Source organism: Pelophylax lessonae, assembly GCF_965119305.1.
Source record: "Pelophylax lessonae genome assembly, chromosome: 12".
Taxonomy (NCBI): Eukaryota; Metazoa; Chordata; class Amphibia; order Anura; family Ranidae; genus Pelophylax; species Pelophylax lessonae.
The window spans coordinates 196,038,454-196,110,542 of record NC_138779.1 but is presented as its reverse complement, the minus strand read 5'-3'; the positions used below and the strand labels follow the sequence as shown (position 1 = coordinate 196,110,542).

The 72,089-nt window shown below is 45.2% G+C and overlaps 2 protein-coding genes across 2 annotated transcripts; both read right to left on the bottom strand.

Annotated features, from left to right (window-relative positions):
- Window positions 1–34,057: 34,057 nt before the first annotated feature.
- On the bottom strand, window positions 34,058–44,857 carry LOC309568593 (small ribosomal subunit protein eS19; the record flags this gene model as incomplete). The annotated part of the gene is made up of 6 exons (XM_082274300.1): window positions 44,779–44,857; window positions 41,701–41,771; window positions 39,705–39,805; window positions 37,476–37,659; window positions 35,131–35,185; window positions 34,058–34,087 (listed from the first exon to the last, which is right to left on the bottom strand). The coding sequence occupies exons 2-6, from the start codon at window positions 41,769–41,771 to the stop codon at window positions 34,058–34,060; spliced, it is 441 nt and encodes a 146-aa protein (XP_082130426.1). The 5' UTR covers window positions 44,779–44,857.
- A 14,271-nt stretch (window positions 44,858–59,128) lies between these two features.
- LOC309568328 (adenosine receptor A2b-like) lies at window positions 59,129–63,755 on the bottom strand (the record flags this gene model as incomplete). The annotated part of the gene is made up of 2 exons (XM_082273992.1): window positions 59,129–59,858; window positions 63,430–63,755. The coding sequence occupies 2 exons, from the start codon at window positions 63,753–63,755 to the stop codon at window positions 59,129–59,131; spliced, it is 1,056 nt and encodes a 351-aa protein (XP_082130118.1).
- Window positions 63,756–72,089: the final 8,334 nt, after the last annotated feature.

Sequence of the window (72,089 nt, the reverse complement as noted above, 5' to 3'; positions counted from 1 at the left end):
ATTTCTGACATTTATTGTTTATAAGTTAAAATCAGTTTTTTTTTTTTGCTAGAAAATTACTTAGGACCCCCAAACATTATATATTTTTTTTAGCAGAGACCCTAAAAAATAAAATAGAGATTGCTGCAGTATTTTTTATCACACTGTATTTGCGCAGCGGTCTTACAAACACAATTTTTTGGGAAAAAATTTACTTTTTTTAATTAAAAAAAAAAAACAGTAAAGTTAGCCCAATCTTTTCTATAATGTGAAAGATAATGTTACACTGAGTAAATAGATACCCAACATGTCATGCTTCAAAATTGCGCACGCTCACGGAATGGCGACAAACATTGGTACTTAACCACTTAAGGACTGGGATTATTTCTGACACTGGTTGTTTATAAGTTAAAATAATTTTTATTTTGCCAGAAAATTACTTAGGACCCCCAAAACATTAAATATTTTTTCTTAGCAGAGACCCTAGAGAATAAAATGGAGATCGTTGCAATTTTTTTTATAACACCGTATTTGCGCAGCGGTCTTACAAACACAACTTTTTTGGAAAAAATTCACTTTTTTTAATTAAAAAAAAACAAAAAAAACAGTAAAGTTAGCCCATTTTTTTTCTATAATGTGAAAGATAATGTTACGCTGAGTAAATAGATACCCAACATGTCATGCTTCAAAATTGCGCACGCTCGCGGAATGGCGACAAACATTGGTACTTAACCACTTAAGGACCGGGATTATTTCTGACACTGGTTGTTTATAAGTTAAAATAATTTTTATTTTGCCAGAAAATTACTTAGGACCCCCAAAACATTAAATATTTTTTCTTAGCAGAGACCCTAGAGAATAAAATGGAGATCGTTGCAATTTTTTTTATAACACCGTATTTGCGCAGCGGTCTTACAAACACAACTTTTTTGGAAAAAATTCACTTTTTTTAATTAAAAAAAAAAAAAAAACAGTAAAGTTAGCCCATTTTTTTTCTATAATGTGAAAGATAATGTTACGCTGAGTAAATAGATACCTAACTTACAATGCTTCAAAATTGCGCACGCGGAATGGCGACAAACATTGGTACTTAACCACTTAAAGACCGGGCATATTTCTGACACTTGTTGTTTACAAGTTAAAATCAGTTTTTTTTGCTAGAAAATTACTTAGAACCACCAAACCTTTTATATATATATATATATATATATATATATATATAAATTTTTTAGCAGAGACCCTAGAGAATAAAATGGAGATCGTTGCAATATTTTTTATCACACCGTATTTGCGCAGTGGTCTTACAAACGCAATTTTTTGGCAAAAATTCACTTATTTGAATTTAAAAAAAAAACAGTAAAGCTAGCCCAATCTTTTCTATAATGTGAAAGATAATGTTACGCTGAGTAAATAGATACCCAACATGTCATGCTTCAAAATTGCGCACGCTCGCGGAATGGCGACAAACATTGGTACTTAACCACTTAAGGACTGGGCATATTTCTGATACTGGTTGTTTATAAGTTAAAATACTTTTTATTTTGCCAGAAAATTACTTAGGACCCCCAAACATTATATCATTTTTTTTTTTAGCAGAGACCCTAGAGAATAAAATGAAGATTGTTGCAATATTTTTTTTATTACACCGTATTTGCGCAGCGGTCTTACAAACGCAATTTTTTTTGGAAAAAATTCACTTTCTTGAATTAAAAAAACAAAAACAGTAAAGTTAGCCCAATCTTTTCTATAATGTGAAAGATAATCTTACGCTGAGTAAATAGATACCCAACATGCCATGCTTCAAAATTGCTCACGCTCGCAGAATGGCGACAAACATTGGTACTTAACCACTTAAGGACCGTGCCTATTTCTGACACTTCTTGTTTACAAGTTAAAATCAGTTTGTTTTTTGCTAGAAAATTACTTAGAACCCCCAAACATTATATCATTTTTTTTTTTTTTGGAAGAGACCCTAGAGAATAAAATGGAGATCGTTGCAATATTTTTTATCACACCGTATTTGCGTATTTGTCTTACAAATGCAATTTTTTTGGGCAAAAATTCACTTATTTGAATCAAAAAGAAAAAAAAATACAGTAAAGTTAGCCCAAATTTTTTCTATAATGTGAAAGATAATGTTAAATAGATACTAAACATGTCATGCTTCAAAATTGCGCACGCTCGTGGAATGGCGACAAACATTGGTACTTAAAAATCCCCATAGGAGACACTTTAAAGATTTCTACAGGTTACCAGTTTAGAGTTACAGAGGAGGTCTAGGGCTAGAATTATTTATCACGCTCTAAGGATCGCAGCTATACCTCACATGTGTGGTTTGATCACTGCTTACATATGTGGGCGTGATTTGCTTCTGTGCGCGAGCTAACAGGGACGGGGCGCAATTAATTTTTTTTTCCTTTTTATTTTATCTTTTATTTTTCTTTTTTACACATTTTTTTTTAAGAAAAAAAAATGTTGATCACTTTTATTCCTATTACAAGGAATGTAAACATCCCTTGTAATATAAATAAGCATGACAAGACCTCTTTAATGTGAGATCTGGGGTCAAAAAGACCTCACATCTCACATCTACACTAAAAAAGAAAAAAAAGAAAAGTCTTTTTCTTCTCATGATGAAAAAAAATGAGCTCTTTAAATCCGTTGTTAGGAAGCGAAGTATGACGTCGCTCTGGTCCTCCAAGGCCATAGAGTCGGATGAGGGCCATCTTACCCTCACTCGACTTTCTGCCTGAGGGGACAGAGGACCGTCGGTAGCGGGGAGAAAATGACCAGGAAGTGGTGGGAGGGGGAGGGGCACCTCTCCCGCCACCATAAGGGTGATCCTGTGGCGAATCCGCCGCTGGGATCATCCTTATAATAAAGCGGACCGCCCGCTGTTTAAAAAAATACCGGGGATTTGGCAGCTAAAACCCCGTTATATATTTATTTTTTAAATGAAAGTGGGGTTAACCTTTAACCACTAGCCGACCGCTCACGTTGCTGCTACTGCAGCAGAGCGTCTCGGCTGGGTCCAGCGACGTAGACATACGTCGCTGGATTCCTCCCTCGCTCCCTCGGTGCCGCGCGCGCGCCGCCGGAGGCTCACTCACGCTGTATTTGGACACAGCGGGAGTCGGGCCAGGGGAGGAGAGGCGGTGATCACCGCCGCTCTTCCCTGATCGTCGGGGTGAGACTGAGGAGATCCGCCCGCTTGTGTAAACAAAGCGGGCGGATCTCCTCTGTGACAGGCAGGGACAGATCACAGGATTCAGCATAGCTGAACCTGCGATCTGTGTCCGTGTCACACAACCCCCTCCCCCCACACACGTCAGTAAGCATGAGGCACACATTTAACCCCTTGATCACCAACAGTGTTAACCCCTTCCCTGCCAGTGTCATTATTACAGTAACAGTGCATATTTTTAGCACTGATTACTGTAGTAATGTCACTGGTCCCCCCCAAAAGTGTCAAAAATGTCAGTTAGGGGTCCGATCTGTCCGCTGCAATGTCGCAGTCCCGCTAACAATCGCAGATCTCTGCCATTACTAGTAAAAAAAAAATAAAAAAATAAAAATGACATAAATCTTTCCTGTAGTTAGTAGACGTGATAACTTTTGCGCAAACCAATCAAAATACGCATATTGTGATTTTTTTTTTACCAAAAATATGTAGCAGACAACAAATTGGCCTAAAATATTAAAAAATGTTGTTTTGTAATTTTTTTGGGGGGGAATTTTATATAGCAGAATGTGAAAAATATTGTTTTTTTTTTTTTTAAATTGTCGCTCTTGTTTTTTCAAAAATTAAAAATCGCACAGGTGATCAAATACCACCAAAAAAAAGCTCTATTTGTGGGGGGAAAAAAAGGACATACATTTAATTTGGGTACAGCGTCGCACGACTGCGCAATTGTCCATTAAAGTAACGCAGTGCCGAATCGCAAAATATGGCCTGGACAGGAAGGGGGTAAAATCTTCTGTTCTTAAAGTGGTTAAAAATACGCTCATTGAGAATTTTTTTGTCAAAGACAGGGAGCTAAATACATTTTGGCCTAAATATATGACAAAAATCGAATATATTGGATGTTTTTTTAACTGTCAAAGTAGAAAATGTAAATTTTTTCGCAAAATTTTGGTTGTTTTTTTATTAATATCGCAAAAAATGAAAAGCTTGGAGGTGATCAAATACCACCAAAAGAAAGCTCTGTTTGTGGGAAAAGAAGGATGTAAATTTCGTTTGGGTACAGCGTTGCATGACCGCACAATTGTCAGTTAAAGTCGCGCAGTGCCAAGTTAAAAAAAAGTGGCCTGGACGTTAAGCAGGAAAATCCTCCGGGGCTAAAGTGGTTAAATAAGTAAAAAGTGGGTGGATTTTTACAGATCTCAAAAATAAGGCACCTTTTACCACTTGCCGACCAGTCAGGTTGACTGTACTGCAGCAAAGTGGTTCGTTATCGTCTGGTGACATAGACCTACGTCACCAGACAATCCCCTCTCTCGGCGGCGCACGCGCGCTGCCGGAGGCTCGCTCTCGCTGTATTCAGTCACAGTGGGAGTCGGGCCAGGGGAGGAGAGACGGTGATCACCGCTGCTCTTCCCCGATCGTCGGGGATCTAGTGTGGAAATCCGCCCGCTTGTGTAAACAAAGCGGGCGGATCATCTAAGTGACAGACAGGGTCAGATTGCAGGATTCAGCATAGCTGAACATGTGATCTGTCCCTGTGTCACTCAGTCACCTCCCCCCACACACGTCAGTAAGCACCAGGCATATATTAACCCCTCCCTCTCCAATAAAATGAACCCCTTCCCTCCCAGTGTAATTTTTGCAGTAACAGTGCATATTTATAGCACTGATTACTGCAGTAATGTCACTGGTACCCCCAAAAGTGTCAAAAATGTCAGTCAAGGGTCCGATCTGTCCGCCCCAATGTCGCAGTCCCGCAAAAAAAAATCGCAGATCGCCGCCATTACTCGTTAAAAAAAACACACCAAAAATGACAGAAATCTTTCCCTTACTTAGTAAACGCAATAACTTTTGCGCAAACCAATCAAAATACGCTTATTGCGATTTTTTTTACCAAAAATATGTAGCAGAAAACAAATTGGCCTAAAATGTTAAAAAATTTAGATTTTTACATTTTTTTGGGGGGAAATTTCATATAAAAAAATGTGAAAAATATTGTTATTTTTTCAAAATTGTGGCTCTTTTTTTGTTTATAGCGCAAAAAGTAAAAATCGCACAGGTGATCAAATACCACCAAAAGAAAGCTCTATTTGTGGGGGAAAAAAAGGACATAAATTGAATTTGGGTACAGCGTCGCACGACCCCGCAATTGTCCGTTAAAGTAACGCAGTGCAGAATCGCGAAATATGGCCTGGACAGGAATGGGGTAAAATCTTCCGGTCTTAAAGTGGTTAAAAATACGCTCATTGAGAATTTTTTTGTCAAAGACATGTAGCTAAATACATTTTGGCCTAAATATATGACAAAAATTGAATATATTGGATATTTTTAAACTGTCAAAGTAGAAAATGTAAATTCTTTCGCAAAATGTTCGCTAGTTTTTTATTAATATCGCAAAAAATGAAAAGCGCGGAGGTGATCAATTACCACCAAAAGAAAGCTCTGTTTGTGGGAAAAAAAGGACGTAAATTTCGTTTGGGTACAGGGTTGCATGACTGCGCAATTGTCAGTTAAAGTCACGCAGTGCCAAGTTGAAAAAAGTGACCTGGACGTTAAGCAGGAAAATCCTCCGGGGCTAAAGTGGTTAAATAAGTAAAAAGCGGGTGGATTTTTACTGATCTCAAAAATAAGGCACCTTTAAAGGCACAGTGACCGCAAATACTCTTTGCACATTGCAGCTTTTACTGTACAATATCTGCCACTGGCAGTAAAATTTACAGGGATGTGAAGATTTTATCCTAACATGTTTTATGCAATTCTATCTGCCACGTCTATAATGAGACCTATCGCAGTCATGCTGATCATATTCATTGCTGCTAGGCCATGTCCTTCAAGCTATTGTGAGCACAATCACATCTCATGCCGGTAGGAGGAGATGGCGGCATTATGAATAGGAGATTTTGATGATATGCCGAATTCATCATGTGACACGGCATGCCAAGCCTGACCTTTCTCCAATGCTATTATTTGAACTATATCATGTCATCACTTGATGCATAAAAAAAAGAAAATGTTTTGAATTTAATGATTCAATATTAAACCCAAAAGCAAACATTTATTATATTGCAGCTTACCAATCATTAGATGTGATGGCTGCATTCGTTTTCTTTTTTAGGCTTTCTTCTATTTTCTAAGTCTGCTGTTTCTCAAAAGCACAAGCTCTCCAAGGAATATATCAGCCTACATGGGTGAGACAAACCACTTAACAATGGCAGGGATGATTAAAATGATCAGATTTTATTTATTTATGTAAAACCTTTATCCCAAAAGAAAAGAAACTGCTGATTATAAAGTGTGAGCTGGAGTTTGGCTTCAGTTTGTTGGTGCATCTAAATCTGCTAGTATCTGTAATCCCCCCCCCCCCCCCCGGCTGACAATGCTGCTGTCCAAATGTGCCCCCTGTGCCCCCTGGGCTGACAGCGGGAGAGCCTGGGAATTAGAGGAGGGGGCCGCCAGAAGGAGAGCCTGGGAACCACAGGGGAGGGGGGCGCCAGCAGGAGAGCCTGGGAACCACAGGGGAGGGGGGCGCCAGCAGGAGAGCCTGGGAACCACAGGGGAGGGGGCCATCAGCGGTAGAGCCCGGGAACCACAGAGGAGGGGGGCCGCCAACGGGAGAGCCCAGGAACCACAGAGAAGGGGGGCCGCCAGCGGGACAGCCTTAGAACCACATGGGAGGGGGACCACCAGCGGGAGAGCGAGAGCCGGGAACCAAAGAGGAAGGGGGCCACCAGCGGTAGAGCCCCAGAATTACAGAGGAGGGGGGCCACCAGCAGGAGAGCCCAGGAACTACAGAGAAGGGGGGCCACCAGCGGGAGAGCATGGGAACCACAGGGGAAGAAGGTCACCAATGGGAAAGCCTGAGAACCACAAAGGAGAGGGGCTGCCAGTGGGAGAGCCCCAGAACCACAGAGGAGGGAGGCTGCCAGTGGAAGAGCCCTGGAATCAGGGGGGGGGGGGAACCACCAGCGGTAGAGCCCAGGGACCACAGGGGAGGGGGGCCGCCAGGAATCACAGGAGGGAGGCCTTCAGTCAGAGAGCCCGGGAGCCACAGAGGAGGGGGGCTGCCAGTGGGAGAGCCGGGGAACAACAGAGGGGGGCCGCCAGGGGGAGAGCCCAGGAACCACAGAGGGGGGCGCCACCAGGGGGAGAGCCCGGGAACCACAGGGGAAGGAGGGGGCCGCCAGCAGGAGAGCCGGGGAACTACAGAGGAGGGGGGGCCACCAGCGGGATAGCCTGGGAACCACAGGGGAGGGGGGCCGCCAGCGGGAGAGCGGGGGAACCACAAAGGAGGGGGGCACCAGCAGGAGAGTGCAGAAACCACATGGGAGGGGGGCCACCAGAGGGAGAGCCTGGGAACTACAGGGGAGGAAGGCCGCCAGTGAAAGAGCCCGGGAACCACAGAGGAGGGGGCCACCAGCAGGAGAGCCTGGGAACCACAGAGGAGGGGGGGCTACTGGGAACCACAGAGGAGGGGGGCCGCTAGCAGGAGAGTACTGGAACCACAAAGGAGGGGGGGTGTTATACCTGAAGGGTTTCACCTGTACTGTCACTTTAAGGCTGGCTCCACCCAGGAGTGATGACAAGGGTCAAGGGGCAGAGTGGCCATCTTTAGACACATGTAGAGATGTATTGATATGCAGAGCTGTCCTGTAATGCTGTACAGTGAGTCCTGAATAAACAACCGTTGTTCCAGACCAGAGTCCTGTGTCTCTCACAACACGGAGAATATAACACTGGCGACGAGGATGGGATTTACAAGGTTACTATCCGTGTGAGAAAGGAAAGGAAGAAAAAAAAACTCTGGATTGTCAGGAATACAAACACCCACAGAGCCCAGCAGGAAAATGTCATTGATCGGGACATTAAGTGAATTTGATGGCGAACAGACAACGTGGATTTCTTGGATTGAAAGATTAGAACAATATTTCTGTGCAAATGCCATCCCAGGCGACAGGCAAGTAGCAGTGTTTCTGACACTGGTTGGTGCTAGGACATATGACACTCTTAGGGATCTGCTTTTCCCTGAAAAACCAGCAACTAAGACTTTGGCAGAGCTCCTGACACTGTTAGGAAATCACTTCCAGCCTAAACCACTAGAGATTGCAGAAAGATTCCGGTTCTATCAGCGGCAGCAGCAGCCAGGTGAAGATATTAAGGCTTATGTGCTCGCCCTTCGCAGACTAGCCTCAACCTGTTCTTTTGGGGAGTATTTACCAACTGCACTGAGGGATAAGTTTGTCATGGGACTGAATAGTGAGTCTAGCCAAAAGAGACTGTTAACAGAGAAAGACCTTACCCTTACAAAGGCAATTGAGATAGCTTCAGTGATGGAAATGGCTGTGAAAGATACAGAAGCTTTGAACCCCCAGAGCAGAAGGGAAGAGGTTAAAGAGGAAGTTTTCAGAACAGCAGTCAAGCAAACTGCAGCTAACTGTAAATATAGACCCTCACCAACCAGGACGTCAGCTTGCTACCGTTGTGGGAATACAGACCATGATCACAAAGTCTGCCGGTTTAAGGATCAGCTCTGTCATAATTGTGGAAAGGCAGGCCATCTGAAACGAGTCTGCCGTAGTAAGAAGGTGCGAAATAAACAACCTCTGAACCCCAGGACAAAGGCATATATGGTGGGAAGATATACATCGTCATCTGAATCAGAGGATGAGGAAGTGCTCCACAGATTGGACATACATCATATGCATTCAGCACCCTCAGCAATGACTGTAGAGGTAACCGTGGAAGGAAAGAAACTCAAGATGGATGTAGACACAGGAGCAGCAGTTTCAGTTATCACCCAGAAACAATGGAGAAAACTTCTGATCCGAACAACTGTCCGTCCAACACCAATCAAACTGCAGACATATTCAAAGCAGATACTCCACCCACTGGGGTACGTGAAAGTACAGGTATCCTACAAGGGTCAGACAAAGAGAATGCCATTATATATCCTAGAACATGGGGGACCCCCTCTTTTTGGGAGAGACTGGATTGCTCACTTTGGCATGCCAGACATCGCCATTAACCCCTGCAACACCGTGACCATCCCATCAGGGGATGAAGAGGGATGGGTGAAGTCCCTGAAACAGCGATTCCCGCAAGTCTTTGATAACCATTTGGGAAAAATAAAGCATGACTGTGTGAGACTCAGGCTGAAACCCAATGCCCAGCCTAGGTTCTTCAAAGCTCGGACGGTACCTTTCGCACTCCGAGCAGGTGTGGAAGCTGAACTAAGCCGGCTGGAGGAACAAGGTGTCATCTCAAAGGTAGAGCACAGCGAGTGGGCATCACCAGTTGTACCAGTAAAGAAAGCGAATGGGGACTTACGCATTTGTGGCGATTTCCGCATGGCACTAAATTCTCAACTGGAGATAGACCAGTATCCCCTACCCAGAGTAGATGACATTTTTGCCTCTCTTGCAGGAGGTCAAAAGTTCACCAAGCTTGATCTCAGGCAAGCTTATTTACAGTTTGAGGTCCACCCTTCGTCCCGCAAGTTTCTAACAATCAACACTCACAAGGGACTGTATGAATACAATCGGATGGTGTTTGGGGTAGCCTCCGCCCCAGCCATTTGGCAACGCAAAATGGATGAGATTTTGGCGGACATTCCTTTCACACAGTGCCTGTTAGATGACATGCTCATCACGGGCCTGACGGACCAGGAACACAAGCGTAACGTGGAGCTTGTGTTGGCCAGACTCCAAGAGCAGGGTCTAAAAGTGAACTTAGCGAAATGCCAATTCATGGTACCTAAATTGGAGTTTTGTGGCCACCTTGTGGATGCAGAGGGTATACACACCACGGAAGCCAAAGTTGATGCTTTAGTAAAAGCTCCAGCCCCGACCAACGTCCAGCAGCTGCGATCATACCTGGGCTTGCTGAACTATTACCACAAATTCCTGCCGGATCTAGCACACACTTTGTTTCCATTAAACAAGCTTTTGGAGAAACACTCCAGATGGAACTGGTCGGCTGCATGCCAACGTGCTTTTGAAGTTTCTAAGCGAAAGCTGTTGGCGTCACGCATGCTCGTGCACTATGACCTCCAAAGGCCTCTCACCTTGGCTTGTGATGCCTCACCCTATGGTCTAGGGGCTGTACTATCTCACGTTTTACCAGATGGGTCAGAGAAACCTGTGGCATTCGCCTCCAGGTCCTTGACAAAAGCAGAAAGCAATTACTCTCACATTGACAAAGAGGCTCTGGCGCTCATATGGGCAATTAAGAAGTTTCATCTTTACCTGTATGGTAGGGAATTCACCATACTGACTGATCATAAACCACTCCTTCAGATCTTTAGCCCTGACAAAGGCATCTCCCAGACGACTGCAGCCCGTCTTCAACGCTATGCCCTATTCTTGGGAGCATATAGCTACAAAATCCAGTATCGCAGCCATGATGCCAACGCTAATGCAGACGCCATGTCCCGTCTGACAAGGACATTAACAGACTCTTCTCCACCTGTCAAGAGTTGTCGTTACACTAGCCTGTCCTTTCTGTCTTCCGGGGAAGTAGCAGCCCATACAGCCAAGGATACCTTCCTTAAGACAATACTCTCCTGGGTACGGTACGGTTGGCCTGCAACTGTCACACAGGATTATGAGCCTTACTTCCGTAGGCGTCTGGAATTAACTGTGTCTGGCAACTGTGTTTTATGGGGAGACCGAGTGATCGTTCCACAGACCCTCCGGAGACACATTCTGGAATTGCTACATACTGGTCATCCCGGGGGCACACGTATGAAACAAAAGGCCCGAGGCTATGTGTGGTGGCCAAACCTCGACTCCGATATCACGACATATGTGAATGCGTGTGCTGGATGTGCACAAACTGCGAGAGACCCTCCTCGAGGGTGCGTCCAGCCCTGGACTTGGCCCACGGTTCCCTGGTTTCGCCTACACTTGGACTTTGCAGGCCCGATCAGAGGACACACCTTTTTGATCATTATTGATGCCCATTCAAAGTGGCCTGAGGTCGTTCCTGTTACTCAGCCAACGACTAAGGCGACGATTTCCATACTGTTACATCTCGCTGCTACGTTTGGATACCCCAGAGAAATTGTCACAGACAACGGTGCACAATTCACAAGCCAGGAGTTTCAGGGTTTCCTGACTGCCCACAACATCAAACACAAGTTGACCGCACCTTACCACCCGGCTACAAATGGTCAAGCAGAAAGGTTTGTACAGACCTTCAAACGCTATTTCAAAGCTACTGTGGCTACAAGTAAACAACAGTCCCTGTCACCCCAGCAGCTGGACTCCTTCCTTTCTGCTTACAGAACCACACCACATGCAACCACTGGGAAAACTCCAGCTGAACTTCTTTTGGGTCGGCAGCCATGGACTGTTTTGGATATGCTCCGCCCTCAAACGGTCCAGGAACATGTACGGCAGTCCCAAGACAAGAGGGTCGAACACGACGAGATTCCCCGGTTTACAGCCCAGCAAAAGGTATGGGCCCGATCTTATGGCGCTTCCAACACTCGTTGGCTTCCTGCTATCGTCGCAGAGACTTTGGGACCCAAAATGTATAGGGTCTGCCTGGAAGATGGTTCCATTTGCAGAAGGCATGTGGACCAATTGCGTTCTCGTTCTCAGCTGCCCGAATCCCTGACATCGGCTGCACCTCCAGTGTCTCAAGGATCTGCTCCTACCGGATCAGGAGGCATTGAGACTGATGCTTGGGGAGACTCTGAACTTTTGAACTCAGCTCCAACAGAGCCCTCCAGCCCTGGTCCAGAGGTCTGCTCACCCTCTGAGCTAGGGAATCCCCTCTTGGCCCCGCCGGTGTCCATTCCGGCCAGCCCTGCTTCCTCCAGCCCCGAGTCGCTGGGTGCCCGTCCTCAACGACACTGTCGCCCTCCTGACCGGTTTCAAATGCAAGACCGGTTACGAGACTTTCGACGGGCCCGCCGAAAGTGATCCGCTGCCATTTTCCCCCCGGAGCTTCCCTGGAAGTTGTTCTCACATCCGGACGTGGAAGAAACCATGTAAATCTCCTGAGTTGGAGGACTGTATTGGACAATTATGAGTTACTGTTTTATGCCTGTTCTCGTTTTGTTGTTTTTTTTTTTTTTGTTTTTTGTTTTTTTTTAGGTATGGATGGAAGGTGTTATACCTGAAGGGTTTCACATGTACTGTCACTTTAAGGCTGGCTCCACCCAGGAGTGATGACAAGGGTCAAGGGGCAGAGTGGCCATCTTTAGACACATGTAGAGATGTATTGATATGCAGAGCTGTCCTGTAATGCTGTACAGTGAGTCCTGAATAAACAACCGTTGTTCCAGACCAGAGTCCTGTGTCTCTCACAACACGGAGAATATAACAGGGGGCACCAGTGGGAGAGCCTGGGAACCACAGAGGAGGAGGGCCCCCAGCAGGAGAGCACAGGTACCACAGGGGAAGGGGGGCAATTACAGCGCAATCCCAGAAAAGGGGGGCTGCGAGCAGGAGAGCCCGGGAACTACAGGGGAGGGGGGCTGCCAGTGGGTGAGCTCAGGAACCACAGACGGAGGCCGCCAGGGAGAGAGCCTGGGAACCACAGGGGAAGGGGGTCGCCAGTGGGAGAGCCCAGGAACTAAAGGGGAAGGGGACCACCAGCGAGAGAGCCCGGGAACCACAGAGGAAGGGGCCACCAGTGGAAAGCCCAGGTACCACAGAGGAGGGGGGGCCGCCAGTGGAAGAGCCCGGGCACCACAGAAGAGGGGAGGGGCACCAGTAGGAGAGCCTGGGAACCACAGAGGAGAGGGGTAACCAGCAGGAGAAGCCAGGAACCACAGGGGAGGGGGGCCACCAGTAGGAGAGCCCGGGAACCACAGGGGAGGGGGGCCGCAAGTGGGAGAGCACAGGAACCACAGGTTAAGCGGGCTGCCAGTGGGAGAGCTCAAGAACCACAGATGGAGGCCGCCAGGGGGAGAGCCTGGGAACCACAGGGGAATGGGGTCACCAGTGGGAGAGCCCAGGAACTACAGGGGAAGGGGACCACCAGCGAGAGAGTCCGGGAACCACAGAGGAAGGGGCCCGCCAGTGAGAGAGCCCAGGTACCACAGAGGAGGGGGGGCCGCCAGTGGAAGAGCCCGGGCCCCACAGAAGAGGGGGGGCACCAGTAGGAGAGCCTGGGAACCACAGAGGAGAGGGGTCACCAGCAGGAGAGCCCCGGAACCACAGGGGAGGGGGGCCACCAGCAGGAGTGCCCGGGAACCACAGGGGAGGGGGGCCGCAAGCAGGAGAGCACGAGAACCACAGGTTAGGGGGGCCGCCAAGCCAGGAACCAGCTGAACAAAAACCACACAAGCACATATGTGCTCTCTCAGCGGCCGGGCCTTGGCCTTGGCCTTGGCCTGTATTAGCATATGAGCACTGCAACACAACTGTTTGATTCCTGGTGCTGCTTCTCCTTCTCCTAGTCTGGGCTGGGCTGCTGCAAGATGCCGATATCGGGTCACTTTCTAGTAATTACACTTCCTGTGTTTAAAAAAATACATTTAATGGTGTAATAATAAATAGAGAACTGCGGTAATTGTGTCTTTTTTATCTCCCCGAAGTTCAGCTTTAACTTGCTATGTGGTCTTTAGACCTTTATGTGACACTTTAAGCTCTTTTTAAAGGATTGACTTGGACTGAATCACATTAAAATTGCTGTCTGGTAAGCATCTATTTCCTGTTTATTATATCATTATTAGCAGCTTATTCATACCGGCATCACCGGAGTGGCTGCGACCCGACCGTCTATCCGCTTCTCGTGTGCGCAGATTACCCTCCAGTGGCCACAATCAGAATATGAGCAGCCAAATATAATTACCTTATCATAATAATCATTTATTGTCATGTTCATAGGAGACCTCCTTTTTTTCAGCACATCTGTATTGAGATAAAGCACATTAGGCTCGATTCGCAAAGCTAAAACACCAAGATAAGGATTCAGAGTTTAAAAAAGTGACAGTTATTTTCAGCCAGATGAGATTTAAAAATTACAGTCACAAGGCTACAATAAAGATCCTTATCCCTTTGAAAAGCTTTATGAATTGATCTTATTGTGTTGGGATACACACAGCATGGAAAATGACATTAAATATGTTTGTTAAAGTTATCTAAGAAATAAATAATGATGGTATTATGTATTATGTCAGATGGATTCTTGCCGTGAGGCTTCGAAACATCAGAGCACACGAAATGCAAAATTTAACTGAGCTATTGATCTGTGTCCACTGGTTATGGCTTCCATACCGGGCCAATTCTGGCATTCATCTCTTTCATGTAAAAACCATCATTTTTTTTTTGCTAGAAAATTACTCAGAACCCCCCAACCATTACATATATGTAGCACTACTCCCTTGGGAGCTGCTGATTACAGGTTCCCCTGGGTTACCTACAGGGCCGTCTTTAACCACTTTACCACCGGAGGATTTTCCTGCTGTACGTCCAGGCCACTTTTTGCGATTCGGCACTGTGCGACTTTAACTGACAATTGCGCGGTCATGCAAGCCGTACCCAAACGAAATTTACATCATTTTTTCCCCACAAACAGAGCTTTCTTTTGGTGGTATTTGATCACCTGTGCGATTTTCATTTTTTGCGATATTAATAAAAAAAAGCGTCAATTTTGAAAAAATAACAATATTTTTCTACTTTGACAGTTAAAAAATATCCAATATATTCAATTCTTGACATATATTTAGGCCAAAATGTATTTAGCTACATGTCTTTGACAAAAAAATTCTCAATGAGCGTATTTTTAACCGCTTTAAGACCGGAAGATTTTACCCCATTCCTGACCAGGCCTTATTTTGCGATTCGGCACTGTGTTATTTTTTTTACAGACAATTGCACGGTCGTGCGATGCTGTACCCAAATTAAATGTAAGTCCTTTTTTCCCCCACAAACAGAGCTTTCTTTTGGTGGTATTTGATCACCTGTGCGATTTTTACTTTTTGCGCTATAAACAAAAAAAGAGCGTCAATGTTGCAAAAATAACAATATTTTTCACATTTTTTTTATATGAAATCCCCCCCCCCAAAAAAATGTAAAAATCAAAATTTTTTAACATTTTCGGCCAATTTGTTTTATGCTACATATGTTTGGTAAAAAAATATCGCAAAAAGCGTATTTTGATTGGTTTGTGCAAAAGTTATCGCGTTTACTAACAAAGGGAAAGATTTTTGTCATTTTTGTTGTTTTTTTTTTTTAACGCGTAATGGCGGCGATCTGCGTTTTTTTTTGCAGTAATGCGACATTACGGCGGACAGATCGGACCCTTGACTGACATTTTTGAACTTTTGGGGTTACCAGTGACATGACTACAGTAATCAGTGCTATAAATATGCACTGTTAATGTAAAATTACACTGGCAGTGAAGGGGTTAACTTTTTTTGAGAGGGAGGGGTTATGTGTGTCCCTAGGGGCGTGATTCTAACTGTGATTGGCTGTGGCTTGAGGTGTAGGAACAGTGATCAACGGTCCTACATAGTAGAACTGTATGATCACTATTCCTACACAGGGGAGAATGACAGGCGGCTTGCTTACATTAGCCGCCTGCCTTTCTCCCTCTCCACCGATGATCGCGAGTGATCGGCGGACGATCGGGTCCACCGGTCACACGCGCCGGGACGGTCCGTGATCGCGCGGGAGCGCGCCTCCGGCGGCGCGCGCTCGCTCCCGAGACCCTCACAGGCTAGCGACGTAGACCTACGTCACTTTGCCTGTGAGGGGCTGACCGCTGCAGTAAATAGTCGTGCGGCGGTCGGCAAGCGGTTAAGTGGTTGTACCGGGGCGATGCCTCTAGCTAGAGGCATCATCCCGGTACCGTTGTTTAGAGCCGGGGGGTTGGCTTTCCGACAGTAACAACCGATGCAGCTCGGGAGCCGCTCAATCGTTACCCCGGGGAGACCCAATCGTTATCACCGGGAGACCCAAGCAACCAGCCGGCCTTTGCTTGGAATCCCAATCTAAGCGGATGGGCTTGTAAAATGACCATAGAGACCTGTGATCCTATATAAAAGGATCACAGGCGCTCTGTGATCATTGCAGGGAGAAGAACGGTCAGCTGTGTTTACAACAGCTGACCATTCTTCTCTCTCAGCGGGGAGCAACCGCGGGTGACCGGATGCAATCGGAGCTGCCGGCCCACGTGCATCTGGGTTAACCCTATGGGTGATCAATGGGTTAAATGTGAGCCTAGGGGAGTGATTCTAACTGTGGGGGGCGTGGCTTGTGAAAAGACCTTAGAGACCTGTGATCCTATATAGAAGGATCACATGAGCTCTGTTTACAACAGCTGACCGTCCTTCTCTCTCAGCGGGGAGCAATCGCAGGTGTCAGACGGCAATCGGAGCTGCCTCACCTGTGCATTGGCTTCCCCGCTGCCAAGTGGGGGCGGGAGCGAGCCGGCGGCGGCGCGCGCTCGCCCCCTAGCTGCAGGCGCGCGACTGATGTAGGGCTACGTCGGTTCGCGCAGGAGGGCCAGCCTGCCGCAGTCCGGAAGAGGTTAATATGTGTCCTGGTTTAAAGGAATCATGTGGCAACCCTATGGCCGAGGGACTCCTGGACATCACTGGACAGAGATGGGGCTCAGGTAAGTATTAGGGGGGCTGCTGCACACAGAAGGTTTTTTATCTTCATTCATAGAATGCATTATGATAAAAAAATCTTCCTGACTTTACAACTCCTTTGTAGACATATTTCTAAAGTGATACCAGCTTTGCAGGCACTTTTTTTTCTATACCCAATCTGTTCATTTACACTTTCTAAAGAATTAAAAAAAAATAAAAGATTGGGGTTTATGTGACAGGTGCAGCCAAGCCTCCCGTCTCAGAATATTTAAGTAGAGGGGCAGGTTCTAAAAATGTGCCTTCATTCTTGCCTTTGCAGTAATTATGAGCACCTGCAAGCTTATGGGAAGCTCTAAGGAGACATTCAACTGCACCAATAAAGGCAACAAAGTTACAGAATGTAATTTTAATCAAGAACATTGTACTTCCTTGGGTATAAAATGTGTCAAATGGAAAACTCAAACAAGGCTTCTTTTAACTCCTCTGAAGTCAAGCTGGTGTGCCTGGATGCAGGGCCGCGATCAGAAATCCTAGGGCCCATATGGCCTACGTGACAGCCCACCCCCCCCCCCCCCATGTCTCTACATACACCTTAACTCCCTCCACCCAGGGCAGGGTAAGCTAGCACAGTAGAGGGTCTGATGAGGGTATGGTTGTTGTTGTTAATACCACAAATACATAGTTGCCAACATTTGAATTTCCAGGGACACCTTGCAGCACAGCTATCAATTACTTACCACACCCACTTCCCCGAAGCTCCGCCCACTCCACATAATTAATCTTTGCCTACTTATCATCTGATTATAGGGTCTACTCAATAGAGCGAGAATTACAGGAAATTGAAAAGGGAATTTTAAACTTTAGGCCAAAGTAGCAGAGTTGGAATAATTCTCCCATTCAGCTGCACTACTTCTGCCTAAAGTTTAAAATTCTCATCACCATTCCCTGCAATTCTAAAGTGTCAAATGTGCTCAGATGTGACCGTACAAAAAAATGTAATATGGAAATATTACGACTGTCCCCTAATCTATCCATCTTTAGATGATCCCTGAAAACCCTTCTCTTTAACCACTTGCTGACCGCCACACGACTATTTACTGCGGCGGTCAGCCCTTCCCAGGCAAAGTGACGTAGTACTACGTCGCTAGCCTGTGAGGCTCTAGGGAGCGAGCGCGCGCCGCTGGAGGCGCGCTCACGGACCCCCCCGCGCGTGTGACCGGCGGACCCGATGTCCGCCGGTCACACGCGATCGTCGGTTACACCGGGAGAAAGGCAGGCGGCTAAAAGCCGCCTGTCATTCTCCCCTGTGTAACAGCACAGATCATACGGTCCTGCTATGTAGGACCGTAGATCTCTGCTGTTACATCACAAGCCACATCCAATCACAGTTAGAAACACGCCCCTAGGGACACACCCCTCCTTCTCAAATAAAGTTAACCCCTTCCCTGCCAGTGTCATTTTTACAGTAACAGTGCATATGTATAGCACTGATTACTGTAGTAATGTCACTGGTAACCCCAAAAGTGTCAAAAATGTCAGTCAAGGGTCTGATCTGTCCGCCGCAATGTCGCAGTCTCGCAAAAAAAAATCGCAGATCGCCGCCATTACTCGTTAAAAAAAAAAAACAATAAAAATGACAAAAATCTTTCCCTTAGTTAGTAAACGCAATAACTTTTGCGCAAACCAATCAAAATACGCTTTTTGCGATTTTTTTTTACCAAACATATGTAGCGGAAAACAAATTGGCCTAAAATGTTAAAAAATTTTGATTTTTAAATTTTTTTGGGGGGGGGGGAATTTCATATAAAAAAAATGTGAAAAATATTGTTATTTTTGCAAAATTGTCGCTCTTTTTTTGTTTATAGCGCATGATCAAAAAATCGCACAGGTGATCAAATACCACCAAAAGAAAGCTCTGTTTGTGGGAAAAAAAGGACGTCAATTTCATTTGGGTACAGCGTCGCACGACCACGCAATTGTCCGTTAAAGTCACACAGTGCCGAATCGCAAAATAAGCCCTGGTCAGGAAGGGGGTAAAATCTTCTGGGGCTTAAGTGGTTAAAGAAGCCTACCCGGCTACTAACTAATAACACTGTTTCACTTTCTCCATCAGCTCATCCCCCCCCAGCTATTGCCTTTTGTATCAATTGACCCTCCCTTTTAGATTGTAAGCTCTAATGAGCAGGGCCCTCTGATTCATTTTGTTCCAAATTGTATTGTAACTGTAATGTCTGCCTTCATTTTGTTAAGCGCTGCGCAAACTGTTGGCGCTATATAAATCCTGTATAATAATAATAATAAATAAAGTGCAAAGTGTAAATAAGTACATTGCAGGGACAATGTAAATTACCTGGGGCAGGCTCCTATTTGCTAGGGCTGTCCCTGCAAAAATGGGACAGTTGGCAAGTATGCACATAGTATATTAACTTGTTAACCCCTTCCCTGCCTGACTCCCACAACCACCCAGCCTGCCATAAACACATCTGTTAAAGCCATTTAAAAATTAAAAATGGGTGTACTTGTGCGCTGCTATGTTGTGCTATTGAGTTCTATAAGACTACAAAACTAAAAACTTACAAAGCGGATCTCTCACACCTGTACACACTCTCTAAACATGTATCAATGTGCAAAATGATATTTTTGCGCTATAAAAAAAAAAAGTGCGACAATTCTGAAAAAAAAAAAAAAAAAAAACAATATTTTTCACATTCTGCTATATGACATTCCCAAAAACAAAAAAATGTAAAAATCAAAATTTTTTAACATTGTAGGCCAATTTTTTTCTGCTACATATTTTTGGTAAAAAAAATTTCAATAAGCGTATTTTGATTGGTTTGCACAAAAGTTAATGTGTCTACTAACTACGGGAAAGATTTACATCATTTTTATTGTTTTACCAGTAATGTTGGCGATCTGCGATTTTTTGCAGGATTGCGACATTGCAGCAGACAGATCGGACCCCTAACTGACGTTTTTTGGGGGACCAGTGACATTACTACAGTCATCAGTGCTAAAAATATGCACTATTAGTGTAATAATGACATTGGCAGGGAAGGGGTTAACATGATGGGTGATCAAGGGGTTAAATGTGAGCCTAGGGGAGTGATTCTAACTGTGGGGGGAGTGGCTTTTGAAATGACCATAGAGACCTGTGATCCTATATAGAAGGATCACAGGGGCTCTATGATCATTCCAGAGAGAACGGTCAGCTGTGTTTACAACAGCTTACCGTTCTTCTCTCTCAGCGGGGAACGATCGCGGGTGTCAGGCGGCAATCGGAGTCACCTGCCAGCTGCATCGGCTTCTCCGCTGACGAGTGGGGGTGGGAGCGCTGACCGTTTTTCTCTCTCAGAGGGGAACGATCGCAGGTGTCAGGCGGCAACCGGAGCCGCCTGCCCAATGCATCGGCTTCCCTGCTGACGAGTGGGTGTGGGAGCGCGCCGGCGGCGGCGCGCCCTCGCCCCCTAGCTGCCTCGTAGCCCTATGACGGTTTGCCTGGGAGAGCCACACTGCTGCAGTAAATATGCAGTAAGCAGTCGCCAACCGGTTAAAAAGGTTGAAAATACATGTACACGTCACAAAGATATTTGGCCAGTAACTCACATCAGATAGACCGAATCTAAAGGTAAGGCGGTCAGACGCCAGCGTGTAGGCCCCTCCCAGAAGAGTTAAAGCTGTTATAGCTGCAAAGGATGGGCCAACTCAATATTGAACCCTACTGACTAAGACTGGGATGTATAAAAAAAATTGGCGTTAATCGCCAATAGTACCTGCGCAAGTGGAAGTACTAAGTGAGCAACACTCAAAAGTATATATTAAATCTGTGCAGTGCAATATATAAGAGTGCATGTGTAACGCAATTATATGATGGTATAATACCAAAAAGGGGGCTGCAACAAAATCGTGAAAACGTATACATAAAATAAAACTATACCTAAAGTATACAATGCCGCGCTCACCTATAGTGCACTAAATAAACATAATGTAATGTGAGTGCATAACATAATCAAATAACTGAGTACAGTGTGCATCCACAAATCTAGTGAAGGTAAGTAGTAGGATAGTGAATAAGGTCCCATACACCAACAAAGAACTTGAAATGGTGCAATCTCTAAAGGATGACTTCTCCACATATGTATAGGCTCTTCAATCCCTTCACCACATGGACACCCGATGTGTGGGAACGCTTACCAGAAGGCACCGACCCTTTAGTTATAGGGGGTCAATGCATGCGGAGTTGTACACAATGTAGAGATTCAGAATCCAGAGTGTGTCTGAGCCCTCCAGAAGGATCCACCTTACAAACGCCTGTTACATGAGTATGCTCCGCACTACTCTGCCAACCCAACGCTCCTCAGATGTTAAATAAATGAAAGGAAGGCCAATATAGTGAAGTACGTTCAGGTAGTTTAATAAAATAAGGTAGATGCACTTACATTCGGTAAAAAACAACGGGCATTCAGTCAGACAAAGTCTGGGGATAACACAGGCAAGTATCGCTTTTGCGTCGCTCTTTGCGTGTCACCTGGTCCCGGAAGTGGCGTAACAGCGTGATTACGATCCAGAAGTCCCGACCGGTTTCGTCAGCACGTAGGCAAGGGTCGTCGTTGTCAAGGGTCAAGTGTATGGGACTTTATTCACTATCCTACTACTTACCTTCACTAGATTTGTGGATGCACACTGTACTCAGTTATTTGTTATTTATGCACTCACATTACATTATGTTTATTTAGTGCACTAAAGGTGAGCGCAACATTGTATACTTTAGGTATAGTTTTATTTTAAGACTGGGATGCCATTAAAGTTCATGTGCGTGTAAAGGCAGGCGTCCCAATACTTTTGGTAATGTAATGTATATAGCTAAGTGTAGCTGTATGCTATGACTTGTCAGGAACTAATTCACATAGACATGTAGAGTTACTGTAATTCTTCCTCACAACATGATCTACTTCTCACGCGTCTGACTTTTTGTACGTATTTTGACATATTTTTACTTTCAAATAAATTATTTAATTGAACATCTCAACAAGCAAAGCACAAGGAATGCAAGATACATCGATGACAAATAAAAAGGTACAAGTTACTGTTCTAGTAACTGGTAGATGTCTAATTATATTACTATAATATACAGTACATAGCAGGATACATTATTATTACCAACTTGCCGACCAGCCCTCGTAGTTTCAGGATGGCTCTATTACGCAAAACGAACGTCGTACACCGTGTCGGGACAAGGTCATCCAAAGTCCAGGTCGAACATGTCAAATTGCGCCCCCCCCCCCCCTAAAAAAAAAATATCAAGCACTAATCTGCATGCTTACACCCTAATCATAAAATCCCCCATAAAATCCCAGTACAAATCCACATCCCTACTGAAATCTCCCCTCCCAGCACAAATCTTTGACCCCCCCCCTACCAACATCCAAAATCCTCTCATTCCCCATATGCCCCCAGCACAAATCCACCCTCCTGGTTCAAATCCTCTACCCCTCAAATTTCCCCTCTGAGCACAAATCCTCTACCCCACTCCAAATCCGCCCCCAGCACAAGTTCTTCCCAATCCCCCATCCCAAATTTCCTCTTCTAGCAGAAATACCCCCAATCATCCCTGCTAGCACAAATCCCTGTCCCCCCATAAATTTCCCACCCTAGCACAAATACTCCCGGTCATCCCTGCCAGCACAAACCCCCCCCCCCAATTTCCCCTCCTAGCACAAATCTCACCCTCCAAATTTCCCCTCCTAGCACAAATACTCCCGATCACCCCTGCTAGCACAAATCCCCCCCAACTTTCCCCCTCCTAGCACAAATACCCCCAATCATCCCTGCTATTACAAACCCCCCCCCCAATTTCCCCTCTTAGCACAACCCCCCCCCCAAATTTCCCCTCCTAACACAAATCCCCCCCCAATCATCCCTGCTAGCACAAATCCCCCCACCCCCCAATTTCCCTTTCTAGCACAAATACCCCCGATCATCCCTGCTAGCACAAATCCCCCACCCCAAAAAAAATCCCATCTTAGAACAAATAGTCACCCCCTGCCATATTACCTTTTCTACCACAACCTCCCCCCCCCCCCCAAATTCCCGCTCCTAGCACAAATGTTCTTCCCCCATCCCCCCTCCTAACATAAATACCCTCAAATCACCACTCCTAGCACACCTCATGAAATTTCCCCTCCTAGAACAATTCTTATTCCATGCCGCCCCCCTCCCAACACAAATCCCCTCCCTACAACCTCTTTGTGGTGCCCCCCTCACCTCACATGATACCACAGTGCCCAGGGCAGCTGTCCCTCCTGCCCACCCCTTGTCCCGGCCCTGGACATACCTGTAAGTTGCTTCGTGTAATAGATAGTGGGGGCACACGTGCAGCCGAAGGCACACACACGTGCCGATTGGCCAGAGGGGGGAGCCAATCAACTGGACTGGTGGACATCGCATCATGAGCGAGTTTGGGGTGGAGGAACTTGACTGACCTGCACCTCAACTCGATAGAACACCTTTGTGATTATTTAAAGCGGAGACTGCGAGCCAGACCTTCTCTCCAACATGAGTGCCTGACCTCACAAATACGCTTCTGGAAGAATGGCCAAATATTTCCATAGACACTCTCCTAAACCTTGAGGACAGCCTTCCCAGAAGAGTTGAAGCTGTTATAGCTGCAAAGGGTGGGCCAACTCAATATTGAACCCTACGGACTAAGACTGGGAGGCCATTAAAGTTCACGTGTGTGTAAAGGTGTCCCAATACTTTTGGTAATATCGTGTATGTGCAGCAGAGTGGGCTTTAACACCCATATGTGGCACATGTGCATCACTGGGTGGCTGGTGTTTCTCTGCTAAAAGTATGCTCACTGCCCGCTCCCAGCACAGAGACCGGGCTGTAAACATCAGCTTTGGTCCCCGATAATGATCGGTGTGACGGTACTCATCGTCACTGGGAGTGAAAGACAGATACTTAATGGTTTGGATTGCTTCAAATGGGGTCTGCATTTATACTTATGCTAATGTGTATTGTGCTTCAATGTCAGACAGGCTCCCCCTATTGTTTGTGTAATGAGGTGGGATGTGTATTCTTGCCAGACAGCTAGATAATTAGTTCAGGTTAATTCTGTTTCTGTATACAATTTCATCTGCATATGATAATGTAATCAGGTAACCCCTGACCTGTGTGTGGTAATTTGATCAGGAGGGGGAGGTCCATGCTGTATATAAATTCTGTGTGACTGTTCAATAAAGTGTGATTCCAGCACAAGCTAAGTTGTTGGCTAGCTTTGTATGAGGGCGGCTGGGAAAATCTGGTATATATGTTCATGACTGCAAGGAAGCCATATACTGATGGAAGACCACAAGTACAGTGGGGGTTGGCGGTTCTGTTACAATCGGTAGGATCATGTGACCACTGTGACACAGTGGTGACGTGGTCTGCTGATTTTTCCCACCTCCTGGGATGCTGGAATGGCAGAGAATGGGGGATCATTGTGAATTCCTGGTTCCTGGTCCTCCATTATCCTCCATCTATGCTAACAAGACAATGAACGATGATGTGTATTGCTGTGTCTGTTCTGTTCCTCCATAAGCAACTGCCATAATAGAAGCTGTTTAATTGTGTGCCTAATCCTCTCATCTGCATTATGCCATATATAATAATAATAAAAAAAGGCTTGTATTTATATATTATTGAAACCTATATGAGGGTTTCCTAAATCACTGCAAGGAACAGCAAATTTCCATATGGTAATTCTTTATGTTATTTTTGCATGCTTGGTTGTTATAAGGGTACAGCTAGATATTCTGGTATAACATTGCCACCTAGTGGATGATTATGATTATGACACTTTTTGAATTTTTGTTGCAATAAGAAAACATTTAAAGGTCGCCATTGTAAATACTGTCATAGATGCATGTTATTTTTTTCAAGGGTTAATTTATGGATTTTTTGCTATGCATTAAAGAAGCATCGTACAATTAGCAGGTATAATAACCACAATTAGTGTATTATAAAGTTATGATAGCCACACTAAGGGGTGTAAAACATTTGCTGCCTGAATATCAGACACATTCATTCAAACTGAACAAAATGTCACACTGTATGTTTTCAATAGATTACCTATAAGGGCTTTTATCTCAGAGAAAAGGTGCAGGACCCCCCACTCCACCCCGAGTCACCTTTTTCCCCGCCTCCTACCCACCTCCGAGCACCCGGTGCCGCCTCTTTTAGAGAATACAAAGGGAAAGGCAGTCAATTAGATCCCCTGCAGGCAGTAACAATAGACCCCCCAGCAACAATAGACCTCTCCAACAACAATAGATCCCCCCGAGCAATATTAGACCTCCTTAGCAACAATACATCCCCCCACCGCAACAGTAGACCCTCCCACAAGCAACAAAAGACCTCCCGAGCAACAATAGATCCCCCAAGCAACAAAAGACCTTCCCAGCAACAATATATCCCTCACAGCAACAATATATCCCTCACAGCAACAATAGATACCCCAAGCAACAACAGAACTCCCCAGTAACAATAGATCCACCAAGCAACAAAAGACCTTCCCAGCAACAATATATCCCCTGCAGCAAGAATAAACCTCCTACAGCCGCAATAGATCCCCCAAGCAACAACAGATCTCCCAAGCAACAAAAGACCTTCCCAGCAACAATAGATCCCCCACAGCAACAATAAACCTCCTACAGCAGCAATAGATCCCCCAAGCAACAACAGAACTCCCCAGCAACAATAGATCCCCTAAGCAACAAAAGACCTTCCCAGCAACAATAGATCCCCCACAACAACAATAAGCCTCCTATAGCAGCAATAGATCCCCCAAGCAACAACAGAACTCCCCAGAAACAATAGATCCCCCAAGCAACAACAGACCTTCCCAGCAACAATAAACCTCCTACAGCAGCAATATCCCAAGCAACAATCTAAACTGATCAAAAATGGATTACAGCAAAAAAAAAAAAGGGGGAAACTTTTGGGGGGAAAAAACGACTGAAAACGCATGCAGAAACACATCCAGATTGCATCTGGACTGCCTTTCTGTGGTGTGTACCTTTAACCGCTTGCCGACTTCCCGCCGCGGATGTAATGCGGCAGGCAGCCGCTCCCAGGCAAATCGCCGTACATGTACCCGCTCGCTCTGGGGAGTCTAGGGGGCGAGCGTGCGGAGAAGCCATTGCGTGTGACAGGCGGCTCCGATTGCCGCCTGCCACCCGCAATTTCTCCCCGCTGAGAGAGAAGGACGGTCGGCTGATGTAAACACAGCCGTCTGTACTTCTCCCTGGAATGATCACAGAGACCATGCGATACTGCTATAAAGGATCACATGTCTCTATGGTCATTTCACAAGCCCCACCCCCATACAGTTAGAATCACTCCCCTAGGCTCACATTTAACCCCTTGATTACCAACAGTATTAACCCCTTCCCTGCCAATGGCATTATTACAGTAACAGTGCATATTTTTAGAACTGATTACTGTAGTAATGTCACTGGTCCCCCCCAAAAGTGTCAAAAATGTCAGTTAGGGATCCGATCTGTCTGCCGCAATGTCGCAGTTCGGCAAAAAAACGCAGATTACCGCCATTACTAGTAAAAAAAAAACAATAAAAATTACATAAATCTTTCCCGTAGTTAGTAGGCGCAAACCAATCAAAATACGCTTATTGCGATTTTTTTCTTGCTAGAGGTGGATTTTGGTGCTGTGGGTGAGCATTTCAGTGCTAGGGTGTGTGGATTTTGACCTTGGAGGGTGGAGTATTCAGTGCTACAGTGGGGATTTCAGTACTACGGAGTGTAGTTTTCTGCTGAGGGAGGGGCAGTTAGATATTTTAATGCTAGGGAGTGTGGATTTTGGTGTTGGGGGTGAGCATTTCAGTGTTAGGGAGTGTAGATTTTAGTGCCTGAGTAGGGATTTCAGTGCTGGGAGTGTAGATTTCAGTGCAGGGTGTAAGGATTTCAGTGCTAGGATGTGTGGATTTTGGCCTTCGAGGGTGGAGTATTCAGTGCTACGGAGTTTAGTTTTGTGCTGGGGGAAGAGTTAGATATTTTAATACTATGGAGTGTGGATTTTGGTGCTGTGGGTGGGCATTTAAGTGCTGGGTAGTGTGGATTTTGTTCTTGGGCGTGGGGTATTAGCTCTGGGTAGTGGGGATTTTGTTGCTGGGCGTGGGGTATTAGTGCTGGGTAGTGCGGATTTTGTTGCTGGGCGTGGGATATTAGCTCTGGGTAGTGGGGATTTTGTTGCTGGGCGCGGGGTATTAGCTCTGGGTAGCGGGGATTTTGTTGCTGGGCGTGGGGTATTAGTGCTGGGTAGTGGGGATTTTGTTGCTGGGCGTGGGGTATTAGCTCTAGGTAGTGGGGATTTTGTTGCTGGGCGTGGGGTATTAGCTCTGGGTAGTGGGGATTTTGTTGCCGGGCGTAGGGTATTAGCACTGGGTAGTGCGGATTTTGTTGCTGGGCATGGGGTATTAGTGCTGGGTAGTGCGGATTTTGTTGCTGGGCGTGGGGTATTAGCGCTGGGTAGTGCGGATTTTGTTGCTGGGCGTGGGGTATTAGTGCTGGGTAGTGCGGATTTTGTTGCTGGGCGTGGGGTATTAGCGCTGGGTAGTGCGGATTTTGTTGCTGGGCGTGGGGTATTAGTGCTGGGTAGTGGGGATTTTGTTGCTGGGCGTGGGGTATTATCTCTGGGTAGTGGGGATTTTGTTGCTGGGCGTGGGGTATTAGCGCTGGGTAGTGGGGATTTTGTTGCTGGGCATGGGGTATTAGTGCTGGGTAGTGCGGATTTTGTTGCTGGGCGTGGGGTATTAGCGCTGGGTAGTGCGGATTTTGTTGCTGGGCATGGGGTATTAGCGCTGGGTAGTGCGGATTTTGTTGCTGGGTGTGGGGTATTAGTGCTGGGTAGTGTGGATTTTGTTGCTGGGAGTGGGGTATTAGTTCTGGGTAGTGTGGATTTTGTTGCTGGGTGTGGGGTATTAGTGCTGGGTAGTGCGGATTTTGTTGCTTGGCGTGGGGTATTAGCTCTGGGTAGTGGGGATTTTGTTGCTGGGCGTGGGGTATTAGCTCTGGGTAGTGGGGATTTTGTTGCTGGGCGTGGGGTATTAGCTCTGGGTAGTGGGGATTTTGTTGCTGGGCGTGGGGTATTAGCTCTGGGTAGTGGGGATTTTGTTGCTGGGCGTGGGGTATTAGCTCTGGGTAGTGGGGATTTTGTTGCTGGGCATGGGGTATTAGCTCTGGGTAGTGGGGATTTTGTTGCTGGGCGTGGGGTATTAGCGCTAGGTAGTGGGGATTTCAGTGCTAGAAAATGGGATGTATAATTGACAACCCCAGATCTGCGCATGTACACAAGAACTTGTGCTGCTTCATCATCAGGGGGGCAGCTGCAACAACCAGGTAGACACAACTGGCTTCCCATGATGTAAAAGGAATATGGCGGTGCAAGATGGGACAGCTGTGGGAGAATGTAGGGCAATAATGGATGTACTGGTCTTATAATCTCTACAGCACAAAAAGTGTGAGGGAGGGGATGAATTTTTCATTGAGAGGGTGAAGTTCATTTTATGCAACCACAAGAGATCCTTTTGTTCCATTTTCTTTGCTTTTTGGACCCAGGGAGGTACCGTTCTTCTTCAGGTTTGTTGTATAAATCCATTTATACTCCTAGGAAGGGAACATATTCACTATTATCTATTACAACCCTCTTCAGTCACATTGAATGACATAACCTAGCATGATTTAAAGCATTTGTTACCCTAAAAAAAATATATATATTTTTTTTTCATCTGGTTTCCTTAAAGCAGGCATGTCCAACCTGCGGCCCGAAACCACAGGCAATGCGGCCCACTGCCCCCTGACAATTTTTTTTTTGCTGGGGAGGAAGGACGTCGAGTCGGGGGCATGGCCACAGAGGTTTCTAACTAACTGGAGGTTGCCTCGGAGGGGATCATCCACTAGTTGTGATAAATTAGTGCTGGGGGGGGGGGGGGGGGGCGCGGCAGCACTCAGCAGCGTTTTATTACTTATATACCTTAACTATAGTATATATTTTATATGCGGCCCGAGAAAATTTCTCTACACTCAATGTGGCCCAGAGAAGCCAAAAGGTTGGACACCCATGCCTTAAAGCATGTTATACAGCACAGTGCCTGTGCTGTGTACTTTGGCCCCTTCTATCACCTAAAAAACCTGGCTGATCCTGCCAGTTTCTACCCTCCCCCTTGTACACTGACCATGGTGCATCATGGCTGCTGAGCCCTGACACTGTGGTCAGTGTACGTACCTCCCTCCTCCTGCCCCCTCCATGTCACAGCCAGCCTGCCTGCCCCTCCCACTGCTTAACCACTTCAATACCGGGCACTTTCACCCCCTTCCTGTCCAGGCCAATTTTCAGCTTTAACGTTGTTGCAATTTGAATGACAATTGCGCAGTCATGCAACACTGTACTTAAACCAAATTTGTCATTTTTTTCCCCACAAATAGAGATTTCTTTTGGTGGTATTTGATCACCGCAAAGTTTTTTCTTTTTTGCTAAACAAATTTAAAAAAAACAAACAAAAGTTTGAAAAAAAAAAAATTTTTTTTGTTTAGGTTGTAAAATGTTGTAAATGCGTTTTTTCCTGCACTGATGAGGAGGCACGAATATGCAGCATTGGTGGGCACTAATAGATGGCAATGATGGGCAGCACTGATAAATGGCAATGACAGGCACTGGTGGGTGGCACTGATAGATGGGCAGCACTGATGAGGAGGGCACTGACAGGCTCCCTGAGCACTGATTGGCATCCCTGGGGGCTCTAGCGGCATCCCCCAAGGGTCTGCACTGGTAATCAATGCTCTGATTACCAGCACAGACCCCCGTCAGGAGAGCCACCGATTGGCTCTCCTCTACTCGCACCTGTTAGGCACAAGCTGAGGAAAGTCGATCAACGGCACTTATTATTTACTGTGACCAGATGCGATTGGACACAGCTGGTCACATGGTGAAGAGCCTACGTCATTAGGCTCTTTACCAGGATCGGAGATGCGGTGCGTCAAGAGTCACACACCGCACCACCGATCGGCACGCAGAGTGGTCTATCCTGCTGGACGTCATACGACGCCCAGTCAGGATAGTGCAACCACTTTGCCGCCATAATTTTGCTATACGACGGGCAGCAAGTGGTTAAATAACTGTTATATATCGTATATGCTCGAGTATAAGCCGACCTGAATGTAACCTGGGGCACCCAATTTTACCACAAAAACTGGGACAACGTATTGACTCGAGTATAAGCCTAGGGTGGAAAATGCAGCAGCTACTGGTAAATTTCAAAAATGGATACCAATAAAATTACATTAATTGAGGCAGCAGTAGGTTAAATGTTACTGCTGGTGGGAAATGCTGGTGGGAAATGCTGGCTGGTACTGCTGGCGGGTGGCAAGGTTCAGGAATACGTTGTACCTGGTGCAGGGTTCAGGAATTAGTTAAACGGCAAAGACATCAATTAGTTAACCACTTGCCGGCCGCCAAAAGTAATATTACTGCAGCAGTGCCGCTCCCCTGGGTCCAGCAATGTAGACTTACGTTACTGGACTGCTAGCGGTTATGGCGCCACGCTCCTGCTGTGTTTAGACACATCGGGAGTCCGGCCGCTGGAGGAGTGGCTCCAATTGCCGCTTCCCCCCCCTGTGATCATTGGGGGAATGGTGAGAAGATCCACCTGCTTATGTGGACAAAACAAAGCAGGCGGATCTTCTCAGTGACAGACAGGAAGCGATCAGGAGATTCAGCATAGCTGAACCTGTGATCTCTGCTGTCATAAAACCCCCTCCCCCCCACACACACATCAGTTAGCATAAGGCATACATTTAACCCCTTGATCACCCACAGTATTAACCCCTTCACTGCCAGTGTAATTTTTAGCACTGATTACTGTAGTAATGTCACTGGTCCCCCCAAAAGTGTCAAAAATGTCAATTAGGGGGTCCGATCTGTCGCAGATCGCTGCCATTACTAGTAAAAAAAAAAAATTCCATAAATCTTTCCCGTAGTTGGTAAACGCAATAACTTCAATCAAAATACACTTATAGCGATTTTTTTTTTTTACCAAAAATATGTAGCAGAAAACAAATTAGCCTAAAAAGATAAAAAATTTAGATTTTTACATTTTTTGGGGAATGTCATATAGCAAAATGTCGCTCTTGTGTTTATACCGGAAAAATTAAAAATCACACAGGTGATCAAATACCACGCAAAGAAAGCTCTATTTGTGGGGGGGACTTTTGGTTTGGGTAAAGCGTCGCATGACCACGCAATTGTCCGTTAAAGTAACGCAGTGCCGGATCGCAAAATAGGGCCTGGTCAGATACAGGCTCCTCCCCTTTGTTCCGTGTAGACAAACAGCTGCTGGCCAGGGAGGAAGGTGACGGGACCAATTGTAACGGCTGTATGTGCATCCACAGCAGTGCCCAATTCAGGTTTAATATACACCACTGGCACGTATAGTAGTTACAATTGGTCCCGCCCCCTGTCTCCCCAACCAGCTGCCGCTTGTCTATGCAAGGAACAAAGGGGCGGAGCCCCACATACCAACCCCGTCCACACCCGACATCAATGCTTAAACTTGACAGTTCCAATCACTCTCCTTGTGGCTGCCCCAAATCACCCACCAATCACGGGATGCTGTATAAATGTTACACTGCTGAGGTATGTGGTCAGCCTCCTACCGACGCCACTGCCCTCACTCAAGTAAGCCAAGGTGGGCTTTTTCAGAATATGTGCTGAAAAAGTCACCTTTTACACGAGTATATAGGGTAATCTTTGTCCCCAAGGCTTCTTTCACACTTCCCCCCCCCTCCGTAGGCGGATCCGTGCAGCTCAGCAGGGGATTGATACACAGATCCCCGCTGAGCAGGAAAGGGACAGCTCCCTCTCAGAGGCGTCAGAGCCCCGTGCATCTCTATGGGGGAATCGGATGAGAGTGGATCGCCTGTCCGTTCCTCTGGACCAGGGTTCCTCAAACTACAGCCCTCCAGCTGTTGCGGAACTACAAGTCCCATGAGGCATTTTAAAACCCTGACATTCACACACATGACTAGGCATGATGGGAATTGTAGTTCCTGAACAACTGGAGGGCCATAGTTTGAAGACCCCTGCTCTGGACGGGTGAAAAATAGGGTTTCCATCCGACTGGATTTCACAGACAGATCGGATGCGGATGGCAGTGGACATGTCTCCGCTGACCCATAGGGATGCATGGAGGATTCGATCCGCCTAAAAAAACTGACAGGCAAATCTGGTTGGATCGCTCGCGTGAGAGGACCCTAATCCTGTGTGCCTGTTTTATAAAAAAAAAAAAAAAACAACTGAATACCCGATTTCAGGGTGCCGCTCAGCAATAGCTCCATGTCCTCCAGATTGACATTAGCAGGGAAATCTCAGCCCTGCCCCCTGCAGCTGTCAGACGGGAAGAGCAGAAAGCCAGCCACACGATCGCTGAGAGCAGCACACTGAAATCAGGGATTCACAGCATTTTTATATAAAAACAGAGGCACACAGGATTATACCAAGTCCTGCAAGTGGCTTAACCACTTTATTATAAACCAGATCATAATGGTATAGAACTCCAATGTGAGCTTGTTTCCAGTCTAATTGCAACTTTGGACTGAAACTCTCAAAAAGTTTTTCTTCACTATAAAACATTTGATTTTTGTCATGCCGTATATTTTAACCACTTGCCGACTGCCGCACGACTATTTACGTCGGCAGTCAGCCCCTCACAGGCAGAGCAACGTAGATCTACGTCGCTAGCCTGTGAGGGTCTAGGGAGCAAGCGCGCGCTCCCGCGTGGTCACGGACCCCCCCGCGCATGTGACCGGCGGACCCGATGTCCGCCAGTCACTCTACGATCGTCACTGCAGAGGGAGAAAGTCAGGCGGCTAGCGTAAACAAGCCGCCTGTCAGTCTCCCCTGTGTAGAAACAGTGATCACACGGTTCTACTATGTAGGACCATTGATCACTGTTTCTACAGCTCAAGCCACAGCCAATCACAGTTAGAATCACGCCCCTAGGGACACAGCCCCTCCCTCTCAAATAAAGTTAACCCCTTCACTACCAGTGTCATTTTGCAGTAACAGTGCATATTTATAGCACCGATTACTGCAGTAATTTGTCACTGGTAACCCCAAAAGTGTCAAAGATCTGTCTGCCACAATGTCGCAGTACCACAAAAAAACAAAAAACACGCAGATCGCCGCCATTACGCGTTAAAAAAGACAAAAATCTTTCCCTTTGTTAGAAAACGCAATAACTTTTGCACAAACCAATCAAAATACGTTTTTTGCGATTTTTTTTACCAAACATATGTAGCATAAAACAAATTAGCTGAAAATGTTAACCGCGCAATTGTCCCTTAAAGTCACGCAGTGCCGAATCGCAAAATAGGCCCTGGTCAGGAAGAGTTGTAAAATCTTCCAGGGCTTAAGTGGTTAATGGTTAGTGAGTTTTTGGTTCAGTAGTTACGTTATGGTACAAATGTAAAAAAGGAAACTTGAACCTAAACATTGTACTGGTACCTATAAGGCTCCATTCACACCTGGGCGTTTTCAGCTCCAAAAACGCTCAAAAGAAACGCTTCCAAAACGCACAAGTAAAACCCCATTCATTTAAATGGCCCCTGTTCACATCTGAGCGTTTTGCAAAACGCCTGTAGCTGAAAAAAGTACATGAGCTTCTTTTTGGGCTGATTACCAGCGTTTTTGATAGATGTCAATGAAAAACGCCTGAAAAAAATCGCGGTAAAAAAACGCTACGCTCAAGTGTGAATGCAGCCTTACTGATCAGAAGCCCACTTCAACAGTAACCTGCAGAAAATGTAAGCACAGAACCCGCCTTCTAGACACGTCACTGTCCTGTCTAAACTATAAATGTAAGCTCAATCTAGGAATATGAAATGTTGGGTTTACATTCTTTGATATGCACTTGCTGTACCACATGATTGTATGAGAAAGTATCCTGTTCTCTTTGTATTGCTTCCTTTGTGTAAAACACCTGATGATCATGCCAGTCCCTCCGCTTTCCTATTAAAAAGTGACCGCACTAGGCATTAGAACACAGCGTGGTCAGTTCTCTAGCTGTGCTGGGAACTCCACCTGATCTTCAATGATAAGACTTGTCTAACAACCCCTACACAGCCATTCACTGGGAAGATCAGTGTACTGCCCCATTGTCTACATTGAAAAGCCTGCAAATGTTGCAGTTTCGTATCCCCTGCCTGTACACAAGTTAATAGCAAACTTGAAATGAAGACGCATAACAAGAGTGACTTTTTGAACAGAATATTTTATTTTGTTTACAGATGTGTTTAATGTTGTTTCTTGTTGGCTGCTGCAACCTGTAAAAGAACAAAAATTTTAGATGAGAAAACTGAAATTACAATAATGTGAAGGGTCATTTATGAGAAAAAAAAAAAAAGAGAAAAGGGCAAGAGTTAAGTCAGCTTACTCCAATGGTTTACATATCTGAGCATCCTGACGCAAAACAGGGATGAAAGAACATTTATCAGCACAAGAGACATTTTTCCTAGAACCCTTCCCCCTCCTGGCAGCAAAAAAAAAAAATTGACACTTGTAAATGTCCAAAGCTTCAGGCGCGTTTACAGGCATCAAGAGCTTGGGCATCTAGTAGGCAGTTTAAAAAAGGTTACCAATCTCAGTACATCTAGTCACATGCAAAATACTGTACATTGCATGCGATTCGGGCAGTAATCACATGAGATTCTTGCAGTGCAATTTGTGATTATTTTGTATTGATGCAAACCACACTGCAAAGTATCCATTTCAAGAGCATTTGGGCGAGTGCCGATACTCATGCATAGACGTACTGGTGCAAAATACTGACCAGGAACAAAGATTCTATTTTTTTTTCTCCTCAAGAACACACAGCACTTGTTTACACACCTGTGTGTACAGTCACATAGTAAACAATGGGCTGCATTCTAGAGCAGTAAGCTCTGGTTGACACCAGTGTGGCTTTGAAATTCAGCTACTTCAGCGTAATTTCAAAGGCACAGATCAGTGCAATTTGGATCTGTGATTTTATTGCAGCTTGCAATGTCATTTAACAGAAGTCAATTCAAGTCGCAATTAAATTGCAGAAAAGTAGTGCAAGAACCTTTCAAAGTCAGTGATTTGAATGGTTCCATTGTCAAAAATAGGGTGCAACTTGTAATGCGTTTTTGAACGGTCAAATTGCACAACAAATCACACTGGTGTAAACAAGGCCTAATAAAAAAGAGGCCTCAGAAAACTGATGGGAGTTGGGTTCACAGTAGACTCATTTTAAATCTGCGAAGGGGCAGAACAGGATCGTTTTTCCTAGGCACTCCAGTATAAACTTTTGGTGGGAAGATCTGGTATTAAAAAGCTACAAACAAACCTGTCCAGCAATTCTGTCGAGGTCTCGCTGTCCTTGTGGAGTCAGTTTGCGACCTCTGGAAAAAAAAAAAAAAAAAAAAATCAGACAACTAAATAAAAAGGGTGTCAGATTAATGTAAATTAATGGTGCAGAGAAAGGCAGGCAATCAAAGACATCGTACCAGCAACCTCCTTTATCAATTAGGACTTCACTTTCCAACATTTGCTCAGTCTAATCGGCATCCAGGGCTTTGTATTTGAGACCCGGTCAGCCCCTCTCCACCTTTACAATACCATTTTGTGTTTGAAACACTTGTGCCAAGAGGTGTGCCTGTTAATCAGCTCTACCAGTACAGAGCTCTGCAATGTGGCAGGAAGCAGCATTTTCAGTAGGGATGCACTGAAATGAAAATTTTGGGCCGAAACCGAAAATGTAGGATGCCCTTGGCCGAAAACAACTTTTTCCCCACAAATAATTTTAAATTAGATAGAACAGGGGCATACACCAAAAACAGGCAGCTACGTACACCTGTCGCTGCCACCCTGTCACAGTATATGTACTGTGACGGGTTAGCAAGTGGTTAATTTAATTACCAATGGTATTAGTAATATGCAGCATGAGGCGGTTAATGTATTGTCACTGCTGCGTTAGTGACCAACCAGTGGCAGTTAATTAACCCCTTTGTGCTGCATTAGTGCAACAAGTATCAGTGTTAATTAACACTGGTTGCACTAATGCAGCACAAAGGGGTTAATTAACTGCCACTGGTTGTTCACTAATGCATCAGTGACAATACATTAACCCCCTCATGCAGCATATTACTAATACCAATGGTAAGCTCACCTCAGCTCCCCCCCCAGCGTCCTACTCACTCAGCTCCTCCGGTGTCCATTATTCAAAAGACGCGCCTCTGGCCGGCCGCCCGCCCGCCTCCCGGTGATGTCACTACTACTACGATCGGTGGATGAATGAACTGACTCACCGGGTGGGAGGGCGGGCGAGCGAGCGGCCGCTAATAGCTGTAACTATGTGAGCCTTCACTTCAATTCCCTGTCATCGGCACGATGTACATGAATGAACTGACACTCCGGGCGGGAGGGCAGGGGGAGCGGCCGCTAATAACTATGTGAGCCTTCACTTCCCTGTCAGAGGCGATACCCGCATGATAGGGAAGTGAAGGCTCACATAGTTCTAGTTATTAGTGGCCGCTCCCCCTGCCCGATATCAGTTCATTCACACACAGTCCCGCTGACAGGGAAGTGAAGGTTCACATTAGTTATTAGCGGCTGCTCCCCCCCGCCCTCCCACCGGGTGTGTCACTTCAGTTCATTCACGCACATCGTCCGCTGACAGGGAAGTGAAGGCTCACATAGTTACAGTTATTAGCGGCCGCTCACCCACCCTCCTGTCCGGTCTGTTAGTTCATTAATGCACAGATCCTTAATTTCGGCATTTTTAACCAATTTTCGGCCGAAAATTTTGGTGGCCGAAATTTTGGTGCATCCCTAATTTTCAGTGTATACCAGTGTTTCTCAACTCCGGTCCTCAGGGCACACTAACAGGCCAGACCTTGGGGAGATGCAGACTAGAATGCTGCAATCACTAAACAGCAAATTATACCTGTGATGTATTTCAGTTTTCTTGCAAACCTGGCCTGTTAGTGTGCCCTGAGGACCGGAGTTGAGAAACACTGGTGTTTACCATTTGAAAAGCAGGGGGGGGGGGGGGAGACAGTTGCACAAAACATGAAAGGGTACAGAAATAAAACTCTATAGGAAATTAACAGATTACTTTGCTTCAAGTAGAAAAAAAAAAAATCACTGATTTGCCATGTACATAAATACGCTGTTAAATTTACCAAGGAATTTGTAATTTCACATCATTAAGTGACTGCAAAGAATGTGGTTTTAACTAGACAGATGCCATCTAATTTGCAAGCGTGACGCAAGGATTCACAAGCCAGGATAACTCCAGCCTGCTCAATGACCAATGAATCAAAGTCCCATGTTCCCGTTATCAGGCGAGATTGGAACACAGTATTATTTTTGCTGGTTTAAATCCAGAGAACACCGGACCAAATCCACCACATCAACTATGATGGTCGTGTCCCAACTACCAGGTACTGTCCAGCAAGAATGTGCTTTTCAAATTAAAAACCAGGATCTGAAATATTCTCAAGATGCTGGTTAAATGCACACGTAGGAAATTCCACCATAGAAGAACAGGTCACATAATGGTCAAGCTTAGGTTTTGGGACTTTGCATCTACAGGAGTGAACAAAATCTAGGAGAAAGTACACAAAAAGACAAACTGGTGTACGGTGTACTGGACCCAACCCATTTCAAACAGGAACACGCTGCACTTACCCATTGGGGTCTTTCTCCACCATTTTGAGTCCCTCCAGAGCCTGCATCACCTTCCTGGCCACGCTCTTTGATCCACTGCTAAAGTGGCTTGGCATGACACCATTACGCTGGCGCCCACCGTAGATTTTTGTCATGGAGCCGACTCCGGCACCACCACGGAGGTACAAGTGACGAACTGTGGAAGCTGAAAGAAGAAGAATTTCATTTATACACCTAAAGAATTCATGCAATTTCCACTTCAATCGAAACCTACAGGTTTATCTGAAGGCCAAAGAGCAGAAAATCCACCAGCATGCAACAGCAACCTATTTTACCACAAGAGTATGAAACATCGCTCTATTGAACCAACACTGGCTAACAGCATGGATCGTAGTCCCTACTCATCACTGCCTACTGCAAGGGCAAAGTGACAGGTTCTCTCTTCTAGAGCATCCTCCACCCACTGAGATTTGCTTTGGCCAGAACCAACGTGGTGTTAAGGACTGCTAGAGGACTTCAGGATGGCCTCTTTTGCAGGTATAGCCATGAAAAACATTAAAACCAAGTGCCTGCAATAAAATCCAGTAAGTGCCGCCTCATCTTCAAAGTCACACAACTTCACTGTGGTTTGCATACAACTTCAACAGAAGTCAATGCAGGTCATCCCGAAGTAGTGCAGGAAACTTTCTAAGTTGGAGCGACTAAAAACAGCAACTGATTTAGGGTCCCTTCACACGGGCGTTCCGTATGTCCGTTTTTCCTCCTATCCGTATGAAAAACGGACAGAATGTATGTCTAGGGATTGCGGACGTTAGTGGATGACCATCTGCTGACATCAGTTTTGCATCCATTCCCTTCAGTTCCGTTTTTTGAGATGGAAGAGGACCCTATATTTCTTCTGTTTAAAAAACGGAACGGATGCAAAATCGGATGTCATCTGCAATCCCATAGACATACATTATGTCCGTTTTTCATCCGCAAACGGATGGATGAAAAATGGACATACGGAACGGACCCTCCAAAAGTGCATCCGTGTCCAGTTAAAAAAAAAAAAAGTGACTGAACGGAGAAAACTGAACGGACCCTAAAAAAGTTCCATTGCACTTAATGGAACTGTCCTTAGACAAGTTGGAGCACTGAACCGGCCCTTATACACAGTTTCACCCTACCTCTACACGTGCTTGGTTGCTCACTACATTTTGGCACTGCTGAAAATGAAGAGGCTTATCTGAGGACTAGGGATGCACCGATCCGATATTCGGATCGGAAATCGGCCCCGATCCAGACAAAATAGCTGGATCGGAGATCAGTAAAGTTCGGCCGTCCCACGGGCTGATCCGGTTTTTGCTGAGTAACGGCTCAGCCATCCCTTACTAGGTGCAGTAGTAGTATGGGATGGGAGCCGCTACTTCCTGTATAGGGCCGGCTCACAGGCGGAGTGATATCAGATGCACTCCGCCTGTGAATGAAGCAGCCGCTTGCTTTGTGTGTAGCTCTGGATCGGTTCTGTATCGGTAGCGGCGATTTCACCTCGCCAAATATCGGTATCTGCTCCAAAAAAGCTGGATCGGTGCATACCTACTGAGGACAGCCTAAAGATTTACTGCTGCTCAGGGGCTCTGGGCTTCAGCAAAATGGTAGCCTCCAGCAAGAAACAGAACAATGCTGGAGGCAACTTGCACCACTAATTTAGGTTGCATAAATATTAATGTGGAATGCATGTTCCATGCTAAAGAACATTATATTTTATCAAGTCATGGGTAAAGTTCCAGTTTTAGTGTGGTCGGGACTGGAAAATGGCTGTTCAGACCTAAGCACTGCACCCTGGCAGTACGCCACGCGCTTCCCCATACTTCACTGTACCAATAAAGCCAAAGAGTTTAAACAGACTAACAGTTGGGAGCATGGGGTAGGTATTACGTGGAGAAAGGTGGCGCAATCAAAACATGTCACTTTACCCTGAATTACCTCTATCCACACCATGTTTGGACACCTATAATTTGTTAAAGTGTCAGGATCTCTTTATCCCTGCCATGTACAGGCACCATCCCCCACCACCCTCCCAAACATAACCACGTAAGTAAAATAACTGCTCTTCTACTGCAGTCCAGTAACACTGCACTGGTTTGCAGGTGGCATCCAGAGAGAGCCAGGACACCACTACCTTCAGCCTGCACTGTTCAGAATGCACTCAAAGGTCTGATCAATGCTCCACTTTAACTCAAGAGTTCTGTAACAAAATCCTCTTACCAGCACGGGTGTAGAACCAGTTTTCATCATAAGGTGCCAGTTCCTTGTGTTTGGCAAGTTTAACTGTGTCTACCCATTCTGGTACTTTTAGTTTCCCAGACCTGTGAATAAAGGAAAAAAAAAAGTTAGCCAAGTAGCCAAACCAAGAATTTTACTATACAAAGTGCAAACCTCAAACTAACAAAAATGACATGTTTAGTACATCTTCACACAGGAAGGCAACATTTTGCAAAAGATCCATCTCCAAATCTGGTACCCGTTTTCCCATTAGCATTAGGCTGCATTCATACTCGGGCTGAGCATGTCTGCTCCCCTTGAGCTTTGTTTGCCGGTATTTCAGCTTGAGCCTTTCTTTTGACAACGGAAAACTTGGTGCGGGGGGTGGTGATGGATTTGTGCATTTTTCAGTCAATACTAAAAGCTAATGTAGGCCAAGCCTACTCACACCCCCATTCTAAGCCTGTGTCATCTAATGCTGGGTACACACTAAGAAAATTGGGTGAATGATCCTCCAGTTTTCCTCAATGTTTCACAGCAAATCGAAACCAAGGATGGAACTAAACAGACTTTTGTTGTTGAGCCCCCGTTCACACTAAGGCGACCTGGTCGCCTCACAGGTCGCCTTCCATAGGGAAGCTGCGGACCCGTTCTAATAGGAGCGACACAAGTCGCTCCGACTTAGAAAAAGGGTCCGGAGCTTCTTGGGGCGACCCGGAGGCGACCGCCATAGACTTCAATGTTATGAAGTCTGTGGCAGCCGCTCCGAGGTCGTGGCGCGCTGCTCGCACCGCGACCTCCGAGGTAGCGTCGCGTGTATGTGAACGGGGGCTTACCGTTTGATTATGCTTAGTCTTTGGTATCCGATTCTTCTTGTATGAAACAGTAAACCTTAACATGAAAAACGTTAGCTCTGTTTAAATACAGGGAAAGTTTTGGAGCCTTTGGAAATGTTAATTTGGAAAGTCTGAATCGAATGTTGGAACGCTGTGTACACACTATATGGAAAACAAACTATCCTATAAAGTGTACCCTACTTAATCCTGAAAAAAAAAAAAAAAAATAGATAACTATACTTATAAGACATGCTGGTCTGGTCCCATGATCAGCTGTCAGTGGTTGCTTCAATGTAGAGCAGGGATCCTCAAACTACGGCCCTCCAGCTGCTGCAGAACTACACATCCCATGAGGCATTGTAAAACTGACTTTCACAGACATGACTAGGCATGATGGGAATTGTAGTTCCTGAACAACCGGCCTGTAATCTGCCCAAAAAGAAGCTCATGTACTTTTTTGAGCGTTTTGCTCACAGCGTCAAAACGCTCAGATGTGAACAGGGGCCATTGAAATGAATAGGATTTGTCTTGTTGGGCGTTTTGAGAGCTGATCCTAGAGCAGAAAAACTCCCCAAAACACCTACATGTGAACGGAGCCTAAGGGCTCTTTCACACGGGCGGTCCGATCAGATCCGCCTGTCAGTTTTTTAGGCGGATCTGATCGGATCCTCCATGCAGCTCTATGGGGCAGCGGAGTTCACCTCCGCTGACACCCGCTGCCATCCGCATCCGATCCTGTGCTGAAATCTGGACGGATGGAAACCCTATTTTTCCATCCGTTCAGTAATCGGAGCGGAGCGGATCTGATGAGAGCGGACAAGCGGTCCGCTCTCCTCCGATCCCCCATAGAGGGCAGCGGGTGCTGAGACACCTCGCTCTCCGCAAGCGGAGACGGAGCCGTCATCCGCCCGGCTCAGCGGGGATCGCGGATCGATCCCCGCTGAGCAACACGGATCCGCCTGCGGAGGCGGACCGTGTGAAAGAAGCCTTAAGCTCCATGTGCATGAGGCCTGAAGCTGAGCTATAAATTCTCAGGTGTGAATTAAACAAACTGCTGGAATGCGATTCATTGTTGCCAACAAACCCCAACCATCACCAATACAGGCAGAGAACATTCCCGATGGTTTCATACAGAAGGAAAGATTTCAGTGAACAGAACTTACTTCTTGAGGAAAGCAGACAGGGCCCTGACGAACTCCTGCTGGTTAACGTCTTTCACTGTTACTCCAGGCATCTAAAAAAAACAAAATGAATCAATAAGCTTTTGAACCAATTATATGGTGCAAATACATCCCAAGAAAAATTGAACCAGAAAATGTTGGTGTCATTGTCTTCTGAGAAGCTTTATTTTTCTATGCATGAAAATAAAAAAACCTGTGTGCAACAGCCCCACTAAGCTCACCTACTTACCTGAACCCCTTTTCGATCCAGTAAGGTTTTAGGAGAAACCCTCCCCACCCAGATTAGCTGAGACAGCAGCACGGCATGATGGCGCCATTGGCTTCCGCTGCAGTCAAATCCAAGTCAGTGAGGAGAGGGGGTGGGCCCGAACCACGGCTGTGTCTGAATGGAGAGAGCAGTGGCTCAGCTGCCCCTATAGCAAGCTGCTTGCTGAGGGGGTAAAAGGGAGAGGGCAGGAGCACCAGCAAGGGACCCGAGGAGGATCCGGGCTGCTCTGTGCAAAACCATTTCACACATCAGGCAAGTATAACGTTTGTTTTTAAAATGAAAAAGGCTGAGGTGTTAGGCCCCGTTCACACAGGGGCGATCCGACTTCCAGGGGCGACCTCCGAGGTCGTGGTGCGAGCAGCGCGCCACAACCTCGGAGCGGCTGGCACGGACTTCATAACATTGAAGTCTATGACGGTCGCCCCAAAGAAGCTCCGGACCCTTTTTCTAAGTCGGAGCGACTTGTGTCACTCCTATTAGAACGGGTCCATAGCTTCCCAATGGAAGGCGACCTGTGAGGCGACCAGGTCGCCCCAGTGTAAACAGGGACTAAATATCTATTTATTGACAATCAGTTTGCAGAATGCAGTGCGAACTGTAGAATTTGATCGCACCCATGTGACCTGATTTTAGTGCGGAACAAAAAAAGGTACACATTTGGGTGTGACTGCGACGCGAATGCCGCCATACAAAAACTGTATGACTGAATTTGCATTATACAGACATCGCATGTGAAGTGCACAGCAACACGGCGCCAATCAAATTTGATGTATGGCATTATACAAGTGCGAACCCAGTGCGAACTGCACTGCATTTTACCAACTGTTTCAGGGGATCATTAAAGTAGAGCTCCACCCAAAAGAGGAAGCTCCGCTTATCTGCCACCTCCCCCCCTCCGCTGCCACTATAGGCACCTTTCTGGGAGGGGAAGGTACCTGGTTTTGACAGGTATCCACTCCCACTTCAGGGTGATCTTGCAACAGTGAGATCACACAGAAGTTGGGCCTCCCTCCTACTTTCCCGCCACCGGGCCATTCACAAAACACAGTAGGGATCCAGCTGTGAACCCTCAAGGCTCCATTACCAGCTTCCCTTACAAGGGACGGCGGCGGGCGCATTCGAGCGCTGATGTAAAAGTCGGCTGCGGGGCCGACATCACAGGATCCCTGGACAGATAAGTGTCCTAAAATTAAAAGTCAGCAGCTGCTGTATTTGTAGCTGACCCAATTTTTTCTGAAGGAGTGTGGAGCTCCTCTTAGACCCCATTCAGACTAGCGCGACTTGTCAGCCTGACAAGTCGCGGTCGGTCGCTCGCCATAGATTAGCACAGGACCCATTCTAATAGGAGCGACACAAGACGCTCCGACTTAGAAAAAGGGTCCAGTACTACTTTGGGGCGACTTGCATTGACTTCCATTATGTGAAGTCCCTGCAAGTCGCAGTGCATGCTGTGCACCGCGATTTCAGAGGTCGCCCCTCAAAGTCGGATCGCCTCAGTGTGAACCGCCTCTTAAAGTGAAGTTCCACTTATTTTTGTGTTTATTAAAAGTCAGTAGCTACTTTTAAAAAGTGTAGCTGCCAACTTAAACATACACTCACCTGTCCCACGGTCCAGCGATGCGGCCGCCCAAAGCCTCGGTTCGATCTTCTCGGTGGCGCCGGCATAACAGCCGGGCGCGCACGCACTAGTGGTGTTGCACACAATGAATGACCAGGTAACCAAGAAGATTGCAGTGAGGGAGTGGGATTATCTAGGTACCCCCCCCCCAAAAAAAAGTCACTTTTAGGTAGAACTCCACTTTAAATGCCGGTTCACACATTGCATGCGTTTCGCAAATCACATGCAATGTCTGTGCAAGCAGATTGTATGGCTGGATTTGCATCGCATTCGGACCAGTCGCACAGGACCTGTTTTTTGGGTCAGCACCAGAATCTGATCACATGGGTGTTCATATCTATGCGATCTGATAGTTCGCACTGCGATACGCAAATTAATCTGGGGGTGTCAACTTTGAATTTGACACCCCAAGCGGTTTGCATACGGCAGTGTAAACTGTCTGCGAGTCGGGTGCAATGTGGGATTTCGTAGTGGAATCACAGGGTTCCCAAATCGCACCAATGCGAGCCAGCCTTTAATCGGGCACCTACAGCAGATCGCATGGACACCATTCGCTTGCAAGAAATGCGATCCAGGGAAACGCAGCAAATCTTGCACGCTGCCCAAATCGCATTGGGTGCGAAACAGCGCTCAGTGACACTAATAGACCCCAAAAAATAAGAAATGGAGGGGGCTGGGAACTGGTAAGAACACCATTTAGTCAAGACACAGCTGGCCCAGCACTGTAAGTGACCCCAGTGAATGAACACCTAGGAGGCACATAGAGATCCAATGATGAGGGGGGAAATGTATGGGCCTGTCCTATATACAGATCTATGGCGGCTCCCCCCATGCTGCACACACACCATGTGCCTCACACTACAGCCGGATGTGGAGCACAGACAAGAGAACACTACATTCACACAAGGCCTACTCTACTGTGAAGCCCCCGGCCTAGAGTCATTCACACCGCCCACGAGCTCAACCCCAGCGCCGGCACATTCCTCAGCAAACACCGAGGCCTACCGCGCGACACCAGGCCTCTGAGCCTCCGCCAGAGACCCGGAGCACAGCAGCGACCCCGGACCACACAGTGCTCCACTCCGCCGATCTTCAGACATACAGCGAGCCGGTTAAATCTCCGGGAAAACCCGTTAATCCGGTCTCCGTTAGAGCCGCGCTAGGCCTCACTCACCTTCTCTCTGTGGAGCCGAGAAGGGAAAAGGGATCGACGGGGTCTCCCGTGCGCAGAAGAAAGGGAGGGCGGCGAAGTCACGCCTCTTTATGAGCGCGAGATTTCGGATTGGACGGCGGGTCGGGCTAGAGGGCGTAACTGTGCGTTTCAAGCTGGAACGCAGCGGAGAAACTTCCTGTATGGTGGCTGGCATGGGGCCAAACTTAGTAGAGTTTGATTTATAAAATCTGCAGCAGAGAGATGGGATGGAAGCTGTAATTGTTTTTTTTTTTTTTTTTTTTTTTAGTTGAACTATAGAAAAAACTTTTTTTTTCTATTTAGGATTGAGTAAGGAAGGTTTATAAGCCCTGTCAGATTTTCTTCCGCCATCGGTGTCCCATTGTGGAGATTTCCCTTCGCTTCCTGTCCCATAGCCAAACAGGAAGTGAGAGAAAATCTCTTTAAAGAGGAAGTAAACCCTTCTCTGCAACTTCTACCTATAGGTAAGCCTATGATAAGACTTACCTATAGGTACTGTAAATATCTCCTAAACATGTACCGTTTAGGAGATATTTACCTTACATGCAGCCAATGACGTCACTGGCGCATGCGCTCTGAAGGAATGGCCGCTGGTCCCGTTCCTTCAGAGCCCCGTGCCGTAACGTCACCGCAGCTCCAGCCACTCAGATGGCCGGATGCCGCGATCCCAGAAGACAGGCGACTGAACATGTCCTCCGTCACAGAGAGGTAAGCGGACGGCACGGCGGGGGCTCGTTCTAAGGTAAGTATTTCATAATGAGCTAGTATGCGATGCACACTAGCTCATTATGTGTTTCTCTTTCAGGGGGAAAAAAAAAAATTGGGTTTACAACCTCTTTAAATTAACCACTTCAGCTCTGGAAGGTTTACCCCCCTTCATGACCAGGCCACTTTTAGCGATACGGCACTGCGTTACTCTAATGGGCAATTGTGCGGTTGTGCGACTCTATACCCAAATAAAATTGATGTCCTTTTTACCCACAAACAGAGCTTTCTTTTGGTGGTATTTGATCACCTGTGCGATTTTTATTTTGTGCTATAAATAAAAAAACAATAACAATTTTGAAAAAAAAAAAAAAAATCTATATTTTTCACTTTCTGCTATAAAACATTCCCAATAAAAAAATGAAAAAAAGTCGAATTTCTTCATCAATTTAGGCCAATATGTATTCTGCTACATATTTTGGGTAAAAAAACCCCCCACAAAAAGCGTATATTGTTTGGTTTGCGCAAAAGTTATAGTGTCTACAAACTATGGGATATTTATATGGAATTTTTAAAATTTATTTATTTTTACTAGTAATGGCGGCAATCAGCGACTTATAGCGGGATTGCGACATTGCGGTGGACAAATCTGACACTAAAGCCCCGTACACACATACCGATAGTCGGCCGTAAATATTTGACCGATCGGCCGATTGTAGGCTTGTTAGTATGATGCTTCCGACAGCCGACAGCGCATTTTCGGCCGAACAGAATCTGTCGTGCAGGCATTAAAATATTTGTTGGCCGTCACCAGAACGGCCGATTGTTCGCCAGTCAGTACAGAATTCGGCCGACAAACAGCAGATTTGCAAGACTGGGCATGCTCAGAAAAGAAAAAAGACAAGGAAAGTTAACCATCACATGACATCACTTCTGCAGTCGGCTGTTGTTGGCCGACAAAATTCGTGTGCAGTCTTTAGCACTTTTCAGCCGACAGGACAGCCCTGGACAAAAGACGGCCGACATTCGGTACATGTGTACGGGGCTTTAGTGACACTTTTTGGGGACCAGTGACACCAATACAGTGATCAGTGCTTAAAAATATGACTGTCACTGTAATAATGACACTGGCTGGGAAGGGGTTATCATCAGGGGTGATCAAAGGGTTAAATGTGTTCCTAGGGAGTGCTTACTAACTGTGTGGGATGTGCTTGCCCTGTGGGAAGACAGAGATCCATACTCCTGCTTAGCAGAAACACAGGATCTCTCTCCTCACCTCTGAAAGAACCGAAATCTGCCTTGTTTACATAGGCAGACCGCAGTTCTGCCTCTCTCAGGAACGATCGCCAGGTGCGGGCTGACCCGCTGATTAGCTCCCCCTGTGTCCAATCACAGCCAGAGCTGGTCACCGCCCAATAAGTGTATATTTATTGGTTTTGCACAAAAGTTATAGCATCTACAAACTATTGTATATACCCTGGAATTTCTATTTTTTTGTTTTTTTATGCTAGTAATGGTGGTGATCAGCGACTTAGAGCAGGACTGCAATATTGCGGCGGACAATCGAACACTAACTGACACTTTTGACACTTTGTCGGAACCAGTGACACTAATACAGTGATCAGTGCTAAAAAATATGCACTGTCACTGTACTGATGTAGCACCCTCCTAGTCAGGTGCTAGTTTAAAAAGCATTGTTATGCTCCATCAGCTTATCAGGGGAGCCTGATCTATTTGGTTGCCTGTTGCATGTTCCAAGGTATGATTCACTGGGTCTGAGGGAGTGTCCCCACTGTATCCAATGGGGAGGCCTGTTGGACAGTGGAGGAAACCTGGCCAGTGACACATTGGCTTTTGTGAGAGTCCCATTGGGAGGGAACTCTTGCAATGCATCCTGGGATTGCTCATAAAAGCTAGGGGGACATGTGACAGGGCGGTCTTTGGCGGGAAGCAGAGTCCCAGGAGGAGGCTGATGGCTGTCTCTCCTCCTGCTGTCTGAGCAAGGTGGTCATAGGCAGTGGGCCTAGTGAACCAGGTGTGGAGCTGAGCTGCAGAGGATTCAGTAAAGCTGACAGTGGAGCTGCTGGCAGAGTCTTCCGGGAAAAAACAGTGTCTGTGAGTACCAGGGGACTTGCCAAAGGGTCTGCCCAGGAAGGGGGACCACTCCAGTGAAGTCAGAGGATCAAGGGGTCAGCTCACATGGAGTGTCAGAGTAAAGGGGGTGCTGTACTGAACCCTGAAGAGCAGGGAAAAGGTGGTGCCAAGTAGAACTCTGAAGAGTGATTCACAGTGCAGTACAGTTTTCTTAATTCTTCTTCACTGCAGTGGCAAGGTGAAGCAGCGGCCTTGCCGCACCCAGCTATATATTTAGAAGTCCCAGTAATTGTGCATAGTTTGTTCTGTTGGAGTATCCCACTCATCCCTTCTCCTATCCAAGTTCTCAAATAAAACAACAAAAACCAAAACCCCTGGACTGTTTTTTGACTGAGACAAGTACTTAGTCAAGTTGTTGCTATGGGTAACCCAGGGGAATCCGTACCAAGCAGTTCCCACGGGAGTAGTGCTACACTGATAACCCTAGCTGGGAAGGGGTTAAACATCTAGGGCCATCAAAGGGTTAAACATGTGCCTAGCCGGTGTTTGTGTGCACAGTGTGAGGTGCTTTCACTAAGGGATGTGCTTTGCAGGGAAAGAAAATCCATCACATCCCTGCTGACAGGATAGAGCTCTGCCTTGGTTACATATGCAGAGCTCCGTCCTGCGCCTCTCCTCTCCGAACAGTGGGTGGCGGCAATCATCCATTGGCTGGCCGCTGCTGTTCAGCTTTTGCTGTGACTAATCACAGCAGAAGTGGCGCGCATGCGCCCCCCAACCAAGAGTGCAGAATCACATATATATACATGATTCTGCAGAGAGTGGCTGCCATGTAGCAGTAAATCTACTATAAGTTTGTCAGTAAGTGGGTATACAAGGTTCTGTTTTTTATCAGTGAGATTGGTTACAGTAAATATATCATATTTTAATAAATCAAATTACAAACAAAACATTTCCAAAACATGCCCTACTTACAGCTGAACTCCGGGCCCAAAAACTTTCACTCAGATGTATTTCTCAATAGCCGCACAGGACATAAATCAACTTTGTAAAGAAAAAAAAAGAAAAAAGGATTTATCCCTGGGACTTTAAATGAAGTGTACACAAATGGTCATTTGTAATGGGGTAGATATAGTAGCAAATTTACCCAATGTAAGGATCATTCCTCCCACTGACCACCAGAGTTGTATAAAGTACTTAAAACCCATACTTGAGTAAAAGTACAAGTGCTCGATCAAAAAGTGACTTGAGTAGAAGTGGAAGTGCTTGATCAAAAAGTGACTTGAGTAGAAGTACTAAAGTATTCAACATTTTTTGTACTTAAAGCGGAGTTCCAGCCATTTACTCACCTGTCCAACGGTCCAGCGATGCGGCCGCCGGAAGTCTCGATCCTCTCCCTCGGCGCCGGCATCACTGCTGTGGGCACCCGGCTGTTACAGTTTGCGGCTTCACAGCCGGGTACCCACTGCGCATGCGCGAGTCGCGCTGCGCGCCGTGATTGGCCGGCAATCTTCTGGGACCTCTGACGTGTCCCAGAAGATTGCAGGGAGGGAGGGGGAGAGGAGAACTTCCGCTCAGGGCGCCGCGGCGCTCTGAGCGGAAGTGGGAGCGGGTACCTGTCAAAACTAGGTACCCGCTCCCCCCCCAAAAAAATGACATGCCACATGTGGCATGTCGGGGGGTCAGGACTCCCTAAAGCGGAAGTTCCACTTTTGGGTGGAACTCCGCTTTAAGTATTGCAAGTAGTTTTTTTAAACATTTTGCTACTCAAGTACTGAAAGTAAAAGTACCAGTAGTTTTGAAAAAAAATTCCTACTCAAGTACTGAAAGTAAAAGTACAAGTACTGTGTTATGTAGTTATTAAAGAAAGAAGTCAAAAGTTTGAACATCATATTGTTTTTTATTATTTCAAATGCAGCTTTTATTTATACATACAGTAGCATTTATTTTCCTATGCGCTGATAATACACATGTTTTGAGCTTCATGAAACCTGCCATCTACTGTTCTGGCAGTGGTAATTTTTATAATTGTAACTAGTATCTATACAGCACAAAAAAAAATATCGGAGTAGAAGTATTGAAATCATTGAAAAAATGTAGTGAAGTAAAAGTGGAAGTAGGAGAAAAAAATTCTACTCCAGGAAAGTACAGATACCGCCTTTCGGTACTTAAGTACAGTAGTGAAGTAGTTCTACTTAGTTACTATACATTTCTGCTGACCACCAATGTAAGGGGCTTTCCTCCCACTAAGCCCAATGTAAGGGGCATTCTTCTCACTGACCAACAATATAAGGGACATTTTTCCCACTGACCCCCAATGTAAGAGACATTCTAACCAATGACCTCCAATGAATTTATGTTAGCAGGGGTTTCCTGAGATTAGAAAATGAATTATGGGGTAAGTATAATATATACAAGTAATACTGTATATATATATATACAGTTAAACCTTGGATTGCGAGCATAATTCGTTCCGGAAGCATGCTTGTAATCCAAAGCACTCTTATATCAAAGCAAATTTCCCCATAAGAAATAATGGAAACTCAGATGATTCGTTCCACAACCATTCATTCATAAATCCTTCAATTTATAGTCCATATAAAAAGATTATAGCATTGCGATAGGTTGTGTAACCATAAAATGTTCATCCACAAATATCCGCTTCCACAACGGGATTAGAAGCAAAATCCAGCAGGAGCTACAGAGTATCAAAGAGAAGAGTGGCACCTCTAAGTGTAGCAATATGGTTCCATTTAATGAAGGTGCAATATTTAGCAACTCACAAGGTTGATGAATAAAACAGGCACATCTAAGTATGCAGGCATCCGGGGTAAAGCTGTCCACATAGACCATCTTCTGCACTGCCAGCTGCCAGTCTGTAATCCTGACCGGGAAGACCACCCTGCAGTAAAGCGATCTGAAAGCGAGGGGCAACATGGAAGGGATGACGTAGATGGCGATGCGGAGGATGGTCCTATGTGGACAGCTTTACCCCTGATGCCTGCATCCTTAGATGTGCCTGTTCCAATCATCAACTATGTGAGTTGCTAAATGTTGTACCTTCATTAAATGTAACCATATTGCTACACTTAGAGGCGCCTCTCTTCTCTTTTATACTCAGCTGTGACTTGAGGCTACTTGTATATCAAGACATCGCTTGTAAACCAAGTCAAAATTTATTTGAAAATTTTGCTTGTCTTGCAAAGCGCTCTCAAACCAAGTTACTCTCAAACCAAGGTTTTACTGTATATATATATATATATATATATATATATATATATATATATATATACTGTATATATACACAAACACTATATTACCAAAAGTATTGGGACGCCTGTCTTTACACACACATGAACTTTAATGGCATCCCAGTCTTAGTCCATAGGGTTCAGTATTGAGTTGGCCCACCCTTTGCAGCTATAACAGCTTCAACTCTTCTGGGAAGGATGGCCACAAGATTTAGGAGTGTGTCTATGGGAATGTTTGACCATTCTTCCAGAAGCATTTTTTTTGAGGCCAGGCACTGATGTTGAACGAGAATGCCTGGTTCGCAGTCTCCTCTTCGATTCATCCCAAAGGTGTTCTATCGGGTTGAGGTCAGGATATATGTAGTAGGCACACTCAAGGCTATCAAAAGGAAATAGAAGTAATTGCACAATTTACAGTACTGTATATATAAATATATATTTTTTCTTCTGGCTTTCTGGCAGATTTTCTATTGCTGGTCTTACAATATTATCTGTGGTTGTAGTAATCTGTTCACAATACATTGGGTATATACCTTTTCCATTTAGAATGAAGCTTTATCAGAAGAACAACAGTACATTTTTGTAGCACTTGGCTGATAATTCCACAATCCATAGTCTAATGACCAGGTACGGAGGTGACCATCTGCTGGGAGATGATATGCACTGAAGCATGGTAAAGGTGGCAGAAGAAGATAAGAGTCCTCATTAGCTTGGAACGTAGAGTCTCACCTGTAGAGGGATTTCCTCATTATCTACCAGTATTGGGATATAAAGCACCATGAGCTCTGATTAGATATTGGATTGTGTTTTGTAACTAAGAGTAGTCAAAGGCTAGCCGATTGATCATACATGGTATGGTTTTCTTTCTGTTGGTTGAAGGAAACCCTGTCTGAGAGAAACATGGATGCTAGTATTATGGACTATTCTTCTGACAATGCTAACCCCCTGTACGCCATGAAAAGCTGCTGACTTAAGCACCTACGGTTGCCGATCACCAACAAGCATATAGATAAAGGCTTCTTAACTTTCCTGATTTGCATATTGTTCTGAGTCATTCAGAAAGCACTGAACCCAGAGACAGCTCAAAAGCAGGCCAGCAATGTCAGCCATTGTATTTCTCCAATGACAGGTCTAACCAAAAGCCAAGCTTCAGGAAAACGAAAAGTCATTTGATTTTTCCGGAGTTCAGCTTTTAGACTGAACTCTACTATTTAGACACAATCTACCCTTGCAATGCATTATGGCCAGTAGGTGGAGCTGAGGAGCTTACTAATTTCCTATCATACTCATCGACATCTAGTGGCCATAATGTGGTATTTTCCCTATTGTGGCTCAGAACTGGTCTCCAACAGTCTTTTCTTCAACTTTAGGTTGCATCTTCGCACCAGTTTTTGCATGATTCACTGTTTGTCTGTTATTTTGATTTATATTTTCATATCGAATCTATACTGGCTGAAGCACACTACTGAGACTAATTTTAATCCTTGCTTCTATGGTGGACATGGAAGCATGTCTGGTCTCTGGGGTAATATGTTTTAGGTGATAAGTGTGACAGAGGGGGGACTACAATGTACAGTAAATGTTACTGCACCAAATGTGTAGTTACACTTTCTCTCAATGGAGCAAATATTCAAGCACTGGATTGAATATCAGAAAGTATTGGACAACTTGTGCTCCAGTTAATTAAAGTATAGGACAATAAAGTACAGAAAGATACCTGTTGATCATGGCAAAAAAAAATGAATATATATATTTGTTACTGAACTAGAGAACACCATTTCCTCCCCTCATTTTTACAACCTCAGATGAGGTGTTCTGCAGTCTAAAGGAAGCAAACACTATAGAATCCATACCTCCCAACCGTCCTGGATTCCGCGGGACTGTCCCACGATTTGAAGTAAGTCTCAGGGTCCCGCGGATCTGGGCAGGAGTTCCAGGGCCCAGCCAGGACTGAAACAAGGTCCAGCCCTGAGCTCTACTCAGTAGTGATATCCTCAATGGGTGCTCTCACACACATCACCAAGTGAGGACTCCTGGGAGAAGATCTGGCCGGCAAGATCTCTGCTCCCCCCTCCTCAATGCAGTCACCGGTTGTTAGGACCGCTGGCGTCCTAGCAACTGATGACATCATTTACAGGCCACCTCTCAGCTCTGCCCCCATCTTCGGCTCCCCATCCTGGCTCTCAGCGGTCCCGATGCCGACTTTCAACGTCTCCCTATCCTGGCTCTTAGCTGCCATGATGTCAGCTCTTAGCGGCCCCGATCCTGCATCTCAGAGGTTTGTGAAAGGTAAGAGGAACTCCTTGTCACACTCCTGCATTTGTTAGAGGTGAGAAAGCTTGGGGGCATTAGTGAGAGCAAGGGGCTTTAGTGAGAGAGCTGGGTTTTGTTTAGCCCACCCCTTAAGCCCCTCCCACCATCAATACTTTGGTCACACCCACATTTTGCCATTACGCGTGCCACAGCTCACATACTCCCTCAATTGTCCCTCATTCTGAAGTTCAAATTTTGGAAGGTATGTATAATCTAATTGTAGAATCCCCTTTAGCGCTACCATAATAGTACAAAGGTTTGTGAGATTTGATACTAAATTATTGGATTGTTTAGGGTTGTCTTCATATTATAAAGTTTTGGTAAAGCTGAAGTAGATTGTAGAGTTGTGTGTGGCCAGCTTAAGTATTAACCCAGTATTAACCTGGGAGGGCCGATTAGACTGCTTGAAATAAGGCCGCGGTATGCATAGGACACAGGAAAACTCTGGACAGGATTTTTTTTTTTTTAATCGAACAGATATAGCAAAAGGATTCAAATGTATATTTGCCAGACCAAAAAGGATCATAGTTAGAATGTACATTAAAATTGGCTATGGTTGCATTTTACCAAACAGAACTCCAGGAACCATATGCCTTGCATTCGGCCAGTTTGGCTCGAAGTAAGTATCCATTTGTGATATCCTATTGGCTGCTGGGGATGCTGTATTTTACCATACTAGTCCATGCTACGTACAGTGATAGCCATGATTGTCTGGGTTCTGTGCGAGCGGCTTCTCCTTTGCACACTTAACCACTTCTGCCCCCTTAATGACAGGCCATATTTTGAGATTCGGCACTGCGTTATTTTAACGGACAATTGCACAGTGGTGCAACGCTGTACCCAAATAAAATGAATGTCCTTTTTCTCCCATAAATAGAGTTTTCTTTTGGTGGTATTTGATCACCTGTGCGATTTTTATTTTTGGCGCTATATACAGAAAAAGAGCAACAATTCTGAAAAAAGAAAACAATATTTTTCACATTCTGCTATATAACATTCCCAAAAAAAAAAAAAAAAAATGTAAAAATCTAAATTTTTTAACATTTTAGGCCAATTTGTTTTCTGCTACATATTTTTGTTAAAAAAAAATCGCAATATTTTGTTTGGTTTGCGCAAAAGTTATTGCGTCTACTAATTATGGGAAAGATTTATGTCATTTTTATTGTTACATAGTTACATAGTTAGTGAGGTTGAAAAAAGACATCAGTCCATCCAGTTCAACCTATGATGTGTGTGTTTGTTTGCTTTTAACCGTACATTGTATACCCCTGTATGTTGTGGTCTCTAAGGTGCCCATCTAATAGTTTTTTGAAACTATCAATGCTCCCTGCGGATACGACTGCTTGTGGAAGAGAATTCCACATTCTTACTGCTCTGACAGTGAAGAACCTCTCACGCATTTTAAGGTTAAACCGCCTTTCCTCTAGTTTTAGTGAGTGGCCACGTGTCTTATTGTATCTCCTTTCTCTGAATAGTTTGTTCCTTATGCTAGGGTCGCCAGTACAGTATTTGTACATTGATATCATATCCCCCCTCAATCGTCTCTTCTCCAGAGAGAATAGGTTCAGTGCTTGTGGCCTTTTCTCATAGCTGATGTCCTCCATTCCCCTAATCATTTTTGTTGCCCTTCTCTGGACTTTCTCCAGTTCCAGCACATCCTTCCTGAGGACCGGTGTCCAGAACTGGACAGCATACTCCAGATGTGGCCGGACCAGAGTCTTGTAGAGTGGGAGAATAATCTTTTTATTTCTGGAGTGAATCCCCTTTTTTATACATCCCAGTATTCTGTTGGCTTTGCTTGCGGCGGCTTGGCATTGCATGCCACTGCCAAGCCTGTTGTCTACCAGTACCCCCAAGTCCTTTTCCATCCTAGACTCACCCAGAGGTTTCCCCCCCTAGTGAGTAGCTTGCTTTCTGGTTTCTGGCCCCCAGGTGCATTACTTTACATTTTTCAACATTAAACCTCATCTGCCATGTAGTTGCCCACCCTGTTATTTTGTTCAGGTCTGCTTGCAAGGTTTCCACATCCTGCATAGAAGATATTGGCAAGCCTAGTTTAGTATCCTCTGCAAATACTGAGATTGTACTAGATATCCCCTCCTCTAGATCATTTATGAATAAATTAAACAGGATTGGTCCCAGGACAGAATCCTGGGGGACCCCACTTTCCACACCCGCCCAATCCGAGTACTCCCCATTAATCACCACCCTCTGGACTCTCCCCTAGAGCCAGTTCTCTATCCAGGTACTCACCTTATGGTCCATACCTACCTTCCTTAGTTTGTACAGTAAGCGTTTGTGGGGAACGGTGTCAAAGGCCTTTGCAAAGTCCAGATACACCACATCCACAGGCTTTCCCTTATCTAGGTGGCAGCTCACTTCATCGTAGAAGGTTAATAGATTGGTTTGGCAAGAAAGATTTTTCATGAATCCATGCTGATTACTACTAATAATACCGTTTTCATTACTAAAGTCTTGTATGTGGTCCCTTAACATCCCCTCCAAAATTTTGTTTTAGGCTGACCGGCTTATAGTTACCCGGGATACATCTCGGCCCCTTTTTAAATATTGGTACCACGTTGGCTTTTTTCCAATCAGCTGGCACCATACCCGTCTGTAAACTATCCTTAAAGATCAAGAATAATGGTCTGGCAATCACCTGGCTGAGCTCATTAAGAACCCTCGGGTGCAAGCCATCCGGTCCCGGGGATTTATTTATGTTAAGTTTCTCTAGTTTAGCTCTAAGTCTATCTTCTGTTAGCCATGGCGGCACTTCCTGAGGTGTATTATTTAGTTCGGCCTTACAAGCAAGGTTCGTGTAGCCCCCCGATTCTTTTGTGAAGACTGAAGAGAAGAAATTATTTAACACTTCTGCCTTTTCTCTGTCCTCAGTGGCCATATTTCCTTTATCATCTTTTATGGGGCCAATGTGTTCTGGCCTCACTTTCCTACTGTTTATATACTTAAAGAATTTCTTGGGGTTCTTTTTACTCTCCTCCGCTATATGTCTCGCATGTTCTATTTTAGCCGCCCTGATTTCATCTTTACATTTCTTATTACACTCTTTGTAATGCTTAAATGCTGCCAATGACCCCTCAGTCTTGTATTTTTTGAAGGCCTTTTCTTTAGCACTAATATACATTTTTATGTTGGAGTTTAGCCACCCAGGGTTTAGTTTTGCTCTTTTAAATTTATTTCCCTTTGGAATGCACTGGCCAATCCCCTTGTTAAGTATGCTCTTGAAGCACTCCCATTTTTCCTCCGTGTTCTTTGTTCCCAAGGTTCTATCCCATCTGATATTTTCTAGCAGCGAGCGCAGTTTAGGGAAATTGGCTCTTTTGAAATTCAGTGTCCTTATATTACCCTTGTGTTTCCTATTACTGTAATTAATACTGAAACCAATTGACCTATGGTCACTGTTTCCTAAGTTGTCCCGTATTTCTATATCCGTGAGCAGGTCTGTATTGTTGGTAATCAGTAGGTCAAGTACCGCATTGTTTCTTGTCGGTGCATTCACCATCTGACCCATGAAATTGTCCTGCAAAACATTTAGGAACTGCCTAGCCTTGGCTGAGTGCGCGGTTCCTTCTGCCCAGTCTATATCTGGATAATTAAAGTCCCCCATTATATTGACATTTCCCATCCTTGCTGCCAATCCTATCTGTAACATGAGGTCCGCCTCACCCTCCTCCCTCTGGTTGGGGGGCCTATAGCATACGCCCAATATTACCTTCCCCACCGTGCCTTCCCTTTGAAGCTCTACCCATAGGGATTCTGCCTCATCCATAGCTCCATTATTAATATCATCCCTCATATTTACCTGTATACTGTTCTTAATATACAGACATACCCCTCCCCCTTTTTCACCTTCTCTATCCCTGCGATAAAGGGAATACCCCTGAATGGTCGCCATCCAGTCATGGGAGCTGTCAAACCAAGTCTCAGTTATCCCCACAAAATCTAAGTCCTCCTCAAACATCAGCAGCTCCAGCTCTCCCATCTTGTTGGCCAGGCTTCTGGCATTGGTATACAAACCTCTTAATTTTGATCGGTTACATATATCCTCATTTGTTGTTATTAGGCTGCTCTCTTGATTTTTCCCCATACCCACCCTGGGTTTAGGAGCTCCGAACACCCTACCGCTAATGCCCCCATTTCTGCCCTCTGAATCTTGCTTTCCACTGGCTAATTCTACATCTGTACCCTCCCCCCCGTCACCTAGTTTAAAAGCCCCTCTAACTTTGTGGCCATCTTCTCACCCAGTACAGCTGCACCCTCCCCATTTAGGTGCAATTCGTCCCTACCAAAGAGCCGGTGGCCGACTGAGAAGTCGGCCCAGTTCTCCAGGAACCTGAAACCCTCCTTACTACACCAGCTCCTCAGCCACTTGTTAACTTCCCTAATCTCCCGCTGCCTCTCTTGTGTGGCTCGAGGTACAGGTAGTATTTCGGAAAATACTACCTTGGAGGTCCTACTCCTCAACTTAGCTCCTAAGTCCCTGAAATCATTTAGGACTCTCCATCTTCCTCTGCCTATGTCATCGGTACCCATTGTTTTTTTTTTTTTTTTTTTTACTAGTAATGGCAGCAATCTGCGATTTTTGCGGCGGACAGATCGGACCCCTGACTGACATTTTTGACACTTTTGGGGGGTACCAGTGACATTACTACAGTAATCAGTGCTATAAATATGCACTGTTACTGTAATAATGACCCTGGCAGGGAAGGGGTTAACATTGTGAGTGATCAAGCGGTTAAATGTGAGCCTAGGGGAGGGATTCTATCTGTGGGGGGGCATGGCTCGTGAAATGATCATAGAGACCTGTCACCCTACATAGAAGGATCACAGGAGTTCTGTAATCATTCCAGGGAGAAGAATGGTCAGCTGTGTTTAAAACAGCTGACCGTTCTTCTCTCTCAGCGGGAACGATCGCGAGTGTCAAGTGGCAATCAGAGCCACCTGCCCCGTGAATCGGAGTCCCTGCTGACAAGTGGAGGTGGGAGCGCACCACCGGCGGCACGCGCTTGCTCCCTAGCTGCAGGCGCGCGACCGATGTATACCTACGTCGGTTCACGCAGGAGGGCCGCTCTGCCGTAGTTTTACTGCGGCGGGCGGTTGGGAAGCAGTTAAAGCAAGACTTCACCCAAAAGGGGAAGTTTCATTATCCTCCGTCCTACCCCCCCCCCCCACTTCAATTTTTGGCACATGCAATTTTTCTTTGGGGATTGGGTACCTAGTTTTGATTGGTACCCTTTTCAAATTCAGTTCGCATTGCCCAGGAAAACCACATGGAAGTTCAGCCCCCCCCACCCACCCCATCAAAGCCTGCAGAAGACTACAGGACCATACAAAAAGCACAGTGTGGCTCTTGTATGCACAGTGAGAAGCCGGCTGTGAAGCTGCAAGGAGTCACGGCTGGCTTCCTACACTAAAGATGCTGACGCCAGAAATCCGAAGACCAGTAATAAACCGGCCAAGGTTAGAACTGTGCTGGATCCTTGGACAGGTAAGTGCTCTTTTATTAAAAGTCTTCAGCTACAGTATTTGTAGTATTTCTGTTTCTAGGGCGCAGATGCTCTTTAACACAGCAAGTGCACTGCAAGTCCACTATTCATAGAACTTATTGTACCTTTTCAGGGAATACAGGGCATTCTCTGAACGGAGGAGGGTGGATTGTGACATCACCACCCTTTTCTCCACCTTATCCAATCAGAGAATGCCTTGTATTCTTTGAAAAAATACAAAAAGGTCTGTAAATGTCGGCAGTGCCGAGTGACCCGTGTGTAAAGGGAAAGCCTCTTGCACAGAACCTGTAAGATTGAGGCTATCACTGTCTTTAGTGAGGGCTACTACAGTGATTTACAGCATCCCCAGTGGCCTTCCGAAAATTTCATAAGGATACTTACTCACTTCGAGCCCAATGTAAGTATGCAAAAAAAAAAATGTAGAATGTAGAATATGTGCACCCCTCATTCAGTCTCTGGGTGTATCTTATGCCTTCGTGAGAGCATTTTAGGCATGGGACAGCAGTGGACAATTCTGAGCAACACGGATCTAAGTGCCGCGCCAAAGTTTCTCCTTCTCATGGCATAGACGAGTGGGTTGGCAAAGGAGTTCATGTGTGAAAAGAGCACAGCCAAGCGTATGAGGGGAACTGGAATAAAGCATGATCGGCATAGGAGCTTCAGACTGTAAATGGCATTAAGTGGGATCCAACACAAGCAGAAGATGCCCACTAAGAGCAACATAGTCCAGGCCATGTTTGTCTCCCACTTCTTAGGGGACCGCAGGTGGCTGCGGACCACCCTAAAGATATCTGCATATATAGCCAGCATGATGAGCAGAGGCGACAGAGTACATCCAAGGAACACAAAGTAGACGAGATACTCGGGGGTGAACACAGAGGTGAGGGAGCAGCTGCCAAGGTGGTCTCCCCGTGTAGTGCTGTTATTGGTGACCTGCCGGAGGCTGAAGTAGGCCCTGGAGAGGTCCCTTTCTCTGCGAGGTAAGTAGTTAGCCAGAATAGATCTCTCAAAGCCTGCCATGGACCTTTCAGCGGCTGTGTGAGTTTTATTGCTGCCGACGTATTGCTGGAACTGGTTCCAACCCATCATGGGGGAGAAGCCGATGAGACAGGAGAGGAAGAGACACAACAGCACCGCAAGGGCTAACCGTATGTTGGTCACATACACCGTGTAGCTGCAAAATAATATACCAATATGATTATATGAATGGGGATCAATGCCAAGAGCAACTTAAAATGTAACTCAAACCAAGAACAAATATTGTATATATTGCAGCTTACTAGTCCCTTGTATAGGTACCTGAATTTGTGATAGCTAATACTTGTAGACAACAATATTCCCCTGGGAAATTTTTGGGACTTTATAAGCACTGAATAAAATTACTGGAGTATAAAAATAATAAAGTTTATTGATATAAAGACGACAAAAAAGAGGAAGGGGGGGGGGGAGTATTTTGGTAATACAGTTTTCACCAAAAAATATGCTAAAAAGGATTATACATGGAATATGCCATCATAGTATGATATCAATACATGCATTTTCAAATTATGCACATGAGCAACAGCATTACCCAACGCGTTTCAAAGCATGTATCGCTTCTTCTTCAGGGGTATACTGTGCATGCATTTTATATACTGTATTGATAATGCATTCCACATTCACATGTGAAGTAAAAACAAGGTCTCAGAACATTCGCCCATCAAGCTTTAATATAACGGCTTAGTATAGTCAAAACTGGCAATAAATGTCAAAGAGAAAAGAGTATTGTAACCAGGTCTGGCATCACAGGACAACTGAGGCCATAGGAATTAGACTCAATGAAGTCTACAATCTGCACAAATACATGTATAATGAATATCCTCAGCAAGAAGGAACATCACTCCACAAGCCAAGCCCCCTGACGTGTTTCGCCCCACCCACCAGGGCTTAGTCATATAGGTCCTCTATAACTAAGCCCCGGTGGGTGGGGTGAAACATATAAAAGGGTGTGGCTTGTGAAGTGGTGCAAGGCTGAGGCCATCTTACACATGTTAACCGCATAAACTGCATAGGGTTGGGCGTCAATTTTCCCAAGTATGAATTTGTGGGTAGGTGAAGCAGCAGAAAACACTCATAGTCCAGGTGCAATGATTTAGGAATACATTGTAACTGAAGCTTGGCAATACACAACAAGCCCGATGGAAAGGAAACCCAACTGGGACTACTCACAGATATAACAGCAAGGGGTCAGTAGCAGGTGGTCACAGGTGCCGACAGTGTCGGTCCGTACCCAAGTGGGGAAGCCTCCAGGTAAGATGGGGTGTCCCTACATTTTCCCTGCTCCTCAGAAACCTCTCTCTGATGCTAAGCACTGTCCCTGACAGTGATCTGTCCCTACTTTAGCCACATGCGAAATGCACGCCAAGCCCAGGAGCCAGGGTCTTAAATGCTCCAATAAACTGCTTTATTTTACCTGCATCCCCACGTGGTCTGGTTTCCTGGCACCCTGACAGTCTCTGCCAAGAAACCAGGCCACTGACACGTTTCGCCTTGCCCACCAGTGGGCTGGGTAAAACGCGCCAGAAGAGTGTTTTCTTGGAGGAGACATACAGTATAGGAAGATGCTGATCCTTATACACAGGTTATGCTGGCTGGTTGGGAGAGCAGCGTTTTCTCTGTTCACTTCAGCCCCTTCTATTGGTCAGAGCAGGTGTGTAGACTCGGTAATTCAGTTCCTGGGAGATATAAAAATCAAATCATGTGTTTTACCTCCCTTATATCTACCACTGAAATATTAATTTAGGGTGTACTGTCGGTCCAGCCCTTTTCACTACCTTGGACATACACCAGCGGGGAAACTTCACAGGTTTGCTGTCAGCTTTCTGATGGAAGTGACCTGGCGGCTTTACACCCAGGCACCTAAAAAAACAACTTAACCACTTGACGACCGCTCACATTGAGCGTACTGCGGAAAATTGGCTCGTTATCGTCCAGCGACGTAGACCTACGTTGCTGGACTCCTCCCCTCGTGGGCGGCGCGGTGCCGGAGGCTCGCTCCCACTGTATTCAGACACAGCGGGAGTCGGGCCAGGGGAGGAGAGGCGGTGATCACCGCCGCTCTTCCCCGATCGTCGGAGATCGAGTGAGGAGATCCGCCCGCTTGTGTAAACAAAGCGGATGGATCTCCTAAGTGACAGACAGGGGCAGATTACAGGATTCAGCATAGCTGAACCTGCGATCTGTGTCTGTGTCACACAACCCCCTCCCCCCACACATGTCAGTAAGCACCGGGCATATATTTAACCCCTTGATCACCAATAAAGTTAACTCCTTCCCTGCCAGTGTCATTATTACAGTAACAGTGCATATTTATAGCACTGATTACTGTAGTAATGTCACCGGTACCCCCAAAAGTGTCAAAAATGTCAGTTAGGGGTCCGATCTGTCCGCTGCAATGTCGCAGTCCCGCAAAAAAAATTGCAGATCGCCGCCAGATCCCCGCCATTACTAGTTAAAAAAAAAAAAAACAATAAAAATGATTACATTTCCCGTAGTTAGTAGCTGCGATAACTTTTGCGCAAACCACTTAAAATACGCTTATTGCGATTTTTTTTTACCAAACATATGTAGCAGAAAACAAATTGGCCTAAAATGTTAAAAAATTTCGATTTTTACTTTTTTTGGGGGGGGGGGGGGGAATTTCATATAAAAAAATGTGAAAAATATTGTTATTTTTTCAAAATTGTCGCTCTTTTTTTGTTTATAGCGCAAAAAGTAAAGATCGCACAGGTGATCAAATACCACCAAAAGAAAGCTCTATTTGTGGGGAAAAAAGGACATAACTTTAATTTGGGTACAGCATCGCACAACCGCACAATTGTCCATTAAAGTAACGCAGTGCCGAATCACAAAATATGGCCTGGTCAGGAATGGGGTAAAATCTTCCGGTCTTAAAGCGGTTAAAAATACGCTCATTGAGAATTTTTTTGTCAAAGACATGTAGCTAAATACATTTTGGCCTAAATATATGACAAAAATTTAATATATTGGATATTTTTTAACTGTCAAAGTAGAAAAATATTGTTATTTTTTCAAAATTGTCTCTCTTTTTTTATTAATATCGCAAAAAATAAAAAGCGCAGAGGTGATCAAATACCACCAAAAGAAAGCTATGTTTGTGGGGAAAAAAGGACGTAAATTTCGTTTGGGTACGGCGTTGCATGACTGCGCAATTGTCAGTTAAATTCGCAAAGTGCCAAGTTGCAAAAAGTGGCCTGGACGTAAAGCAGGAAAATCCTCCGGTCCTAAAGTGGTTAAAATTTAAATTCCCAGTCCCAACCCCCAAAATACACTCACAGACAAACATAGCTGCAGGCATTGGAGTGGCATGTATGAAAATGTTGATTGCAGCTAAAGCTTCTCCTATGGAGAATTTTGTGTTTGTCGCCATTTTACAGACAACAGCAATACGTTTTGATCTGCTTGGTATCTATTTACTCGGCACAACCTCATCTTTTACATTTTTCCAAATAAATAAGGTAAAAAACATGTATCATGTGACATACAGATTGTATCCTCAACCATTTTATTCTACAGGGCTTTCAGAATATGTATATTGTTTGGGGCTTTTAACTAATATTCAGGCCTAAATATGTGTGAAAAAAAGCGAAACGGCTCTGGCAGCAAAAGGGTTAAATCTGACCATACAGTGCATCCAGCAAATTAATTATGTATATGTTTTCTCCATAGTTCTATTTCCCTCTTACCTGTTTGGAAGGCGGATTTTGAGGTGGGAGTTGACCGCGATGAGCAGCAGAAGCAGAATGGAGAACTGCGTAGTGACCAGCGGGAAGCAGGTGATGAAAATACAAGTGTAAAAGCAAAGCATGTATTCCATGCTCAGTACTATGGAGAAAGGAATGGCCACGGCTCCCACCCCGATGTCCGCAGCCGCTAAGCTGACGATCAGGAAGTTGGTGCTTGTCCGCAATTCCTTGTGCAGGTAGACGGTGGCACAAACCAGCACATTCAAAGAGACTATGCCCACGGCTGATAGAATCTCCAGGAGGACAAAAGGGAAGTTATCATCCATGATCCCTAATGTGACCAAAAACAAGAGACAAAAAAAAACCAAAAAAACAAAAACAAGAGACAAATAAAATGTGGCCAGCAAATGTGGGCAAGTCCAAAAAGGTGAATGTTCCTAGATTTGTGCAAGTTTTATAAATAGGTCCCTATAGCAAAAGAAAGGAAGAACATCAGATTAAAATAGACACAAACTCTAATATATTTATATATATACAGTATATATATATATATATATATATATATATATATACACACATATATATATATATATATATATATATATATATATATATATATATATATATATATATATATATATATATATATATATTATACAGTATCTCACAAAAGTGAAAACACACCTCACATTTTTGTAAATATTTTATTCTATCTTTTCATGTGACAACACTGAAGAAATGACACTTTGCTACAATGTAAAGTAGTGAGTGTACAGCTTGTATAACAGTGTAAATTTGCTGTCCCCTCAAAATAACTCGACACACAGCCATTAATGTCTAAACCGCTGGCAACAAAAGTAAGTACACCCCTAAGTTAAAATGTCCAAATTGGGCCCAATTAGCCATTAGTATTACAAGGTCTCAGGTGTGAATAGGAAGCAGGTGTGTTAAATTTAGTGTTATCGCTGTCACTCTCTCATACTAGTCACTGGAAGTTCAACATGGCACCTCATGGCAAAGAACTCTCTGAGGATCTGAAAAAAAGAATTGTTTCTCTACATTAAGATGGCCTAGGCTATAAGAAGATTGCCAGGACCCTGAAACTGAGCTGCAGCACGGTGGCCAAGACCATACAGCGGTTTAACAGGACAGGTTCCACTCGGAACAGGCCTCGCCATGGTCGACCACAGAGGTTGAGTGCACGTGCTCAGTGTCATATCCAGAGGTTGTCTTTGGGAAATAGACGTATGAGTGCTGCCAGCATTGCTGCAGAGGTTAAGTGCCGGTTCACATTTGTGCGATTGCGGAGATCGCATGTAATTCAGAGCGTACTGCTCCTAAATTACATGCAATCTCATGTGCGGTGCGAATTTCAGCCATACACTTTGTATGGCTGAATTCGCACTGCATCTGCAATAAACACGCACATGAGGCTTTTTTTCATCCGCAGCAGAATCGGATTGCATAGTGGTTCACACTTGTGCGATCCGATTCTGTGCGAACCTGCAGATCGCACTGCTATGTGCGATCGCAACTGGGGGTGTCGTTAAGTTTTAATTGAAACCCGCTGCGTATCGCATATGGGAGTGTGAACTGCCAGATGTGCGGATGCGATGCGGGATCATACTGCATATTCGCAGCGTTCCCGCATTGCACAAATGTGAGCCAGGACTAAAGGGGTGGGGGTGGGGGGGGGGGGTCAGCCTGTGAAACGTCAATATTTTTTGATATTTTGATGTCTCCTTTGTGAGTATTTTACTCTCTTAACCTCCCTAGTGGTATTCCCGAGTGTGGCTCGAGGTTAACTTTCAGTACCAAAAGCGGTAACCCCGAGCCACACTCGGGATTACCCCAGAATGTTACTCACCTTCCCTGAGATCCCCCGCTGTCCTCCCTAGCGTACTCCTCACTGTCTCTCGGCCGTTGCGACGCAGGGGGGTGGAACCGGCGGCAAATTCAAAAGTGTAAATACACTATATGAGATGATACAAAGCTGTGATCCTAACAGATTACACTGTATCATGCCATTTCACCACAGGATTGCACCTGGTGACTTTTCCAGTGTCCTGCCTGTGCTTTTCCAGTGCTTTGTGCCTGGAAAATTTTGAAACTACCATGGCGTCCAAAAAGCGTTTTTTTTTTCACAAAAGCACTTTTACACGAGATGGAAAACAGCGACAGCGAAACGGAGTTACTTGAAGAACTGAGCGATAGCTATTCGTGGGAAAATTCGTCATCAGGTACGGAAAGTGACGACAACGACGATTCTGATGTCTCTTTCTGGCACATAGCTTGTGGAATTTGGGAAGTATATCAAATGATTCTTCAGAATTTCTAACGGAGCGATGTGCGAGAAAGAGACATCAGAATCGTCGCTGTCGTCACTTTCCGTACCTGATGACTAATTTTCCCACGAATCGCTATCACTCAATCGCTTCTTCAAGTAACTCCGTTTCGCTGTCGCGGTATAACAAATTATTCCCTATGATCATCAGCTCCATCTAGTTTGCCAAAATGCTGTATTGTTTTCTGAACTACCTCAATGAGAAAACATACTGCATTTTGGCCACTAGATGGAGCTGACAATCACAGGAATTAATCTATTTTGGAAAATATAAGTTTAATGCATCCAGCCTGCATAGATCTGTTTAAACTTTGTTCAATGACAGTTAAATAATAGTCTTTATCAGGGGCACATGGGACAGGGTGACAACACAGAGGTACAATCGGAAAATGGTTGTCATCCTATACCAGGAAATGCCCAATAGCCTTTATGGCAAGATCACCAGATGTTCTTTTAATGAAAGATGCAGGTTTAAAAAAATAAAAACAATTTTTAATATATATACCAAGTTAAAGCTTATATAACACTTTGATGATTAGGTTTATATCTATTATAGTCAGTGCATACAGCAAAAGAAAAAAAATATACAAGATTTCACCTATTCTCAGTTTCTTCTCTTCTAGCGCCTCTTTCCTCGTCTCTTCCAGCGTCTGCACTGTGTGATTCTTCCAAGTGGAAAGCAACAATCACATTTCTTATCTATAAAGCAGAACACAGGATCAGCTCTGTAAACAGACAGACACTGAGTATAGGAATATCAATGCTCTTCTGCTCAATATTCATTCATTTGTTTTTGCCATTCTTCATAACTGCCCCCAGGTACCCACATCACTATCTTTATACAGTGCATCCGGGAAAGTATTCACAGTGCTTCACTTTTTCCACATTTTCTTGTGGAAATTCATTATTTAAATTCATTATTTTCTTAAAAAAATTACAAACAATACCCCATAATGACAACGTAAAAGAAGTTGAAATCTTGAAATCTTTGCAAATGTATTTAAGCCCCGGAAGATTTTACCCCCTTCCTGACCAGGGCCTATTTTGCGATTCGGCACTGCGTGACTTTAACGGACAATTGCGCGGTCGTGCGACGCTGTACCCAAATTACATTGACGTCCTTTTTTTCCCACAAACAGAGCTTTCTTTTGGTGGTATTTGATCACCTGTGCGATTTTTTGATCATGCGCTCTAAACAAAAACGAGCGAGAATTTTGCAAAAATAACAATATTTTTCAAATTTTTTTATATGAAATTCCCCCCCCCCCCCAAAAAAAATGTAAAAATCAATTTTTTTTAACATTTTAGGCCAATTTGTTTTCTGCTACATATGTTTGGTAAAAAAAAAATCGCAAAAAGCGTATTTTGATTGGTTAGCGCAAAAGTTATTGCGTTTACTAACTAAGGGAAAGATTTTTGTCATTTTTATTGTTTTTTTTTAACGAGTAATGGCGGCGATCTGCGATTTTTTTGCGGAACTGCGACATTGCGGTGGACAGATCGGACCCTTGACTGACATTTTTGACACTTTTGGGGTTACCAGTGACATTACTGCAGTAATCAGTGCTATACATATGCACTGTTACTATAAAAATGACACTGGCAGGGAAGGGGTTAACTTTATTTGAGAAGGAGGGGTTAAGTGTGTCCCTAGGGGCGTGCTTCTAACTGTGATTGGATGTGGCTTTACATGTAACAGCAGAGATCTACGGTCCTACATAGCAGGACCGTATGATCTCTGCTGTTACACAGGGGAGAAAAACAGGCGTCTGTGTTTACATTAGCCGCCTGCCTTTCTCCCGGTGTAACGGACGATCGCGAGTGACCGGCGGACATCGGGTCCGCCGCTCACACGCGCGGGGGGTCCGTGAGCGAGCGGGAGCGCGCCTCCAGCGGCGCGTGCTCGCTCCCTAGAGCCTCACAGGCTAGTGACGTACCCATACGTCACTTTGCCTGTGAGGGGCTGACTGCCGATGTAAATCTTCGTTAGGCAGTCTGCAAGTGGTTAAAATTAAAAAAGGAAAAAAATCCCATGTAGATAAGTATTCACAGCCTTTGCTCAAAACTTTTTTGAAGCACCTTTGGCACCAATTACAGCCTCAATCTTTTTGAGTATGATGCTACAAGCTTGGCTCACCTATTTTTTGGGCAGTTTCTCCCATTCTTCTTTGCAGGACCTCTCAAGCTCCATCAGGTTGGATGGGGAGCGTCGGTGCACAGCCATTTTCAGATATCTCTAGAGCTGTTCAATCAGGTTCAAGTCTGGGCTCTGGCTGGGCCACTCAAGGACATTCACAGAGTTGTCCTGTAGCCATTACTTTGTTATCTTGGCTGTGTGCTCCGAGTCGTTGTCCTGTTAGAAGATGAACCTTCACCCCAGCCTGAGGTCCAGAGCACTCTGGAGCAGGTTTTCATCAAGGATGTCTCTGTAAATTGCTGCATTCATCTTTTCCTTGATCCTGACTAGTCTCCCAGTTCCTGCTGCTGAAAACATTCCCACAGCATGATGCTACCACCACCATGCTTCACTGTAGGGATGGTATTGGCCAGGTGATGAGCGGTGCCTGGTTTCCTCCAGACATGATACTTGCCGATCAGGCCAAAGAGTTCAATCTTTGTTTCATTAGACCAGAGAATTTTGTTTCTCATGGTCTGAGAGTCCTTCAGGTGCCTTTTGGCAAACTCCAGGTGGGCTGTCATGTGCCTTTTACTGTGGAGTGACTTCTGTCTGGCCACTCTACAATACAGGCCTGATTGGTGAAGTGAGACAGAGATGGTTGTTCTTCTGGAAGCCAACGCTGGAGCTCTGTCAGAGTGTCCATCGGGTTCTTGGTCACATCTCTGAATAAGGCCCTTCTCCCCCAATTGCTCAATTTGGCTGGGCGGCCCGCTCTAGGAAGAGTGTTGGTGATTCCAAACTTCTACCATTTACGGATGATGGAGGCCACTGTGCTCATTGGGACCTTTTTCTGTAACCTTCCCTAGATCTGTGCCTCGATACAATCCTGTCTATAAACAATTCCTTGGACTTCATGGCTTGGTTTGTGCCCTGACATGCACTGTTAACTGTGGGACCTTATATAGAGAGGTGTGTGCCTTTCCAAATGATGTCCAATCAACTGAATTTACCACAGGTGGACTCCAATCAAGTTGTAGAAAAATCTCAAGGATGATCAGTGGAAACAGGATGCACCTGAGGCTGTAAATACTTATGTACATGTGATTTTTTTCATTTTTTATTTTTAATAAATTTGCAAAGATTTCAAACAAATTTCCTTCGTGTTGTGGGGGAATGTTTGTAGAATTTTTGGGAAAGGAATGAATTTAATACATTTTGGAATGTAGCAATGCCACCGTACATACTGCCATCTACTAGCACATAGTCATGACAGATACAATTTCTTAATTCCTTCACTCAGCTCACTACAGTTATCAGTCCAGGGGTATTTGGTTGTTTTATGGTTTATTGTAAATGGGGATAGGAGAAGGAAATAGTGGGATGCTTCACTATAGACAATGTTGAGGACTCCTATCTTCTGATACAGCCAGGCTGTTGATTCACCCTGCCGCTTTGGATGAATTTGGATTGAGTCTCTTTTTCCTAAGACGACTCTCTGAACCAACAATTATCTTCAGGACACTCTCCCCAGTATCCTCTTTCTCTTCCTCTGCTGACACACATCCACTGACTATCCTACGAGCAGGGGTGGCGCCCCTCAGGTCAGGCCCCTTGACACGAGTCCCTGTACTCACGATACTGTAGTCCCAGGTTCTCCAGTGTCTCCCCTCTCAGTCAGTTTTCCTGGACCTCAGGGTTCAGCTCCTCTCAACCGCTCCTCTGGTCCTCAGGACGACCTCCTGCGACCACATGACACCTTTACAGAGGAGGAGGCAGCCGCCCCCCTCCCTCCGGGACTCTGCTCTCCAGCCAAAGACCCCGCAGCACATGTATCCTGGCTTTTATACAGTATCCCAGAATGCACCAAGGTGACCTGCCGTCTGCCAATCACCAGGACTGTATCAAAAGCCTATGCACCCATTTGTCAGGTTTCCTCCCACTGTCCAACATGCCTCCCTATTGGACCAGTGTGAGACACTCTTAAGACTAAATGAATCGCATACTGAGCACATTGAGCAGACCTCCCTAATAGATCCTGATCCCTGATAGGCAGAGAGCAATATAGATTTACCTGCACCCCCTCTGGTAAGCAGACAGAGCTCAAAACTATACTTTCTCACTAGCACCTAGGAGGGTGCTACAGAAATAAAGCTGTAACATAACAAAATGTGGAAAACGTGAAGCACTGTGAATTCTTTGCGGATGCACTGTATATCTTAAAGGGGCACCAAGATAGTACACCACTACCATCCTACATTTCCCCACTGTGTGACTTTTCTTGTGTCACACTCCCTAAAAAAAGTGCCTAATTTTCCCTTTGATGTTTTTATCAACGTAAGCATAAAATAAATCATATGTGGACAATATAATGAAAACATACGCCAAAGGTATCTGAGGAGCACAAATATATGAATGAACATGAGTCCTTTCTTGTATTAAGCGAGGCATGGACTCCAGAGAGAGAGAAATCATTTTGCCCCTTTACAAATCATTAGTAAGACCTCATCTGGAAAAAACTGTTCAGTTTTGGGCACCAGTTCTCAAAAAGGATATCGGGGAACTGGAGAAAGTGCAGAGAAGGGCAACCAAACTGACAAGAGGCATGGAGGAGCTCAGCTATGAGGAAAGATTAGAGGAACGGAATTTATTCTCTCAGGAGAAGAGGAGATTAAGGGGGGATATGATCAACATGTATAAATACATAAGGGGTCCATATAGTGAACTTGGTGTTGAGGTATTCACTTTAAAGTCATCACAGAGGACAAGGGGGCACTCTTTACGTCTAGAGGAAAACAGATTTTGTCTCCAAATACGGAAAGGTTTCTTCACCGTAAGAGCTGTGAAAATGTGGAATAGACTCCCTCCAGAGGTGGTTCTGGCCAGCTCAGTAGATTGCTTTAAAAAGTCCTGGATTCTTTCCTAGGTTTACATAAAATAACTGGATACTAACATTTATATGTAAAGCTTATCCAGGGAATATCTGATTGCCTCTCTGGGGATCAGGAAGGAATTTTTTTCCCCTGCTGTAGCAAATTGGATCATGCTTTGCTGGGGTTTTCACCTTCTTCTGGATCAACTGTGGGTATAGGATTGTGTATATGGGATTGTATGTTTTTTTTCTTTTTTAATATTTGTTGGGCTAGATGGACTTTTTTCAACCAGACTAACTATGTAACCATGTAAGATGAGTTAGGCTGGTTAAGAAAGTGATGCCTTCAACGAATGTTCCAGCCAAACACTCACATAACTAGATTATAGCTGTAATACTCAAACAAATATGTCCTGAACAAAGAGTATCATAGTACATGGAAACAAATTTAAAGATATCAGAAGTTCTTTTGTTAAAAAAAAAAGTTCAGAAGCAGAAAATGGAGGAATAAAACAGAGAAGGAAGAAGGTTGAAAAAGGAATAGTGGGATACTCCAACTTGAACTATTTACAGTTGATAAGGACAACTCTCACTTGGCTTCAATAGGTTACTTGTGGAAGCAGTCACACTGCTTTAACCATACTGCCACTTGTATAGAAAGGATTAAGTCTTTTTGCTCTCTCTTTCTGGCAACAGACTTGACGAATTACATTACCTTCAGGATACTCTCTAGCATACCCTTTACTGACACCCATCCACTGACTAGCTGAAGGCATGGCCCCCCTAAGGACAGACCCCATGACACGGATCTGTACTCACTGTATGCAGAATCAGATCCTCTCCAGTGTCTCCCTTCCAGTCAGCTCTGCAGGGCCTCCGGGTTCAGTTCCTTTCTAACTCTTAAGCCCTCAGGTTGACAACCTAAAGCTGCATGGCAACTTCTACAGAGGAGTAGGCAGCCACCCCCTCCCTCCGGGACCCCGCTTTCCAGCTAAAAGACCCTGAGCACATGTGTCCTTGGCATTTATACAGTATCCCAGCATGCACCAAGGCACTTTCCTCCGCCAATCACAAGGGCTGTACTAAATGCCTGTGCTATCAGCAGCCATATATTTGATCAGATCCATAGCGTGGAATTACATATCTTTTTAACCACTTAAGCCCCGGAGGATTTGGCTGCTAAAGGACCAGGGGTTTTTTTGCGATTTTTTACTACGTGATTTTAACGGACAATTACGCGGTCGTGCGACGCTGTACCTAAACGAATTTGACGTCCTTTTTTTCCCACAAACAGAGCTTTCTTTTGGTGGTATTTGATCACCTGTGCG